At 55.0% G+C, this 65,376-nt stretch overlaps 1 protein-coding gene across 1 annotated transcript; it reads left to right on the top strand.

Moving 5' to 3' along the window:
- The first annotated feature begins 9,084 nt into the window (after positions 1–9,084).
- Positions 9,085–43,863, top strand: RUNX3 (RUNX family transcription factor 3). Its single transcript, XM_061480201.1, has 5 exons — positions 9,085–9,522; positions 10,431–10,587; positions 14,173–14,277; positions 30,224–30,388; positions 41,951–43,863. The coding sequence occupies exons 1-5, from the start codon at positions 9,262–9,264 to the stop codon at positions 42,475–42,477; spliced, it is 1,215 nt and encodes a 404-aa protein (XP_061336185.1). The 5' UTR covers positions 9,085–9,261; the 3' UTR covers positions 42,478–43,863.
- The last annotated feature ends 21,513 nt before the right edge of the window (positions 43,864–65,376 follow it).

Below are 65,376 nucleotides of genomic sequence, written 5' to 3'. Positions count from 1 at the left end.
TTCATAGAATCCCAGATTGGTTTGGGTTGGAAGGGACCAACCTGCCACAGGCAGGGAGACATTCCACTGGACCAGGTAAAATTTCCACTTGGGAAGGTGCAGTCCTGCCCTTGGGAAGGGGTCTTCTGCCACTCTGGATGATCCCATGACCTGGGCAAGGAGCATCCCATGAGGGATTCGCATCCCCAAGGTACCACCATTGTCACAGCCACGGTTTGGAGAGGGATGTGCAAGTGGAATCACCACCAGCACCAGCCAAGCATCACCCCAGCCAGGGCCCAAGGCACCGATGGCCCTCGATGAGGCTTTGCAGTGCCTTTGGCATCGTGGCAGGGTTTGGCCTTGCAGCCACAAGCTGTCGGCATGCAGGAGCCACATGCCCACAGGGAGCCTGGCAAGGAGGCAGCACCTTCCAAGGGTCTTTTTTCCTGGTAATGGTGGGATTTGGGGCTCCAGGGCTGCTATTTGATTTTATTTGACTCGCTCAGTTGCTGTGTGTGGATGGCAGCTATATTGGGATGTGATTTCACAAGGCAGCATGGTTTCTGTTAAAATAGCTTCTAAAAAAAATCAAAACAAAATGGTAGGAATGATGTTAGCGGCACAACCCTGGACCAGAGTCGGCCCTGGCTCCTCACACCCACTGCGCCTGCTGGGTCCCAGCCAGGGCTCAGCCTGGCGCAGGGACAGGCACAGCCAGACAACGGGTGTCGCAAGCTCCTCGTGCCAACGGAGAGCGTGTGACTATGGGACGGGGCGAGCTGCTTGTGAGGGGATGCTCGTTGTGTTAACGAACCTTGGATGGGGCTTGGCAAGAGGTTTCCCGCACGGCTCTGGGTGCAGCTCCAGCATCCCCGCATGGTCCATATGTTCCTTCCATAGGTGTTGGGTAAACAGCACTTCTCCTGCAGCACGAGCTCGGTGGGAAACCTCAGCAAGCGGCTGGAGCTGGGGCTTTCTGATCTCTGGAGCGAGCACGTGGGTTATTCCCGGGAGCAGCGCGTTCCCAACCCAGCAGCACACACCCCCCCATCCAGGCACTGCCGCTAGCAGGGCTGCTGCAGGAATATCCCCAGCTGTAGCTCAAGTTTTCTCCCAACGAGAAGCCAAAGCACCGGGGAGGAAGCTGCACTCAGCTATGACCACCAAAAACTCCCGTGAAAATCGCTTATTTCCGTTCCTGTTCATATTGCTTCCTAAATATTCAAAGGAATATTGCTCCCTGCATCCCACACTCAGCCCTGTGGATGTGTGTGAGTGGTGGGAAGATGCTAGGCTGGGAGCGGGGCCACACATTGATGAGGTGCACAGGGAAGCCGGAGGGGCTGTTCCCTCACAGCCTGGCACACATCAAACGCCAGACATGTGCTGTTCCCCTTTAAGCTGGGAGCATCCGCATGGAGATAATTTAAGGACAGAGCATGGTGCTGTGATTTTAGTGACTTGAAGGCAGGAATAAACTACTTAGCAGGGTTTGGGAAAGGCCGTGCAGTTTTACCTCATTAGGAGGAAGAAAGTGCGGGCCAGAGAACGTAAAGACCGAATCAGATGTGCTGCTCCAACACTGAGCCCTTGTTCTGCAGCTCCTTCGCCCCGCGCTGTGTTTTACTGGCCACTTTTGTGCCTAATTACCTTGAACCCTGTAATTAAACACCTTCTTTTATTAGCCCTGGGTCAGTTTGGAAAATCTCACTGAATGGTGACCCTACCCTCTTTCCATGGGGGGGGGATGCTGAGGGTGGGAGAGGAGGGACCCAAAGCACTTACTGGGATCCCTGGGCCACACGTCTGGGTTCCTTGGGGAGGGCTGGGGCTGTGCATTGAACCCAGGGTGTCACTGGCCCTGCCAGTCCCAGAGCCCACACTTGTGCCAGCAAGGGCCTGGTGCTCCGCTGGGAGAGCAAGCACAAGAACATCTCCAAACCCAGCAGTTTTGGAGGCTCAGGTGGGCAGGGGATGGCTCCAGCCCCAGGACGCTGCTGAGGCTGCGTTTTGCAGATAAGATCCCCTCTCTCCCTGCAGCCGCTGCTCATGTGAGACCAGAAGCTGCTCCCGCATTGTCTGGGCAAGTTCTCCATTTCTCTGGTCTCCAGCCCCAACCCGCTGCTGAACCCCCCCGACTTCCCGGGCTCGTGGTGTCCGCGGCTGACCCGGCAGTCGGGGCCCTCCGGAGCTGCTGTGAGAAACTGCTGCTGAGGGAAAATGAGCTCATGCTGAGGAGCACGGGGCTGGGGATGCGGTGGAGGAGCAGGCAGAGTTCCCTTCCAGGCTGCTGGATGAGGAGCGAACAGTGATGTAACAGTGGTCCCTAAATAACGTCGTGTTTGATCCGTCTGGGTTCAAAGCCAAAAACCACAAAAGTACCTTCTGAATCGTGTTTGGCCTGTGACCAGTTCCTCCAAGTCAGGTGTTTGTTCCAGGGATGTGTCTGTAGGGATGTGTCTGAATACGGGTGAATCCACAAGGCTGGACCCTTTTGGGGGGTTGTTCTCTGGAGCTCTCTCGCTCTCTGGAGCTCCTCTACAGACTTATTGGGGGGGTCTTAAATAAAATCACATTGATAAGAGACATTATGGAAGAGAAAATATGAGAGAAAATGTTTGCACTGGATAAAATAATCCAGAGAAGGAAGCAGGAACAGCTCAACCTGGAGCTGCAGCGAAGGAGCATCACTGGGAGTTAGTCATAACAGTGAGAATAGTGAATGATAGTAAAAAGCAAATGAGTCTGGAAGAAACAGTGTGGGCTTGCAGGGTGGTTTGGGGCTGGAATCACTTCACTGTGGGTGAGTTGGAGGTTGTGTCACTGCTGGAGGAGCTCTGTGGCTGCTCTTGAGGCTTGCTGCAAACCTGGTGGAGATGGGGACTGATGACACAGGGATGACCTTGCACTGGAGGAGCTGGTCCTTGCCCAGGACCACATTTTCTGTGGGAAAGGGCCAATGCATTGCACTGGCAGAAAGGTTTGGGTGTGATCCCAGCACAGGCACTGTAAAAAGGCCGCTCCAGCCTGGACCTCATCCGCACCTTCTGCCTGGAGCTACAAGGCAAGACGCAAGTGATGCATGAGGCCACTGCAGAAAGCACAGCTGTAAGCTGCCCGCTAAAAGGGCGTATGGGCGTCTTGAGTTACCCCAGGGTGACCAGGCTGGAGTCCCTTTGCAGTGCTGATGTCCTAAAGGGAAGTTCCACAGATGCAGTGCGTTTGCATTTGCCTGTAAAGCTGCTGTTGCTGAGACGTGACCCTGAGATGCTCTATCAGACTTGAACCAAAAAGGAAACCGGAGTTCCCTGTCTGACGCCAGTGCCCTTCGGGACAGGGAGGGGGGGAGCACCTACTTCTGTCTCCACAACAAGGGATGCTTGAGACACTGCAGCCCTGGCGCAGCCAAACCTGTGCCTGAGGTTTGCTAAGCGCCGGGTGCCGGTCCCAGGGAGGTGGGAGAGCCTGTGGGAACGGGAGCAGCTCCCAAGGTTCACTTTCTGCCCCTCCACAACTGACTTCCCCAGAAGGATCACAGTGCCCAGCATGGTGTCACTGCACCCCGCCAGGGCTCGAGCATGCACCCCTGGTCACTGTGCCAGTGCCAGACTCTTCCATAGTGGTCCCTGAGGCCCCAAAACATCAGTGCAGCAAGGGAGCACTGAGCACCCGTTTGGTACCCAGCATCACCCCAGCGTTTTGGCCCGTGCTGTGGGGAACTGTGCTGAAGAATGATCTTTGGGAAACACCACTGCATGTTCAACCACTGTACAGGGACAAGAGGTCGGTTTTCCCACCCTGCCAGGGATGGGCAAGAGCAACGGGGCAGTTTTGCTACCTCACGGCTGTTTTCCCAGGCAAGAAATGTCTTTCTGAGCCTCTTCCTGTTGCAAGAGCCTTGCTCAGCACGTGCAGGAGGAATTCCCTGCGCCCGGCCCTCGGCGCTCTGCCCAGGAGCCCTTCCGTGACAGCAGCTCCTCCGAGCACCAATCCTTGCAATCAGAGATCACACCGTGCTCCTCTGCGCCCACCCCGTTGCACTTGTCTCGTCGTCATGTGCCTTTCGGTTCCTCTTTTCGCCATCCAGACATTTCCCCTTTTTCTTTCCTTTGGAATTTTTTTTCTTTCTCCCCCCGTTGTGTGCAGGGTTTGAAGGACTCAGCACCGCTCCGGCGGCACGGACACAGGACAGGCACTGCCTGGCCCCCGTGCTCCATCCCTTCCCTCGTCCCTTCGGCTGTGCTGGGATGCAGGGCTCCAGGAAGGTCTGTCCAAGGGTCCCAGGAGCCCAATGAAACGTTCACCACAACGTCAACCGTCTGCCTTCCAACATGAGGAACAGACGCGTTGTAGGTGTCTCCATGCAAGAAGAGTCCTCATTCCCCACAGGGTCTGGCAGGAGGCACCAAGTCCCCTAAAACTCATCTAAAACCCTCAAAGAGAGAGAAACTCCGATGAACTTGAATAGCTCTGAACAAAGCCCAGTGTTTCCAGTCGTGTTATCCACCTTTGAGCATTTCTGGAGGAGATGGGATGTCCTTAGGTGCTCCATAACCTTTGCATGAATAGTTCTTTTTCTCTGCATAAGCACATTCTTAAAGGAGCACTGGGCTTTCATTCTCCACTCACTTCAACCATCGTACTTCTCTGTTCACTTGTTTAAATCAAGCATAAAGCTCTAACTGTTCTTTGAATATTTATGACTAGTTTTTATCTCATGCCATGCATACAAAACATACTTGATTTCTTTCCTAAAAGTTTTTTCAAGTGCAAAGTTTTAAAAACATGTGGCTTTTATTGCAGGCAGGAATGAATAACAGCATTCCACCAGTAACCACATTAAATGGAACAGTAATATTCATATGCGTAAGGGCAAAAGCTGCCTTGTTTCCTATTTGCAGTTGAACTCTGAAATTAATTAAGAACTAAAAGGATCTGACAGTCATTAGGATCTTTTAAAAAGGAGTGGAAGTGGCAGATGGGACCCACGCTCCAAAAAGCTCACCCGCGCTATCAATAGCACAGAGGATGTGAGCCCTGAACATGCTCCTCCTTGTCAGGCCGTGGTGGGGAGAGGAGAGTCGCGGTCCTGAACAATGAAGAATGGCACTTTCGTGACTTCAGAGGCCCAGGATCCACGTCAATCGCACTCGTGCTCCCAAGTCACTTCACAGCTTTTGAAAACCTCATCCCATCCCATCCCATCCTGCCAGTGCTAGAGGATTTGTCTGCAGCCACCAGCAGCTGGTGCTTGGGGGTGGCAGGTCCTGGCTCCCCTTGCACTGTTCAGAGGGATTGATAAATCCCCAATGGCAGCAGCATCACTCCCAGCTCACCCTGGTCAATGCACATGGGGCTCCACTGCTTTGCTCCCCAGATGCATCCCTAGGGATGTGTGTGGTGTTTCCCTGGGGATGCTGGTTGAAATGAGGGCTGGTGATAAAATGCACTGAGATAAACTGGGAGCAACTGGGGGGACACACGAGCCCCGAAGCTGTAAGGAGGGTCAATGACCACTTCTCAGCTGTGATCTTTTCCAGTCATTCAAGCAATGGTAAATGAAACCTGGTACCAGGTGGAAATCTCATTGATTTTCTCTAGTGACAGTATCTCATGTCAGGATCTGGAATCTTACTAAAGTCCTCCTCCTCCTCTTGCTGCCCCAAGCAAGGATCTTGCTTGCCAGGGCTGCGTATGCAGACAGTGAGGTGGAACTGGGCAGCTGTGGCTCCCATGGGGTTAATGGATGTCCCAGCTCAGGACCTGATGTAGAGCCCACGGAAGCAGGGACTGAGAAGGGTTCCCCTGCTGTGGGTATCACCCAGCAGCCCAAGCACAGCCCATCAGCAGGCTGATCTTGGGGCTGGTTCCTTGCCCAAGCTGAGGCTTCCCTCTGATTTATGTCTGGGACAGCCACCACCTTCCCCCCAAGCTTCCCCTTATTTCTTCCCTTGAGCCCCGTGGCTTCCTCCCGCAGGATCCTCTGCCTGCAGAGCCCGTAATTGCCCCATGGGAGCCCATTTTAGCGGTGACACTCGGGGGTTAAAAACTGCTACCATCGTGCACCCCATTGGACCCAGCATCTGTTGTTTGATTTATGAATGAATAGCACGCTCCCTCCCTGCATGCTGCTCTCAGATCCCCTTCCCTTAACTACAAAATAGATCCAGACACCCGCATGGCCCTACTGAGCGCCGTGCTCCTGAGAGCTCTGAGGCAGAGTTTGCGATGAATTTTTAATAGAAAGCTTCCTATAAGCCCCTGCGCTCGCTTCCTCACTGTTGAAACAAGTGGCTCTGCTGCTGAAGAGCAGCTCAAATGAATTAAAAACTACAGAGGAGCCTGTAAGGGAAGTAATCCCAGAGAGCAATGATTTAAAGAGCCGCTGACCTCCCTGCAATGTGAACAGTAGCTTTTAAGTATTTGCAAAGAGGCCCATGCAAATCCTGGGTCTCATACTCCATTAACCTCCTCTGGAGTGCAGGGAGGGTGGCGGAGGAATATTCCCCATACACTGATGTCTCCTGGTTCGCAGTGTGAGGTTTGTCCCCTCTCTGGGACTCTGAATCCCACTGGGCTGACGAGGATAATTCAAATGAAAGATAATGCCCATTGAGGTTACCTGTGCCATGGAGCCTGTAGCTCCAGGGCAGCTTTGCTCTCCTGAACACCGCTTTGCACCTCCAGGGGTCACCGGCCAGCCTGGGGCTGGGCAGATCCTGGTTTGTCACTGCTCTGGGGTTTGGGTCCAGTTTTGTATTACTGCAAGTCAGCAACTGGCTTTGCACCTACACGATGGAGAAGTGCAGGGCTGCGCGATGGGTTATGGGGTGAGGCCACATCCCATCGCCCTGAAGTCAAGAACAAGTCAGGGCTGGAGGTCAGGGGGTGCTGGAGCAACTTTTGGGGAGGAAGCAGGACATAGTTCCCTTAGGAATACGCTGGTGAGCGGCTCCGTGTACTATGGGAGGCATTTCTATGTTGCTTTGAGGACACTGAGGAGATGCCCTTTCCAACAGGCTGCTCCCAGTATAAAAAGGGAACAGAGAAGGCTGTGGATGGCTGGGCTGCGAGCAGACACCGGGTGCATGAAGCAGCCAGAGCAGGAAGGGCAGGGGATGCAGAGCTGAGAAGGAACAGTGAGGAGAGGGCTCCATCCTTTGGGGTCCGAGTCTGGTGCCACCCCTGGGGCTCGCAGGACAGGGCAGGCAGCCAGAGCCGGGCTCTGCACCCCAGTGCGGGGCTGCAGCTCCGGGGGGAGGCAACCGGGTAACGAGCAGGGCTGTGCCGGGAGGTGTCGGGGGCACAGGAGGGGAGCCCTGGGGGTCGGTTCAGCATCCGGAGGAGCACGGCAGGGCCGAGGGTACGAAGGGGGGCAGCAGGCGGGGGGGGGTGTGGGGGGGTGGCATCGGCCCGGTCCGGGGGGCGCCCGTCACCGGCCGGGGCCGCCCCATCCCGCCCGCCCCGTCGCGGAGCGGCCACGGCGGAGCCTCGGCGCCAACTAGCGGCCTTCTTGCTGCGCTGCCCCCCCCACCACGCATGCGCGGGGTGCCCCCCTTCACTGCCCGCACCCCTCCGATCCTCTCCTCCGGGTTACCGGGGGGCACCGCGACGGGCCTCGGCACGCCCCGGCTCTGCGGACCCTCCCCGCCCCTGCTCCGGGTCCTGCCTGGGTCCCCCCGCTGCGAACGGCGGCTGGAAAACAGAACTAACCCCGGCGGGCGCTTGCACCTAAAAAGGGCAGGATTTCAGCGCCGGTAACGGCGGGACACGGCGGCCGCCCCCGGGGCCGGTGGGGGAGAAGCTGCCCCCGGCACCGGCTCGACGGGCCGGCGCTGCCCGGGCGTTAACGAGGGCTGCAGCGGGAGAATGTCCGCTCCTTCCCGTTAAAAAGAAAACATACATAGGTTTGGACACACACAACAAACGCGGGGTTCGGGTCTTGCGAGCGGGGCTCTCCGGACGCGGCGGGGGAAAACGCGTCTTTGGTTTGTGGAGGGACTTTAGGAAAAGCGGAATTTGTGATTTTATTTCACTGTTTGCTGTTTGGGTTTATTTTTGTTTGTTTTAAGGAAAACCGCGTCTCACCCCGCGCAGCGCGGAGCCGGGAAAGCTGCAGCCCGACGGGCAGCCCCGGGGCCTAAACACCGGACGGAGCCGAGCCCCGGCGGAACGCAGTGGGCAGCGCGGCAAGGGAACCCCCGCTAAGCCCCCGGTTCTGCCTCGTCGCGGCCGGGAAAGCCGTGGGCAGCCGCGGAGCGGAGCGAACCGCGGCCGCCGCCGCCGTTGTGTTCCCACAGAACCGGTGGCTTCGCCACGGATTTTTTTCTGCAACGATTGCGGCCGGAGCCGCCGGCCCTGCCCGCAGCCACAGCCCCGGGGGAGCTGCTGGGGGCGCCGGGACCGCCGGAGATGGAGCCGGTTTTCATTCTGGGGAGGGCAGAAGGTGGAGGCTGGGGAGCAGCGGTGTCCAGCGCAGGCCGTGGGGCGAGCAGTCCCCGTCGGTGATGCGTGTGCGGTGATGCGTGTGCCGTCCCACGTGGTCCTCCGCGGCCGCCGTTTCCCCGGTCCCAGCACGGTCGAGCCCCCTCCGGCTGCGGGGGACGTGCTGCGCTCCCAGCCCCGTGCACGGCGGCGGCTCCGGCCCCATCGCGCCCCAAACCTTTTGCCGGCGACGGCACGAAGCCACCGAGCCCCGACGTGTGCCCGCCCTGCCGGGCCCGGCGGGGTACGGGGGGGGGGGGGGGGGCACATGGCTCCCACCGGGCACGCCCCCATTCGGCATTAACCCCGCCCCTTGTGCCTATGACCACGCCCCGTTGGAGCCACGCCGTGGGAGGGGAGAAGGGCGCCCGCGGCCCCCCCATTGGCCGCACTCCCCGTCCTTCAGGGCGCTGCCCGCCCCGCCCGGGCCGGCAGTAAATACGGTACCGGGCGGGCGGCGGACACTCGGGAGCTGGTTTCGGGGCTGCCGGCTGAGGCACCCACTGCCACCGAGGCGCCCGGCCGCGACGTGGCTCTGCCGGGGCTCTGCGCCGCCTTTGCCAGGGCGGGAGCGCAGCGGGACTGCCGGGGACGAGCCCCGGAGCCGGGTGGGAGCGGACACCGCGCACCGCTTTCCCCGCGCCGCCCCGCGAAGGACGGCGATCCGCCGGGACGGAGCGAGGCAGCGAGGGGCCCGGCCGCCGCTGCCCCCGCCTCTGCTCCCCGCCGCCGCGCCCCGCCGGGCCTCACCTCGCACCCCTCGGCAGCGGCGGCTCCCTGACGCCCGCCGTTGTGATGCGTATTCCCGTAGACCCGAGCACCAGCAGGCGCTTCACACCCCCGTCCACGGCCTTCCCCTGCGGTAAGATGGGCGAGAACAGCGGGGCGCTGGGGGCCCCCGCGCCAGGGGCCCGGGCTCGGCCCGAGGTCCGCTCCGTCGTGGATGTACTGGCCGACCACGCCGGAGAGCTGGTGCGCACCGACAGCCCCAACTTCTTGTGCTCGGTGCTGCCGTCCCACTGGAGATGCAACAAGACGCTGCCGGTCGCCTTCAAGGTAAGCCGGGACGGGGCGGGGGGGGGATGAGGCCGCGCTGTACTCCCGGCAGGACCGGCCCGGCTCCGGGCTCGCCCCTCGCGCTTTAACTCGCTCCTGACATCACCTCGGAGCGAGCCCGGTTTATTATTTTTAATCACGTCTCCGCATTGCCCCGCGGTCACAGCATCTTAGATATTCCGTACAGTTAGGAGCTCTCAGGCAACTTTGAAGTTTAATGAGAGTGGAGGTTAATTACCTTCCTGGGAGAGGGAGGCAGGAAGATCTAATCGGCACAAAGAAAGCGAAGAGCCGAAGCCCCGGCACCCGGCTGCGCTGCCCGGGCTCCCCGCGCCGCCCGGCTCCGCTCCTGCGGGACCCAACGGGGCAGCCCCGGGCTGAGGCTTGGCGGGGGGAAAGCCCCAGCTTTGCGGGAGCCTGGGGGGACGGCAACTGAGCCCCACGAACCCCGGAGGTTGTTACAAACCGCCCCCCCCCCGTTTCTGCCGTGCCGGCACCGGGAGCTCGGGGCCCTCGTCCCCGGTACCCGGAGGGGGTTCAGAGGATCCGTTCCCCATCGCCGGGCTCAGGCTCCCCTCCGCGGCTTCGCCGGGCAACTCCGTGGCCGCCCCGAGTTCAGCAGCGTCTTTACACCCCTCCGAATCAAACAAAATAAAACACGAATGTCCCCGAGGGAGACCGAGGGCGGCCTCATCCCCCCCTCCTCCCCCCGCGTAATCCCCGCGCTCCTTTTAACCACCTTTTTAGCTCATTTTCCCCTTCCCCGCTGGTTTTGCAGCCCTCCTCGGGGGCTCGGATTGCTTTTGGTTTTGCTTCGGGTTTTTTGGCGGGTTTAGGGGGAAAAGCGTAGGGCAGGTTAGCTCCGACCGCCGTTGGTATTAGCCTAAAATCCTTCCGTTCCGCCTTAGGTCGTAGCTCTCGGAGATGTGCCCGATGGGACGGTGGTCACGGTGATGGCCGGGAACGACGAGAATTACTCGGCGGAGCTCCGCAACGCTTCCGCCGTGATGAAAAACCAAGTGGCGAGATTTAACGACCTCAGATTTGTTGGGAGAAGCGGCCGGGGTAGGTACCGCCCGGGGAATGGTTGTCTCTTATTTGTCTTTTTAGAGGAAAAAAAAGGAAAAGGAGGAGGGGAAAAAAAAGGGGGGGGGGGGGTAAGAGCTTTAGTTTATTTTAATTGTATTTTAATGACGTGTCTCCCGCGGGCCGGTGGTTTCGTTGCCGCGGGCCGGGCTTGTCGCGCAGGAAGGAGCGGCCCCGCTCCGCCTGGAGGTTCTTCCGCTGCGGTGCAGGGCAATAAACCCACCTCGGTGTAAAGCCTCCGATGTGGGGTAAGGAGGCTGCGGTCCCCTCTCAGACCCTCCCCGATTCATCTCATCCGGCCGCTCCAGTGGCCGCGGTGAGCGCCCGGTGAGGGGAGGTGCGTCGGTGCCCTCCAGTGTGAACGGTGCGGGGCGGAGAGGGCTCGTCTCGGTGCCCCGGTGACTCCCGTCGTTTTCTCTGCGTTTGCCGCGTGGAAAAGCGGGTCGGGAACGTCCCTCTCCGGCCGCGGAGTTTGGCTTTTCCCGTTCATCCCTCCCGCCCCTCTCAGCCGCATCGCACCTGAATTGCAAAGAGAGTAAACAGAATTTCAGCATCTCGCCACCGAGACGCGCTGCGGCTCGAGGCTCGTAATTGTTTCATTTAAACGAAAATAAGAATTCTATATTTTAATGGCCATATGGTAGCGTTTTCTCCAAGTCTTTGAATGTATACGCACAATTTCAAATATATTTTGACTTCTCTGCATTAATTAAAAGCAGCGATGTTGGGAATTATTTGCATGTAATAACTGTTTACTTGTTCCTCTTTATGAAACTTGAATAGTTTACATTCTTTCATACATTTCCTTTTTCCTGTTGGCTCCTTCTCCATGCTGCAGTTTCTTTAAAACTCTCCACTTAACTGGTTGCAGGTTGATGGATGGAAAATGTTTTTCTTTTATGAATTAAGCTTTCATTTCTGTAATCAATTATTCTCTCGGGCTCTTTTCTTTCTGGGTTGGGTTTTTTAATCGTCCTTGCACAAATTTCCAAGCTGAATGCAACCCAATCTCAGTTTGACTCTTGAATTCATTATTAACGCTCTCAATTAGCAGCAGTTTACAGTCCCGGGAAGCACTTGGGTGAACAGTCTCGTTCCTGGGGCAGAGTCCTGGCAAATGCTCGTTACAGCAGTAAAAAAAACCCTCTTCTGCCTCTGTGGAGCTTCAGAGCGTAACTCGACTGCTGATTATATGATTTTTAATGTGGGATGAGGCTTTGCAACATTTACGGAGCAATAACCCCATCGGGCTTCCTGGGGCTGGTGTAAAGGTGTCTGTAGGGTTTTCTCGCGGCGTGTGCTTAGTTCGCGGTGTACGGCAGCTCCTCGCGGTCACAGGGCTCTCTCAGACCTATTTAGCGTGAAAAATCGTTTCTATTGCATTTTAATTCAGGCTGTCCCGTTTGCTGTCATTTGTTCGGCTCCATCTCCTGGAGCCCGGCGCTGGTTTCGTTTATTCTGGCAGAAATCTGGACTCGCTGCAATAGGTTTTTGCTAGGGAAGAGCCCTGTGTGTGTGTAAACGTTTGTGCAAATCTAATGTGTGAAGTGTATGCCTGTGAATAGCCTGAGCGTGTGCCTGAACCCTGTAACATCAGAATAAGCTCTCGTTTGGAAAACATGGTTTTAAATGCTTCAGAATTGGGCATTTTTAATATTAATGTGTCCGGGCTTGTTCCCCATCGCTGTGAGCTGGAAAGAGCGGGGTCTTTCTCCTCACACACACACAAGCCGCAAAAAAGAATCACCATCTCCATAGACAAGACAGAGGCAGGGTGAAGGACCAGATTCCACTTATGCTTTGCTCTAAAAAAAAAAACCAAAACCAAACCCCAACCCTTTTCTCCTCAGCTTGCACTGTATGAAAAGAAAGCCAAGGCCGGTGAGGTGCTGCACCCCGGTACCTGCTCTCCCGGTTTGAATATCCCACAGGAGCATCCCACAGAGCCGTAGGTGCTCCCAAACCCACCCAGGAGCTGGGGTCCAGCCCCACGCAGCTGGGGATGAGTAACGTCAGGCCGGCTTCCTGAGAGGGCGGGAAATGAGTAAAAAAGATGCTAGGTACTAATTCTCATTTTCGATTCACGGGAGGGGTTTTGCGAGATCCTGAGAGGCAGAAGTGGCCTGGCCAAAACCCGCCGGAGGTTTTGTATCGGCTGCGAGCAAGGGGGGAGGCTGAAATGCGGGGGAGTGATTTCACATGGAGAGTAAAACATTAAAATCATAATTAAAGCAGGAATCCGCTGCGGGAGGGCAGGGAGCTACCGGGCTCAGCTCCTCGGGCGTGAGGCAGGGTTTGTGTCTCAAGCCGTCCTCACCCGCTCGCTGCCTGCCCCTCGCATGCAAACCAAGGGGCTCCCTCCTTCGCCTCCCCTCCCACGACGCTTCCTAAATAATTGCTCCCAACAGCCCTCATCCCTGCGCTCGGGTTCGGAGAAGGTTTTGCCAGCAAATCCTCCGTGTTGGTTGGTTTCATGTGGCCGAGCCGGCGCCCGGGAGCCTCCGTGCTCCGCAGGCTGCGGCTGCAGCGCGGCTCCTAATGCAGGTTGTCAGCGCAGGGGTTCGGGTTGTGTTTGGGGAGGGTAAAACCAAATCCTTCTGGCACAGAGCATGGGCTGCAGGTTTGTGCGCTGTTTAGTGCTGTGCTAAAAGTGAGGCGAGGCACGGGTTGATGCCTGATGGGCTTTAAAGCCACCATTTTCTCCCCCCACCGACAGTCCCGTAGAGAAACTCTCCCACCTGGGATAATTGCGGGATGTTCTCTGGAGCAGATAATTTCATTTTCCGTTTATTCTTTTTCCCTTCTAGCTGTATAAATACGGTTTATGTTTTGCTATGGATATTCCCAGGTTCAGCCCTATAGATAGATGGTGGTCGGGATGTGAAAAATGCTTCATCCTCATAGGGAAAAAGGGAAAGGAGATGGCTTCTTGCTGCGGTTCTTTGCGAAGTGCAGGCTGGAAGAGCTTCGAGCTGCGGCATGGGCACTTCCAGCCTGATTCCTGCTGGGGTTTATACCTCTGAAATACTAGATACCTTTGAAATCCCACCGTGATTGCTCTTGAGGGGTTGGTTAGAGCGGTTTGCTCTCTTGCATGTGCAGTCTACCCCTTCATACAAGGGAGCATCCCATGGGACCCAAATCTGTCCCTCGTGGAGGGGGTCCTGTGTCCAGCACTGTGTTTCAGGGCTGGATTCCCATGGGAAAAGGAGAAGCATCTGAGCAGGAAGGCACCAGGAAGCTGCTGTGGGTGGAGGGGTCAATATGGGGACAGGGATGGGGAGGAGGGGGACAAGTGACTTTTCCATCCAGGAAGGTCCTGGCTCCCGCTCTGAACCAGGTCCAAGCCTCTCTGTGCTGCAGCCAGCAGAACCCCAGTGGGAGCCGGCCGAGCTTTGTGTCTCGGCAATCCTGTCTCATAAAATTAAATGATGTGTGTGTGTTGGAGTTCGGTGGATGTGGATATTTGTGTCTGAGCTTGCTCCAGAAGGAGCCTTTCACTCCCACAAGAGCTGAACCCTCATTTCTCCCTGTTTTGTTTTTCTTTCCCCTCACCTTCCTTAGGAAAAAGCTTTACCCTGACGATCACCGTGTTCACCAACCCCACGCAAGTTGCTACCTATCACCGAGCCATTAAAGTGACTGTGGATGGACCCCGGGAGCCACGAAGTAAGTGATGTGTTTTATCTGGCAGCCACTGAGATGCGTGGAGGGGATGCAGGGGTTGGGCTCTGTGCGGTTGAAGGATGCAGGATGCTGTTGTGGCCAGGCCAGCCGGGGCAGGCACCCCTCGCAGAGCTAATGTGAGCCGTGGGACCGTGCACTGCGTGACATCATGTGGATGCTTTTGTGTTCTTTGCACAAGGGAGCATGTTGCGTGTCTCTGCCTGCTCTTGCCACCTCCATATCCCATTGGGGAGGGATGGTTGCATAGCTCCAGCCCTGGTAGTGGCTGGGATGCAGGGAAAATGCTGTGGGTATGAGGAGGACTGGACCGTGGTGTTGTGCAGGGCACGGCTGGGGGGTTGCAGCCATCAGAGGCTGAATTGCCGATTATTGAACTGGAATGCGGGCAGGTTTCTTTGCTGGGTTCTCTTTGCCTGTGTGTCTGCAGGGCCCAGCAGGGCTCGGTGAGCACCTTCCCCTTTGCTCGGTGCTGCTTTCACTTTCGGGTTGTCGGAGGCTCTGGCTGATGGCAGCTTCCGAAAGCCCAAGAGATGACTGAACCAGCTGCGGCGCTCCCAGGGTGCAGGCGGGGGCCTGTTGGCTGGGGAGGGCTCTTTGCACACACAGCTGTGAATCACCCTCGTGGGGCTGGGGGCTGGCACTGGGCTGATTTGAGCTCACTTTGGCATCTGTGACCCGTGCGGGGAAATGCTCCGGTGCCGTTGGCTCAGGAGTTTCCTTTTGCCACAGGTAATATTTGCTCTGTGGGACCCTCCCCTGCAGCGAGTTCTCATCCCCAGGGCCTCTGTCTCTGGGTTTTTGCTCTGGCTTCACCTTCCTGACCGCTCAGCACCACCCTTGGGACCATAAAGCAGAGTTTGTTCCCTTTGTGTGTAAGGCTGCCGGTGCCCAAACTGAAGGGAAACGGTTTGATCCTTCTAAATATGCTTTAGAAAATACTTTCTGCTGATGCTGTCTCGGGGCCATCGGTGCCCCTTGATGTCAGGCCAGGTGAAGGCTGCTCCCTTGGCGAGGAGGTTTTATTTGCTTTGGGGTTTGCTGGGTTTTGTTCCCCCTTTTATTTCGGAGCACAAGAGGCTTCATGGGCATTCCTGGGATTTGCCAAGCTGGCATCCAGGCAGTGCCATGCTGTTGGGTTTTTAAGGCAGGTCCCTGTGTGGGGCTGTGGCAGTGAGCAAACATGGATTGTGGTGGGTGCTGCAGCCACTGGGACTGGGCTGGGAGGGGAAAGCAGGGAGACATTTCACAACTCTTCCAGGTCAGGAATAGAAACCAGGTCTCCTGACTCCTGGCTCAGCCCTTTATCTGCTGCATCAGATCGCCTTTCTAATAATAATAATAATCAGGAATACATAAATAATAATACAAGGCGAGATAGTTGCTACTCTTGGCGTTTGGTTTGCTCTGCACCGATAGCCAGCACTCGCCAAACCCTGCTGAATCACACCCGCTCCTCCTGAATTTCAACATCCCATCCCATCGCTCCCATCTTTAATTTACATCCCCTGATACAGGCAAGGGCTGGGGGGCTGTGCTGTTGGGCTGCGGCTGAGCCCTCCTTTGGTTACCCCAGGCAGAACCAGGGATGGAGCAGCTCGTCCTGACTCCGTGTGCCCAGGGATGTGCTCGCCGGCAGGGCTGCAAGGTCAGCGCTTCCCTGGGGTTTGCTGGGTTTGGTGTTTTTCAGGTCAGATGTAAGGAAGCTCTTCCCTGTGAGGGTGATGAGGCGCTGGCACAGGGTGCCCAGAGAAGTGGTGAATGCTCCATCCCTGGCAGTGTTCAAGGCCAGGTTGGACAGGGCCTTGGGCAACCTGGTCTGGTGTGTGGTGTCCCCTGCCCATGGCAGGGGGTTGGAACTGGGTGATCTTAAGGTCCTTTCCAACCCAAACCAGTTTGTGGTTCTATGACTTGTAGACCTCAGAATGCCCGTGCCGGAGGTGAAGGCTCCCTGAGGAGTCCTTCATGGTGGTTGCTGGCTGCCTTGTGTACACCCCAAAGGTCAATCTCTTCCCCACCACTCCTGCACCTGTAAAGTACTGATCGAAGGAGTTCACCCCCAAGCTGTGCTATGGGGAAGTTTTTCAGATGATCATAGGTTTGGTTGTGGTACAGGGCATATTTTGACTCCCAGTTTGACCCGGGGGCTGAAATTCATGATTGAGAATTCAACGTCTTGAACGGGAAGAAAAAAACTACACACACACACCCCCCCCCCCTCTTTCACCAGCTTGGTTTGTGTTTTTGAATGAATGCGCCCTTCCCTCCCTGCAGAAACCCTCGGTGTGGAAATACCGGCTACAAAATGATCCAGGTTCACTCCTGGAACCCCAGCGTGGTTTTCCTGGTTAACCTGCCACTGGGTGGCTCTCAGGCACAGCACCCCTGGGTGCTCCGGCCCCCAGCAGCATCAACACCCAAGCGCAGTGGCCAGCGCTGGTGCCCCTGCTTGGCCTTAGGAACAGTGGGTCTACATGTTCAGTATTCTCACCCACATATGTGTAAGTACATATGTGTGTGTGTATGTGCACACAGAAATAGCTGAGGGGTTTTCCCTTCCTTGACTGCAGTGTGGCAAATGGGTGGGACATGGTGTGTGTTGGCTCCCGTTGTGCAGGGTCAGCACTGGCTGGGGCTGGAGGCTGGATGTGGGGCTGGTGTGAGCGGGCAGAAAAGCACCCTTAATGCGGAAAGAATTGGTCATTTGTCTTGGTGTCCTGGGAAAGCCCTGGGCATCATCTTCTCAGATGCAGCAAAATCCCTCCAGCCAACGTTCTAGTGAAGTTTTTGGGTCAGAAATGCAGCTGGGCTCCCTGCCCCACCTCTGAGCATCCCATTCATCTTCCACCCCTGTCCCATGGCTTCATCTAAGGCCCATAAGCAAATCTTTTAAACAAAGCTCTGCCCAGAAAAAAAACTGAGGAGTTTCCAATGGGGTTGAGATGGGTGAGAAATCACAGGGAAGTGGATGAGAGCTGGAGCCCGTGCGGGGCCTGGGAAGGAGCCTGGATGGGGCCACCAGGAGAGCTGGTCCCAGGGTACTGAAGATCTGAGAGGTTTGAGGCCCCACAGCCAAGTGAGGAGCAGCACCAGTGCATGTGGGGCTGGTGACAGCGGTGGCCTTGGCTGAGCTGCTGTGGTCCCCAGGCATCCCTGCCAGCATCACACCGGCCCCTCCGAGCAGCCGCTCGCACAAAGATGATGTTTTCTTGTGCTCAGTCTCCTTCTGGGTTAGATCTGGAGAGGAAAAGGACATTCTGTCAAGTTGGCACCTTAGCTCTAAACAAATAGCGCAGCGGGTGCCAAGTGTTGACATTCTTTGTACAAACAGGAAGTAATAAAATATTTGAGCTTCCTGTGAAATTTCCTTCTATTTTTTTTCCATCCCCTCCTTTTCTGCAGCTCTTGGTTCAGCAAGAGCCCTGCTCGGCCAAGCTGCAGCCCTGGTGCAAAGGCCTCTTGCACCCACAGCTGCTTGCAAAATAACCCACAAGAGGCAGAACATAGGGAAATGAATAGCTGGAAGCTGTACAGGGGTGTTTAGTCTGTTCCTGGGCAAACGGGAGCATCTCCAGGGCCTCCCCCATCACACCCACCTAATGGATCCATTCCCTGCCATTGCGCTCATCTCCTCCCTGCCATCACTCTCCTCCTCCCAGCTCCCCTGTGCAGCACCAGCACCTTTCAGCCCATCTCCTGGGAGCTCTTACGCCAAGTAACTTTGGTTTGGTTTGGATTTTGCCTTGGATGCCTTTTTCTCCATCTTTGACTCTTTTCTTGCTGCCGTTCAGTGCTCCTTAACCTCTCTTTGCGTCTTTTTAAATCTCTTTTGCCCTTAACCCTTTGTTTCTGATTTCCGCCCCATCCCTGCTGTCCTGGCCACTGTGTTGGGGAGGAATGGGAGACCAAGAGGACTTGATCACCCTCCATAACCCTCATGGGGCAGCACACCTTCACCCAGCCGTGCTCACCTGGGCTATAAACTATTCCCTTGGCTGGGAGCACGCACAGAGCCCTGTGTGCCAGTGCTGGCGAGGTGGGGAGGGGTGAAGGCAGTCATGCTGGGATGTGCAGAGCCCAACAACTTGCATGGTGAGGGCTTGGACTGCTTTGAGTATAAAGTTGCTTTCTGAACGATGAAATAGAGGGAGGGATGTAATGTGGATGTTCACCTCTGAAGGCAGCAGGTCCCTGTGTCCCCCTTGTTATCAGCAGTGAGAGTGCTCGTGGAGGGGCTGGCGGCGACTGTTGGTGTCTCCAGCCCTGCTCATTCTGGGGGTGTGTGTCAGAGATCCGATGCCTTTGGTCATGTCCCTGCTTGGTGTGACAACGGCAAGTGCCAGGAGGATGTCCCCATCCTGCAGCATCCACTGGCCGGGCCGGCAGGAGCAGGATGATGATGGGGCTCCCCCTGAGCAGCACGTAGCTGTTGTGAAAGCGGTGAAAAAGCTTCCCATCCCTCCCGGCTCTGAGCTGTTTCTAAGAACCAAGAACCACCACTTCTTTCTTTTGTGCTTTCCATCCCCTGAGCAGGGTGAGGGTTTTCCTCCCCATGTGCGGCATCAGTCTGAGCCACAGCTCTTGGCTGGGAAGCGGAGAGCTTCGGATGTACAGAGGGTGGAAACCCCCTTGTCTGTACCCATGCGAGGTGTCAATGGAATCTGTGTCACTGAGGTGCTGGTGGTCAGTGACTGCAAGGCTGTGGCTTGGGTGCTGGCTGCTCTCGAGCTCCCCGTGCATGGCGACTGCTTGGCTTCAAGCACAGGGTAAAAAAGCAAACCTGGGAGAAAGATTAACTGTAAAGAGGAAACCCCCTGAATCCTGTGAAACCCCTGTAAATCCCCTGTAAATCCACCCCCAAGGGGCATGGCTGCTGTGCACTGCAGGGTCCTGGGGTGGCTGCAGGAGGAGGGTGCCTGTGGGTGCCCCGGCCCCACTGCAAGGGCAGCTCCTGTGGGGAGGGAGCAGGTTGTCTGCACCCACTGGGGATGACACACACCTCGTGTGGCTCCTCCATCCACGTCAATAACCGAGCGCCTGAGCCCGGCACACCCCATGTCTCACCCCACGCCTGGCGCCTTGCTGGCCCCAGCTCCCCGCATCCCGGTGCAGCCCCAAACACCCCCGAAAAGCCTTTCCTTCTCTATTAATTTATGTAAGATGCTTCTGAATCCATTTGTCTTGAGTTTGGAGGAGTCTCTGCTGTGGGGTTTTCCGTTCTATTCCTGGTGGATGCTTTGCTTTGAGGCTAGAGAAGAAAGGATGCGCAGGGCTGTGCTCCAAGTCAAGTGATCCCCACACTACTTCCGTGGCTGCAGATAAGTCTGAGATTTAATATGCTGCGGAGTGGTTATTTCCTTGCTAGCTTTGGGGTTGCAGTGTCTTCAAAAGCATTGATGATTTCTGGTGGGATTTCTGACCCCTTGGTAATCGCCTGTAGCAAAGAGCATCTCGTTGGGGCTTCCTTTGTTTGCACTGGGTTTTGTAGTGGGGGAAAGAGAAGGATGAAGCAGAAACATCCCTATTACCTTTGGGAAAAGCATCTGACCCATGAATTCACCCATCACTGGGCTTCAGGGAAGGGCAATGGCCAGAGCTTTTGGGAAAGGCAGAGCCACTGTTGGGAAGCAGGCACAATGCAGGAACCCCTCTGCAGAGCTGGTGTTTGCCCCCCAGCTCCATGGCAGTTTTGGCTGCCTCATCTTGTAGTGCTTTGTCCCATGGGCCTGGGCTGTAAATTTACCTGTGGTGTAAATCCACATGGAGCATCCTCCACGTGGGAGAACGGGAAAAGCTTTTCTCATGGTTTCATTACAATTTGAAGCAACTTTGAGAGAAGACAGGACCTGGAATTGCTCTGCAGGGCTGGAATTGTGCTGCGGGAGGCAATGCGTTGTGCCAGCTCCTTGAATCTGGGTAATGAAACCTGTAGCTCTCCCATTCCTGGGATATGGGGGAATCAGGACCTGCCAAGTGTCAGACACGGGTGTGACAGCCTGAAATAGCTGAGGATGAAGAAGAGAGAATGAGGCAGTCAGTGGGGTTACAGGGTGGGAGCCAAAAAGGAACAAGGGCAAAATGACCCCCTCTTGCCATATTCCCATGGGCACTGTGGGCTGCAGCATGCCCAGGGCACGTGTTTGCTGCACCTCTCACCCTCAGAGATTCAATACGGCCTCGGCAAGTGCTTGGAGAAGAGAGAATAAACTATTAGAGGGTCTTGTGCTTCTCAGGCGCTCGAGTGGAGACCCAGGACGGGGCTGCTCGTGCCAGTATTGTGCGAGTGCAGATCTTTATCTTGGCTGAGAGGCTCCCTCATGGGGCGAGCAAAACTCCGACTGGGGAGGTTTCTGTGATTAAAAGCAGGCTCAGTGCTGAAGTGCTCCCATGGGGTGACAGTTTTGGGTATTATTAGGGGCTTTTGTTTTATTCCCCTGCTTGTCCTTAGCTAGATATAAATACACAGGCATCTCCCAGCTTGTCCAGGAATTAGGGAAAAAGAAAAGGGAAATTGCAATGAAAAAGGAAAAATAAGAGGGAGGAAAAGAGAGAGAACTTAATCAATCAAACCAACGAGGTCATTTAAATAAATAGATGACCTCATCACTTACGGCACAGTTATTTGTCAATATAAAACAGCTACAAAAAGTGGTGCTTAAAATACGCTGATTTCCCACTTCTTGAGAGCTGTCCCCCTCCCTGGGAAGGAAGAGGAGGAAATCCTGAGTGACACTTTCTCGTTTCCCTATTAACTCCCTGCTCTTGATGTGCTGCAGCTCTTGGAGATGGATGTTTAAAGAAACCCTGGGGGCTCCATATGACTGCTTTGGGTCGTGCTTTGGGACAGAGCTGTGCAGAGCTCCTGGGTCTCTGATCCAGCCCTGCAGAGCCCTAATTGAGCAGCAAAAGGGCTTTGGATGGAGTGTGGGCTTTTGGGGGGCCTGGAACACGGCAGGCAGGGGCAATCCTCAGTGGGAATGTAGTATTTTAATAGCTCAGTTTTATTGGTGTTTTCTCTGCCGTCCCTCCAGCTGCCATGGGGTGGTTGGTGCCTGGGATGGGGCACAGAGACCGTTCAGCTCCATCCCACCCTTCCCTGTCCCGTTTGCTCTTTGGATGGAGACAAATGAAATGCAAATGCTGGGTGATGGCACCGGGCAGGAGGCAGAGGCTGGTCCCGCATCCCAAAGTGGGCGCTGAGGAGCGATGAGCTGGTGCGGGGTTCTGGGTTCCTGCAGGAGCCTTTGCAAACCAGTACTTGCTGCCACGGGCGGGTTCTCTGTTTGTATTCCCATCGCTAATGTGTTTTGATCCCAGTTTGCACCCTTTGGGATTTGCCCAGGCCGACCAGGGCATTGTTTTCCTGCAGAGGCAGCTCGGACACTGTCGATACTTGCATCACAGGCAATTATGTTCAACTGCCTCCTCTTGTTTCTTATAGGCACTGCCATTCAGTTAACCCCTTCGGGGTTCCATCCTGCAACGATGGGGCAAGGGGGAGCCAGGGCTCTGAAGATAATGGGTAAAAAGCCCTCAGGGAGAAAAGCAGCCGGGTGCTGGGTTTGTGTGGGTCGGGCTGTGCAGGACCCCCAGCCCCACGTGGGACCCGCTCACCCCTTTCCAGGGCACTGGAGCATCCCTGGGGACACCAGAGCATTCCCTGGGGAGAGCAGAGCAGGGACAGAGGCTGCCGACCATGCTCAAAGCGATGGGTTTGCACCGCCTGGGCCTTTGGTGCTACAGCTCGAGGCTGTAATCACGGCCTCAGGTATTAACACAGCAACTAAAATTATACGGGCTCCAGTAAATTCACCCCTCTAATTATTTTATTTGCCACATACAGTAAATTCCACCTCTCCTTTTATAATCACCTGGCGTATAATAACTCCAAATCATTTAACTTAAAAGTGACCAGTATTTTCTAGGCGAAGCCGTATTGGGAGTCAGAAGAGGGAAATGATTTTTGCTTGCATTGTACAAAGAAATCTTTGTTGAAATTGGTTGCAACACCTCCTGCTTTTGAAAGCTTTGGGAGAACCCGAGGGCACGATTCTCAGCTGGGCTGGAAGAGGCATTCCTGCTCCAGCTTTGGGGGATAAATGGGAATCGGAGAAGAAGGAGTTGATAAGAGTATTTGTAAGAGATGAAACTGGAGCAAAAGGATCCTCTGGTGGGTGGGAATGTTTGGAGAATTAAGTTGCATTGATGCCTCTTCCAGAAGGCCGTTGGGGTTTCGATGCTGGTGCAGGGGCAGTTGTCGGGTGCTGTCCCAATAAATAGCAAAAGAAATTCCCATTGGGAGCATCAGTGGCCTGAAGGGAGCTGTGAGGAGGGACCAGTGGGATGGGTGGGATGGGACTGATGGGATGGGTGAGCATGAAAAGGAGCATTTGTGAGCACTGGGGCAAGGATGTTGGTGACCTTCCCTCCCTTGCAAAGGAGCAGTGTTTTGTTCTGTGCCTCGGTTTACCCACTTGTAAAGCAGATCTAATGGCCTGGTGGGCAGCAGGTGATGTGGGAGCATTGCACATATGTGGAGGTTGTTGTTGGGGAGGATTTCTCATGCTGTAGCTGGGACTGCATCGTGCAGCGTTATCAATGCACTGCAACCCCATTTCGCTTGGGCAGGATTTGTGAGCTCAGGACAGTGCAAAGGGTCACAGGCTGGAGAAGAGGGGGAGAGGAAAGAAGTCAGTGCTAAAAGGCAAGTTTTGTTTCAGGGAAGGCAGCAGTTAAAGCACCAGAACTATCAAACAAAACCACAAGATCACATCAGATGTCAGGGCAGGACACATCTCGTTTCTCCCTCTCAAAAGGGCTTATCAGTGCAACCAATCACTTTAATGATGTGGCTGAGGGAGGAAGAGGATTTGACTCAGAGTGAGATGAAATTTAGTTCCTAAGACCCTTCTCTTCCGCTGCCGGAGACCAGTCACCTGCTCTGCAAGAGATAAATCATATCCTGCAGCGGAAGGTGCTTAGACGTGATTTTGCATTATTTTACCTTACTCTTTCCAGCGAATCCACACACTGTAGTGGGAGGGGGAGGAAGAACCCAACAAGCAGAGAGCACCCCCACTGCCTGTCTCAGCCTCTGAGCCCTTGCACCGTGCCAATGGGAAGGTGCTGAGCAGCTGAGCCCCACGCTCCTGTACCTCTCTGCATGGAGGTTCCCAGCTGAGCACATCCCTGTGGTCGGCCCGTGCGCAGCTCTGCTGCTTTGGCTTTGGAGGAGCAGCGTTGCAGAGAGGACTGAGGGTGCTGTGCAGGTAGCGTGGCGCTGGGGCTCTCGCCTGTAGCGCTGTGCTGTGTGTGCTGGCAAAGCTCGTCAGCAGCAGTAATTATCTGACATCCCAGCCCCCCTCTGGAGATGGAGCTTGAAGCTCAGTCCTGGGATAGGGAGGTATTCGTATTCAAATGGCAGGGCTCAGCTCCAGCTCTGTCCTAGGGCAAAGGGGAAACCCAGTGCTCAGCATCCTCAAACCTTGGGAAGTTGGGTCTGTTTTGATGGAGACCAGGACTGGCCAACCCCTGCTGTACCCGGTCATCAGATGCATCTCGTGTCCCTTAGCACATCTCTTGCACAGGTCTGAACCCAGTAGATGGTCCTTCCCATCCTGGGCAGAGTATAACCAGTGTCACCCAAAGGAATTTGATGTGCTTGCCCTAATGGAACAGGTTATGAACTGGGAAAAACCAGCTATACTGGTACCACACGGGTCCCATTTCAAGTTGTTAGATAGCAGGCATTAACTCACTGCAAATTGGCATCACTCCACTGATCTATGGAGTGACAGCTAATGTATGCAGCTGAAAATCTGATCTCAGACATGGCTGAGGCAATACCAGCTGGATGTACTTGAGATCTGTCTGCTTCCTCCCCAGCACCCAGCTTTGAAATCTCTGAACCAGGGGGTTTGCCCAATTCCATGAGAACTGGATCGCAGCCCATAAAAGAATTTTGCTTTCCTGGAATCAGGAGCCAGTGCAGAGGAGTCAGCGAGGCTGGTGCTGGTGGGGTCTGCACCCTGCTCCGAGAGCTGCCGTGCTTCCTGCACGCTGCACCGGTCTGTTGGCCTGTGACACGGGTGGAATTCTCAGCTCTGCAAACCAAAGCTCTGATGAGGCACCTACTTCACTCTGCAGCCCCAGAGCCAGGTTTTCAGAGGTCTTTTTGGATGGAAAGATGCAGGAAAGCACTCACGGGGATTTTCAGCAAGGCACGAGTGAGATAAATGCTTAAAACCTGATGAATTTTACCCAGTCTGCTGCTGAGCATGCCCTCAGCTTTCCCTATGCTGAGAACTGCTTTAAAGTATCTTTGTAAATCCAGAAAGACTCAGTGTCCCTGCTGAAACCCTGGGAACGGGGAGCTCGTGTCCTTCAGGGATTTGTGCCGAAGGTGCGTGGAAATTTGGGCGTGATGTTCCTCTGGATTTGAGCAGGGACCACGGCTCCTGAATCCCAGGGGCTTTTGGAAATGCTACCCTAGCTTTCTGTTTAAATCTCTGCTTTAATACCCTGCTTTGTTTTCCTTCCAGAGGGCTTAGTTTTGGGGTCTTCCAGTGTAATAAGAGGCCTCAAAAGGATTTATCAGAAGGTGCCCCCATGGCAGGGTGGGCAGGGAGAGGCAGAGGCAAAGGTACTAACCCAGAAGTGAGAGGAGATGAGGGGCTTGCGAAGCCGCTAATCAATGCCAGGCTGCCTAGAACGAACATCTCCCGCTGCTGGAGCTTCAGACAGCAAAAAAACCTCCTGTAAATGCAACATATCTCTGTGCTTCCTGCCAGCTGGCCAGCAGCCAGCCTATTTCCTTCAAAAAGAGGGATATTTATTTTCATCCTTTTAGAGGCAGCCAATTCATCTCAGACCACCACCAGCCAAAAAAGCTTTATAAATTAGCAGCCCTTTTCTTTTAATTCTCTCCCCCACCCCCTGAAATATTCTTTTCCTCTCGTTGTTGGAGTCGGCGTACACCCTCCGCGGGGCCGTGCGAGCCGCGGCGCATTGCGACACACTCCCCTTTCTCTCCAAGCTGGAGCAAGACAGTAGCGGTAGTGTCTCACGAAAGCCAGAGGAAACCAAAGCAAAGCCTCGCCGTGACTGATTCTCTTTCCAAATGGCGTAAGCAGGCCAACTTCAAACATGTGAATAATGAGTTATCTGTGCCTCACTTTGTTCGGCAGCAGAAGAGAAGGTTCCTGCTAACATTTTCCTCCTGCTCCCTCCTGTGAACTTCTGGGCTTCAGCTTTCAGAAGCGGGCTGAAGTAGAGCTGGTGCTTGCCGGCTGCTGCCTCTCACCGGGGCTCGGTGGAGATCCCCATTGTCCTCCATGGAGGCGGTGTGTTTGAGTCCCTTTCTGCCACGGGCAGCCAGCTCCCGTCTCCACACTGTCCTCCGCTGGCTGTGGGGCTCCACCAGATTCTTCTTGGCCGGGGATTTCCCATGGCGAGTCTCGGGCTGGAGATGGGTTTCCAGGGAAGACCTGAGGGATGTTCGTATCTTGTGTTATAGGTGTACAGAGATGAAACCACCCCCCCATCTGCCGCAAGGGACAGGCCTGCTGTTCCCATAACACAGGCGTTTCACATGTGGCTTGTTTCTGGAGCATGTGCTGGGACTTGATAGTCAAGCCGAGACTGGGAAAAAATTCAGCCCTCTGTAGAGGATTGGTGTGTCTCTGAAGCACCTATTTTGAGGGCTACAAGTGGGATTTGAAAGGTGTTTTGTGTGCAGAATGGAGTTCTGTTCGCTGCCGATTGCTTTCTTGTGGTCCATTCTCATGGACATGTAGAGACTAAGGCACTGGATTATGTGCAGTGCGGCTGCACGACTGCTCCCGGCGAGCTCCTTGCCTGGGCTGTGGCATTTGGCTGTTGATGTTCGAGCAGAGCCTTTGGTGCAGGGTGGTGAGGGCTCGTTGGTGAGATGCTTGGAGCCTTGCTTCAAAGGTGGACGCGTGGGGTCTCTGTGGCCACTGACGGCTCTGCTCGAGCTGCTGCCGTCTCCCGGCTCTGGCCGCCTCTTCAGTGGAGCTAAGGAAATGATCTGCAAATGTGTGTGTTAATGGAGATCCCCCCGGAGCTGAAAGGCCGCGTTTCCTTCGTTTCCTTCGCTCCAGCTTGCCGCCAGCGCTCACAGCAAGATGCCTGGGCAGGGCCAAGCCACTTCCCACCATCTGCGCTCCCTCCCTTTGGTAGCACAGGGCTGCAGTGGGGATGGGGACCAACGTGGCACCCAAATCCGAGGTGGGAGAGCAGTGCTGCTCCCTGTCTCTCCTGACTGTAACCCCTTTCTACCTGTGATCAATTTAATATGCTGCATCTCAGTAACCTGGGGAAATAAGCTGCTTTTGGTGAACACCATGGACACCCACCCACTGCCTGAAAACCCCATCCAGGTCCCGGCTTCGGAAGCCACATCAGGTTGCACACTCCTAGAAGGAAGAGCAGGATGTGTTTAGTCTTTGAAATGTTTTAATGCAGAAAGCATGTCTTTAAATCATAGCTTTGAGGGCCTGAGCTGCAGCACGGCACACACTGTTTCGCTGTCTGCATTCCAAGGAAACACCCAAAACTTCCAGTATGCTTCTTATTACCAGCCTAAAGTGTCAAATTCACATCGGCTCTTCCAGCTGGGAAGTGTTCAATGGGATTGTTTGTTTGATATGCTGATACAGATCTTGTTGCTACACTGGGATCGTAGGTGATCTGTCAATGTTTACATCATGTCATGTTCAATATCGGAGTGAACTGACTCGGAAACCCAATCCAGTGGTGAAACCCCTGTGCTGCTGACAAGAAGTGCTGAAGGTCAGTAGCTGCCATCGTTTTATAGTACTAAGGACTTGTTTCCATAAACATTGGCCTGCAAGCCAGTGACAGCACGGCTGGAAAGGCAGCGCAGCATCTCCAAGCCAGCAGCAGGTTTCATGCCCCAGAATTCACAGGTTGGGGTGATTAAGACTTCTCAGACAGATTCCTTGGGATAAGGTCTGGAGCTGTTTGAAGTCGATTAAAAAATCCACCCACTGGCTTCGTAAGGCTTTGAGTCAGTCCTTGGGTTAAGCTAGAAACCACCTTCCTCTTCTCTAAGGTATGAGCTATTGTTCACTTGACGACATTGGTTTCCTCTCCATGGCAGCTGTGGGCAGATGGGGAAGGGCTTTTAATGAAGCCAACCGCTGCAGAAATTAAAAAAGCTCAGGTTGTTCTGATGAAAGAAACCCATTAACAGTGATTCTCTCTTGCGTGACAAGGTCTGACGTCCCCAGCATTAAGTGACAAGCGGCAGGAAGTCCTGGGCAGACAGCCTGTACTGAAGAGGGTTGGCAGCCCAAGGTGGTGGTTTTTAACTCATTCGCCGTCTTGTTTCATGCAGTTTATTGCTGCCAGGTCCCACCCATGGAGATGGGGTGAGATACAACCTGGAGAGGGTCTAGGAGAGCTGAAATGGTCCTGATCCCACCGCAGCTCTCATCTGGGTTTTCACTCTTAAATGAGCCCCCCGTGTTTGTTGGGACTTACACTTGCATCAAGCTTTCTACTTTCTTTGTCTTGGGATGGTTTTGCAGAGGTTTTGTTGGTAACTGCTGGGTCTCCCCACAAACCAGCCCTTTCCAGAGGGTGCAGGCACAGAACTGCTGCTTACTTCAGGCTTAAACCCCCCTGGGCTGTGCCCACCTTCAGCAGCTTGGGGACCAGGGCAACCAAGTGCAGCTTGATGCAGCCACATGCAGCCTTCAGTCGAGTCGTGTGGCAGAACCATCTTAGAAACATTCCCAGCAGAGAGATCACTTGAGATCACTATTTAGGTTTTTCCCAGTTGCATGCAGGATGCTACTGCAGGATGGGGTTTCAGCTGAGACAGGGAATTTATTTCCCATTAAATTTATGTGGAAGTTGGTCTTTTAAGTCTTTTTGGCTTCTCTGCTATGCCCTGCTTGAGAAAACTGCCTGAAGGTACAACATAAACTGATTTTTCTTCTTCTGTGCTCAAACGTACACTGAAATAACCAAACTTGGACCAAAACAAGACACCTCAGTGCACACGCTTCCCCCTGGGGACAGGTGCTGAGTGACAGATACTGTTCCCATCTCCAAAGGCGCTCAGATAAGGCTGAGGTGCCTGGGGTCCAGGGATGCACAGAGATTAGAAGGGATTGTTTCTGATGTAGATTTGAGGTTTCCTTGGTTTACTTCACACAGCAGGGGAAATACAGTTTCAAAACAGTGCTGGGGTTTGCTCTCTGCTGGGAGTTCGCCCTTGCCGAGCTCTGCTCTCCGGTGTCAATATACGTTTCTGTTTGGAGTTTCACACACCCGGGAGCAGGGGGATTGCAGGGTTTGGGGGGTGGTGGGGTTTTCACCTCCATGTGGAGCTCCCAGAGGAGAGGCGAAGCCCCTCAGAAGCAGAAGCTGAGTGCGATTTGCTGTTGTGGTACCCGCGGAGCGGCACCATGGCAGGGAGCTGAGCTGGGAGCGCGAGATCCATCCGGAGCCGGTGCTCTGCTCCCACCCAGCGTCTCTGCAGACGGTCCGGCAGGACGAGCCAAGCAAAGGAGATCAAGAGATATAGCACAGAGCAGCTTGAAAGAGGGGGAAATCTGGGGACTTTCTGTGCCTTTGCTATAAACTGACACCAAGCTCCCGCTCCGCAGCTGCGAGGGGCAGGGAATGGGGGTGCCAGCAAGAGGAAGCTGCACTTTTTCTCTTTCAAATGCATCACTTTTCTTCTCAACAGCCACCGAGAGCTGAGCTTGACTCGGCTGGGCTGTGGGGCTGGATCTGATAAGGCCCAGCAGCTCTCAGAAGAGCTGCAGAGGGATTTCTTCCCAGCTCCTTGCCTATCTCCCCGGCGTGCCCGCACACCTCCAGTGCCCCGAGCCCTGCGCTCGATCACGCTGGGATAAGGCATTCGCCACCTTGGGAAGGTCCTTTCATGGCAGGTGCAAGGAGCTGGGGGTGTTGCTCGTCTGGTAAAGAGCAAGGAGAATGCAAGGTCTGAACCTGGCACCAGTGTAAAACCAAAGCAGCTCCGGCTTCTCTGGAGTCCCTCCAGCTTTGTGCGGGTGTAACTGAGACTGGAATCGGGCCCAGAGAGAGTGAAGCTGTTTGGCGATGATTAATATAGTAAAATGCAAGAGTTATGTATCAAGTGTATTTCATGCGCCTCTCGCCTCGGGACACTTAGCATAAATTTAATCATTATTGCCCTGTGCCAGCAGCTGCTACCTAAGGAGCTGGGAGTGCTTTACAAACGCTCATTAGCTGCTGCCCTGCCTGGGGAGGTGGGTGAATACTCTCCCCATTCGATGGGTAGGAAAAGAGGAACAGAGAGAAAGCAAAGTGAGGTGGCCACAGCCTGGTACTGGGCAGCTGCTTCATCCCTTCTGCGGCTCCTCCAGCCCTGCCTGGCTCTGACCCTGCATGGGCAGGGCTGGCGATGCGGCTGGAGCGAGATGAGAGTTTGTTCTTTGTGCACTGAGCAAATGCTGTAGAAAATACTTAAAACTCAGGGTTTCCTTTGCTGTTCCCCAGTCACCAGCCTGCCAGGAGATGGGGTTCCTCCTGCCTTGCTCCTTCCTTGCTCAGAGTGAGCAAGGGCTGGTGCGGGCACAGCACAGGGCATCCTGACCCTGGCGTGCACATCCTGCTCTTTGGTCAGATGCTGGCTCAATGGACCATCTGGGGCCTCTTTGGGTCAGTCCATGTCCCCTCTTCAGCAGGCTCTGTCTGTCCAAGCCACAGGGTCTTTCCTCACGTGTGCGCTGTGCACAGCCCCACGGAGCCGACCTGCACCGGGGCTGCCAAGCACTGCCCATGTGAATTAGAGCAAACCACGAGGGTGGAGGCTGTGCCGAGTGTGTAACCAGGGTGCTCCAGCCAAAGGGTAACTGATCAGATATCAGACTCTCTTATCATGTTCCAGGGCACAGACAAAAGCTAGAAGACCAAGCCAAACCCTTCACCGACCGCTACGGGGAGCTGGAACGGCTGCGCCAGTCCATGAGAGTCACCCCAACAACACCTAACCCCCGCGGATCCCTCAGCACCCCGAGCCACTTTGGGTCCCAGGCTCAAACTCCAATACAAGGTAACTGGCTGGGTGCCCCAGCCTGGCGTCGCACCCCAACCCCTTGTGCTTCCAACACTGCCAGCCAGGGAGCGGAGCCGTCCCAGCCGAGCACGCTTCCCTCCGGATGGTGTTTTAGGGTTGGAGTCCAGCTCTCCCCTGGGTAAGGAGCCCTGCCTGCCCGACAAGGGGTTTGCTTGGGTTTCTCGGCCGTAGAAGCCTTTTTGCACCCATTAAATGAGCAGATGGCTGCTGAACAGTAAACCCAGGTGTTTTGCTTTAGATACAGGGTCTTAGGGAAAACTGAGCAGTTTCAGGAGGAACACGAGGGAGATCATAGCAATGCACGCTGAATCCAGTAGCTTCTTTGACATGAAGGCGCCCGCGTAGACGGTTAAGCATCAACTAGAAAGGGTGTATTATACTTTACATGCTAATCCAAATGGTTTCTTATCTTGTTGCATTGTGTTTACGCCAAGTCTGGTGATCCATCACCCAGCTCCAGCATAATTCCCCACACGTATGCACACCTGCATGGGTGCACGCGTGCGCACACACACATACAACCTTTGCTCCTCCTGTATTTGCCATCAGCATAGCTGAGCCCTCGGGCGTTCCCCAGGCATCTGCATCAAAGCTTGGTGCCAGAGGTAGGAATTGCCACCAGTTACCCAAGAGAGGTCAGCCTGCTCCATCCCATGCACCCGAATCTCAGCCCCACACAGCATTGCACTGGAAATACCTGTCTGCCTCCCTGCTCCCAGCTTTCCGCTCAGCTCAGCACAGCCGCATGCTACCAGGGTGCATGAAGAGGCTGTTCTCCTGTCTGCACGTGGGAAGTCTTCCTTTTTTCATACATTTTAATCATCTTGGTGGTGTTCTCCTTTGAACATCAGCAGAAATATGAACAGGGGTTTTAGGGAAGTGTTTACGCTGCTTGTCCTTTGAGTTTGGGTGAGAAGTAGCCCTTGGAAGGTTTCATTTGAAAGCTTCCAAAAGCCTTTGTGTTGTGCTTTCAGGAGTGCTGCAGATGATTGAAACCCTCAGTATCGGGGTAAAGAGGGTGTCTCAGGTGCAAAAACATGTTGGAAAACGTTACCCGAATGGTAGAGCTGCCCCGCTCCTCCCAACTCCAAATTACAGTGAAATTTAATTTATTTCTCATTGAAATGCAAATCTCCATGCTTGGAATTTTCACTGATATTAGCACAGTTTGTGAGAAGAACCCGGGCACTGTGTGTAGGATTATCATTGGATTCTTGTTTTAAAAGGCAAGAGGGAGGGAGAGAAAGAGCTTCATAGGCTCATCTCGTTGGCTGTAATAAAGAGTTCTTGGGGGCAGGGAAAAGAAAAATGTGTGTATTTTAAATTAGCACAGTCCCCTGTAGTGCCAGAAACCCAAAGAGCATCGTTTGGAGCAAAGAATCAGGTGATGACACAAATGCAGCAGGACAAAAACTGAAACTGGCCACAGGCTGCCATCCCTGCCAAACTCCCAAATGTCAAGTGACAGCAGGAGTGGAGACACACAGAATTAGCCATCTAAAGTCATTCCTGCGGAGGGAAGCCAGAGTACCAGGAATGCTGCAGAAGGCAGTTCGTGCACGCTCTGCTCTTGGCTCCCTTGCTCCTGAGTTGGAGGAACTGTCTTAAAATTACTGTGGGTTCTTCCCAGCGTCACTGGGAGCAGGATCAGCTCGGTCATTTTAGTCTCAGCCCTGTCCTTTTGACACAGCGCTGACTACAACCAATATAATCACAATAATACTACAAACCCCCAAACTCTCTCTCGCACACACACGGCTTATTCACTGAGATCGTAATTTTTACCCAAGTAAGTGGAGCCTGGCCCGTGCCAAGAATAACACCGGAGTTAACAGGCCTGTAATTCTCACGACTTGGCACGTTCTTAGGTAACACACACGAGAAGCCGATTAGCAAAAAGCATAACGAGATACGGGCTAGGAGGAGCCAGCGGGGCAGGCTGAGGTTCATCCAGCACCGCTATCCTTTACACGGTGCTTCCCAGCCTCAGTGTTCCCCGTGCCGGGGGCCAGTGGACATGGAGGTTTTCCGTCCTCAGCGCCTGCCCGTGGCCTCCCGGTTCTGCTGACCAGGCACTTTACACAAACGCTTCCTAATCCGCTCCTGGCAAAGCCAAGATGCTCAGGAACAGCTTCAGCCACCGAGGGGGGGATTCAGGCACCTCAAATCCCTGAACGCAGCACATGGAGGTTGAGCTTCAAAGTTGATGGGGAGGCAGGAGACAGTGTTGGTCTTTGAAGTCCTCCGGAGCTGCATTTGCCCCGGCGCAGTCCAACCTTTGCTCCTGAGGCTGTGGCCACGGTGGAGATCACAGCAAGGACGTTGGTGTCGATGGGAGAAGGATCTGGCCCTCGGCCATTTGCAGAAGACTTTCAGTAAAGCAGCCCCGGAGGTTATAAATAGCCCCCGTGTAAAACGATCCTCTTGAGGTTAAATGGTCTCAAACCAGAAACCTCCCGGTAAGAGCAAACCGATCGTTTCTGAAGGGCATGCCAGGAAACACGGGAGGAGTGTGCTCAGCACCGAGCCCAGCGGGTCACATCCTGCTCTCGCCCTGGGTTCTGCTGCCCAGTGTCAATGTATTCAGTGGCTTCAGTCTTGCCCCTACCCCATGCAGACGGGCAGGGAATCGATCCCTTCCCCTGCCTGTCCCACAGGCAGCCCTCCTCACACCAGGATTCATTCCTGCTTTGGGGGAAACCAGGGCGCTTGTGAGTTCACCCTAGTGTAGGACAGGCAGCAGGACAGGCAGAGCCTCATCTCCCTTCAGCAGCGCGGCTTCCCTGGCCTCAGCAGAGCGGAGCCATTCGCCTCCGTTGAGGATTTGGCCTCATACTTCTCCAGTGAGGTCTGGAAAATGTGAGGTTTTGAAATGCCGGCTCTCCCGTCTCCGCAGCGAGACACCAAGCTGTCATTAGGATGTCTTGAAACGGTGCCTTATTACGGGGCATGCGAAGCCAGAGCCTTGCGTGCTTGCTTCATTCCGGGTTTTGTCTCCTAGCTTAAAAACAAATCAAGCAGCTCTCCGAAGTGAAGCAAGATGTTCAAGGGACTTGCTTTGTGCCTCTGCTGCTGCCATGAGGCAGTGGGGTGGTGACAGACGGGTTCCCCAAGGGGAACAGCCCCTGCAGCCCCCGGCTCTCTCCACGATGCTTTGCCCTTGTCCCAGCAGTGGGTCATGCTGGTCTGCTTTATCCCCATTGCGACAGAGGGGACTGCCCTGGCAGCAGCTCCTGTGCTCCAGCTTTGTGGTGGAAACATCTTCAACTGCTCAAAAGCAGTTGTGTGCATTGTCCAGCAATGTGTAGGGGCCTTGTGTGCACAAGGGCAACTGCAAAGTGATCTCAAACCTGATCTGCTCAGTAACAGAGCGAGCTGCTTTGATTAATGCACTTAGCATCCCCTTACATACCCTTCATACTGCTCCAGCAGAACCAAATTCCCTTGACTTCACAGGGAGAACAAACAGTAAATGCTGGATCCTTTTGCAAGCTCCATCCTGCCTCCCCCAGCCCTGTGTTTGCTGAGCGGTTTGGGAGATGCTGTCTTTGCTGGTGAAGAGCTTTCAGATCTGCTGAGCTGGAACCCAGTCCACCATAACCAGCTTGATTTCCAGTCCGCTACTTCAAACCAGTGCAATGTTTTTACCACAGGCCAGCCATCGGCAGAATGCCTCACCATGTGCATTTAAAGTAAAAGCTCTCTCTCTTTTTCTTTCTAAATGCACATTTTTAAAGTATTACATTACTTTTAAGAAGCCTCTTGGCATAGGCAGCCAGTGCCCTATTGTTTCCGAAATGCAACGTGGCTCCTCTGAGGTTAAGTCCTGAATTATGGGCCCGGCAAATACCCTGAATTGCTGCTTCCTAATCCCTGTCCAGATCGACTTATGGTTTCTTTAAAATATCCGTTTCTTAATGGATAAAAACATTCTACCATGGGCAGAGACTAAATTGTTTCCAAAGGAAGCTAGGCAAGCATTAGTGGGAAGAAAACATACTGTGGGATTCAGCTTCAGCCTCAGAGGAAGGAGCGCGCTTAAGATGGGTTTCCTGCCTGCTTTCAGGCTTCTGTGCCTATCTTTAAACTGCCTCTCTGCTCCTCTCAATTACTTTTGCCCGCTGCGCAGTGAACGTCCCTTAGATGAGTGTGGTGTGTAACCGTCAAAGAGGAACCACGGGCCAGGGCTGGACTGGAGCATCCCCCTGGGGAGAGCCCAAGTACCCGCAGCCGCTGCCCTGCTGCTGATGTGCAGCCACCTCCGTGTCCCAGCCGCAGCTCAAGGGCTGCAGCTCCTGTGAAACAGCAGGAGAGTGGAGCAGCACAAGAGGCCCAGCCCCGCTCCAGGGATCCTGTCCTGCCTTTGACACGGGGTTTTGGATGTGCTGGGATCCTCACTGCTAGCCTGGGGTCTGCTGCAGGAGGGCACTGCCTGCGTTTGAACCCCATCTTCTATTGCCCCATCAGCCTCTGCGATCAGCCACCGCTCCGCAGTGGGTTTCCCATGGCAGACTTGGCCTGGTCCAAACCTGCTCAGCAGGCAAGGTGGTCTAGCTGCAGGCTGGGTTGTAAATTCAGCAACTTCCTTTTATGTAGTCAGGGCTTGTTAATTTTGTTAATACCCTTTGAATGCAGGTAAAGAGCAAAGCGCAGGCAGGCCAGAGGCAGTGCCTGCCATCCAGGGCGCGTTTCCCGTCCAGCCCACCCACCCGCTCCAGTTAGCACCGTTAGCTTATTCATGAGCTGTGCGGGATGGATTGGCCGGGATTGGCTGATGCGGCCTCGGGATGCCGAGGGGAAGAGAGGAGCTACTGCGGGAGAGGAAACGGGGCGAGCCCGGCTTGTTTAGTCTAGCGAAGGCAGGCTGGGAGCGAGCTGATTGCTCTGTGTAAATACATCCAGGGGGTAAACAGCAGGGAGAGGAGCTAATGTAAGCTATGGAGGACAGTGCTGGCACAGGAGATGGGGCTGAACTGGCCCTGAAAAAACCCAGACTGGACGTTAGAGGCAGGGTCCTCCTAAGAGGGCAGGATGGGTCCAGAATGAGCATCCCAATGGAGGAGTTTGCAGAGGAGGCTGAGATGCAGCGCATGGTTCGCGGAGCTGGGAATACCTGGGAATCTCCATCTCACTGCCTGCGCGCAGCAGGAGGCTGCTGCCCAGAATATTTAGGGCTGATGGGAAGTGCTGGGAGAGGACTCAGAGCGGGGACTCGCGCTGCTCACCAGGGTACGTGTGTGTGTGCGTGGCAAGCACACGGTGTCTGGAGACAGCTCGTGAACTGAGGCGCGAACGTGCTTGGCAGCCTGGAGGAGGTGCCTGGCGATGCTGCGATAAGCGACCCGAGCGTTGTTGTGTTTTGGTTTGGGGTTTGGCTTTTTTCTCTCTCAAACTCTGCAGAGGAAGTACTTGCACCCAGTTCGTGAGCTGGTTATATCAGATACAGAACAATCGCTCCATGGGCGTGTAACAACGGATGCTGTTCACACCCTTGGGTTCTTTTTCTTTTCAACACCACCCCTCCATCCCCCAAAATAATTTTTTGCTCTATTTTTCGTGGTGTGGGAGGAAGGGGCCGCTCTCTTTTTTAGTTGGCCCTTACTTGGGAAGGAATGAACTTGTTAACACATGTGACGGAGGCGTGAGAGCCTGCCTGCCTGTGTGGGTGCAGAGGAGAGCAGCGCAGCTCTAGAGATGAGCTGAGTCTTCAGAGACCAAATGCATCTCTTGCATCTTCCCATACAGAGCAGATTCTCTCCATCCTTGGCCACCTGCCTCTCGTGCTCCCAGATGGAGCTGTTACGATCAGGGGAAGGAAGCAGAGAGGAAGAGAGGTCAGGAAAATGCTGAGAGACAAATTGGAGGTCCAAGCATCACAGAAACTAGTACAGAAAAAATAGCCAAAGGTATACACAGAGAGAGAGTTTCTGTCCGCGCTCCGTCTCGCACGTGCATGCGTACTATATACATAAGCATAAAGTATCATTAGTGTTTACACTGTCGTCAATCATCATGGCATTAGGCAGGAAAAGAGGGTTTTTTTTCCCCCCTGGGCTAGATTTTTCATGACAATTTTGCAAGGCACACATATGCATATAAATAAAATGGTGATATATGGCCAGGCTGTAGATATTTATATATTCTATATGCCTGGAGAGTGCCACGCTATCAAGTTCCCTCTAAACTTCCTTTATTCTGTCTGTGTGTACCACACACTGTGTATTTGTGTGTTGTGTACTACACACACATGCTTAGGCTTATTGTTGACCTCAATAGGCCACTTCCTGGTCCCCACATCTCTAAAATGGGGACTAGAGCGGTGTCAGGAGATGAGGGCTGAAATAGAGGGGCAGCCCTGAGGTTCATCTCCCGCTGCTGCAGAGGGAGCTCTGTGCACCCACCTCCTTCCCACCCACCCAAGAAAAGCCCTGTATTGCCTCCACGGTGCAAAGCAAGCTGCCGCGTCACTTGGGTGCAGTTGTTTTATCTGGAAGGAGCTGAGCAGCTTTGAAAGCCTGTTTCTGTCCAGCTCCATGTGGGGGGGGAGCTTGGGGGTCCTCAAAAGGTGCAAATTGCAGCTGCACAATTAAACGCTGGGGTGTGTCCTGGCCTCCGTGGTCCCCCAGCAGCACAGCCCTAACCAGGAGACAGTGGCATTACTAATCAGGGCTTTGACCTTTACATGGCTTTTATTTAATACACATTCCACACTTCCCCAAACTCCCATCCAAAACATTGACATTTCCGCTGATAGATTGGGTCAGATTTTGGAGTAGTTGGGGGACTCAATTCACTCTTACAATGGTTAAATTCTTACAGCTAAATGGGCTTATTCAGTTAGTGCAGCAGCTGGTGTGATTTCGAGAAGAAAATAAACATTTCCTTCAAATATTTTGATTGGCAACTGGACAACTGAAATACTCAAGCTCAGATTGCCAGGGCCCAAAAAAGCAAATGGGGCTGGACGGCGAGCAAGGGAGGCAAGCGTAGTAAATCCTCCATAGCAGCAGCACGCACATGGGTGAGAGATGCGCCGGATGCTGCCTGCGCTGGGGATGGGGCGATGGGTGAGAGACAATGGGGTGATGGAGCGATGAGGTGATGGGGTGATGCAGTGATGGAGCTACGGGTGATGGGTGTTTTACAGCCTGCGATTGGTGGGGGCTTGAAGGGCACATGGGGTTCGTGGTTCAGCTTCACCCACACCCATTTCCCCATCATTTGCTTGGTGCATCACTTGCTCATCGTTTGACGTTGTTTGACGTCCGGCTGAACGTGATGGAGGATTGCTTTGCTGCTGAGTTGGGTGTTACGGAGAGCATTAAACGCAATGGTTTATTTGGACCTTGCTGGGGCTGTTTCAGTAGAGATCTCCTCAGCTGTGAGGCAGGAGGGATGATGATGCAGGCATGGGGCTGTGTGGCTTTGTCCTGTGTGTATTCGCGAGGTGGAGGGGTAGCCAGAGGTGAAGGAGCTGGGATGAAGGAGCAGCCCAGGATGAAGGAAATGGGATGAAGGAGCAGCTGGGATGAAGGAGCTGGGATGAAGGAGCAGCCCAGGATGAAGGAGCAGCCAGGATGAAGGAGCAGCCTGGGATGAAGGAGCAGCTCGGGATGAAGGAGCTGGGATGAAGGAGCAGCTGGGATGAAGGAGCTGGGATGAAGGAGCTGGGATGAAGGAGCAGCTGGGATGAAGGAGCAGCCGGGATGAAGGAGCTGGGATGAAGGAGCTGGGATGAAGGAGCAGCCGGGATGAAGGAGCAGCCGGGATGAAGGAGCTGGGGTGAAGGAGCTGAGGTGAAGGATCTGGGATGAAGGAGCTGAGGTGAAGGAGCTGGGATGAAGGAGCTGGGATGAAGGAGCTGGGATGAAGGAGTTGGGATGAAGGAGCGGGGATGAAGGAGCTGGGATGAAGGAGCTGGGATGAAGGAGCAGCCGGGATGAAGGAGCAGCCGGGATGAAGGAGCTGGGATGAAGCAGCTGAGGTGAAGGAGCTGGGATGAAGGAGCGGGGATGAAGGAGCTGGGATGAAGGAGCTGGGATGAAGGAGCTGGGATGAAGGAGCGGGGATGAAGGAGCTGGGATGAAGGAGCGGGGATGAAGGAGCTGGGATGAAGGAGCTGGGATGAAGGAGTTGGGATGAAGGAGCTGGGATGAAGGAGCTGGGATGAAGGAGCTGGGATGAAGGAGCAGCCGGGATGAAGGAGCTGGGATGAAGGAGCTGGGATGAAGGAGCTGGGATGAAGGAGCAGCCGGGATGAAGGAGCTGGGATGAAGGAGCTGGGATGAAGGAGTTGGGATGAAGGAGCTGGGATGAAGGAGCAGCCGGGATGAAGGAGCTGGGATGAAGGAGCTGGGATGAAGGAGCTGGGATGAAGGCTCAGCCCCGCACGTTCCGGCCGCTCCCGCACCGAGCCGCGGCTCCCCCTAGCGGCCGCCTCCTGCCCAGCGACCGCGGCGCCCCCTGCTGGCGGAGGGAAGGCGCGGCTGGGGCTTCCCCTCGGCGTGGGGGGGCAGCACGGGGGCAGGGTCCGCGCTCCGCCTGTGCCGTGTCGCGACAGGGAGCGGGCACGGCCCGGCTCTGCCTGCCGGTGGCTGCTAGGGCGTCACATGGAGCAGTGCAGGGCTGCCACAGCCCGGGAAGGCTGCACCCACACCGCACCCCCCATGGCACAGTGGTAGATGCAGCAGTGGGGTTGGTTTGGGGGCTGTTCTGGGGTTCTCGGTCTCAGACCGGCGTTGTTCTGGGCCAACTTTGACCCTGAGGCCCAGTGAGGATGAAGACAGCAGCCAGTGCATCCCCGGCCCCACAGCAGCACGGTGGATGCACTTGTGTCTGAATCGGTATCAAGGACCAGCTGCTGAGTTTTACAAGTTCAGGCCAATGTAACTTAGACTGTAAAAAAAACCACCCCAAAACCCTTTGAGTGCTTTCGTTACAGAGGGAAAGGGAAACGTGCCCTGAGCACTTGGGGTTTAGTTCGATTTGCATTTCATGGAATATTATTTACAGGCATGTGAAAGTTACCACAGGAGCACGGCGCGATCGCTCTTGGGAAGGCAGCGAGCAGCAGCCTGGGGTTTCGGGAGGGGAATTTTGAGACTGCTTTGCCTCGGTGTACGGCAAAACAGCGCAGCCAGCGGTGCTGCGACGGGCTCCGGCTGAAGGGACGGGGGCTGAAGGGACGGGGGCTGAAGTGACTGGGGCTGAAGTGACCGGGGCTGAAGTGACCGGGCCTGAAGTGACCGGGGCTGAAGGGACGGGGGCTGAAGTGACGGGGGCTGAAGTGACCGGGGCTGAAGGGACGGGGGCTGAAGTGACCGGGGCTGAAGGCACGGGGGCTGAAGTGACCGGGGCTGAAGGGACGGGGGCTGAAGGGACGGGGGCTGAAGTGACCGGGGCTGAAAGGACGGGGGCTGAAGTGACCGGGGCTGAAGGGACGGGGGCTGAAGGGACGGGGGCTGAAGTGACCGGGGCTGAAGGGACCGGGGCTGAAGTGACCGGGGCTGAAAGGACGGGCTCTGGCCAAGCTGCTTCTTGCAGAGCCGGTCCCCACACCTCGGCTCCCCGCGCCCGGCAGCAGCTCTGATGCTGCTCCTGCAGTAGCGCGGCTCCGGGACGGGGCAGAGCTCGCTGCCGGCGGGCGGAGGGGCGAGACGAGGCGGGGCTGGTCACTTGTGAGCGCTTTTCGCTGCGTTGTGCTTTTGCAGCCAGCCCGAGCACGCTGAAGGCTCCGCACGGCGGCCAGGCTGGGTGTGAGCAGAGCGGCTTTGAGCTGCTCCTCTCTTATCTCGCACCAAAGCCGCAGCCACGTTCACAGACCGGGCGCTCCTCCACCTTTCTCCTCCTGGAGCCTGCGTGGGAAGATCCCGCAGAATGGCCGGAGGCGAGGGAGGAACCTCCCATCCCCTTCTCCTTCCAGCGCGGTGGCTGAAGGACTCGCCTGGGATGAGAAAGAGGGTTCAGCCCCAATCCCCTCCCGATCTGCACCTCCACAGCGTGCCCTCGCCACGAGTTAGCTGCAAGGGATTAGCTCAGGTGACTTCTCCTGGGGAAACACCGCAGGGCCTGGAACACCGGCCCTGAGAAGTTAAAAATGCTTCATTGTAATAAATATATATAAAGCACATGTCCCTGTGCAGGCAGAGCAAACAGACAGCCACATGAATGCGTGTGGCTGTAGATACATGCATATCCAACACCAACACGCATGTTTGCCGTGCTCATCTCACATGTTTTCCTGCTCCGAGTCGACTTAAAATCCAGCTGATGTGACAAAAAAAAGGCCGCTGAAGCCAGATGACGTTGCATTGCCGAAGCAGAAAGCCATGATGCCCCTGCTCTTAGCAAGGGAGAACAAGGGGTCTTGGGAGCAAACAGAACCATTGAAGAGCCTCCTCGAGGTGGCCAAGGCTTTGGGCTCAGTGCAGCAGCCAAGTGCTTTGGGCTAGAGCTGCTCTTTCTAGGGGTTTTCCTCTCGTGAGGGTGCTGGAAGGCTGAGGAGGGCACAGTCGCAGCGTTTCCAGCTGTGCTGTCCTGCATAACCCATGCCAGAACTTGGCGTGCTCTGCTGATGTCCTGGGGACAGAAGGTTTGCTCTGTTTGCTCTCCCTGTAGAGCAAAACTCATTTCTCTTTGTCTCAGATGCACCAAGGCCAGAGGTGTGCTGGGCTCTGGGAGGAGATGGCAGCAGCCTTGGGTCAGCTGGGAGTGCCACAGGAAAGCATTGAGGCCCCCAAAGGACCTGCTGGTGGGGATTCCCATCTCTAACATGGGCTTCCTGCAGGAGGACGGGACCCGGCAGCACTGAGTACAGGTCCTTCTCCAGTTACAAGCTGGCTGTGACCCCCTTGGGTTTAGACCCCCCAAGAAAAGGCATGGGGGGCTCCGAGGGAGCTGGGTACCATCCCCACCACTCTGACCCAAGTCTCCCTTCCCCAGCAGAAGAAAGCCTGAATTTCTCATTCCCTTCATTCTCTTGGAAGGAGAAAAATACACAGAGAAATCAAGCAGGGGATACTGTGGCTCCTGGCTTGGGAGTTTTTAGCTGTGTGTTTATCAGCTTCATCCCCTGATGGTATCAGCACGAACAGGCCACCCACAGGAGGCTTAGCAGGCTGGTCTGGACTCCAGCTTTTCCTCCCGGTCTCCGGGTGTGTGTATACACACCACCGACCATCCCAGGGTCCGGCCGTCTGGGGCCCGCATCCATTTATTTACTACACAGCTGATGTAATGGCTAAACAGTTTTTTTCTGTGTTTATGGGGTGTGTTTTTTAATCTGCCAGAGATGAATCGAAGTCAGCTCGGTCGTGTCCCTTCTTGGATAGGAAACGACAAATTTTAGGACAGGAAATGGGAGCAACTTAAACAAATGGCTTTAGGGGTTTTTGTATTTAAGTTCCCCGGCAGATCCAGGAGTTGCTTTTCCCTCTGACTTTAATGCCTTGGGCAGGGGATGGTGCAGGCTACAGGACAAACGCTACCAGCCTCCAGGACAGAGCTCTAACCACCCGCTTTCTTCCTGCCCCCCAACAGGCACGTCAGAGCTGAGCCCCTTCTCTGACCCTCGGCAGTTCGACCGCTCCTTCCCGACGCTGCCGGCTCTCACCGAGACCAGGTTCTCCGACCCGCGGATGCATTACCCCGGCGCCATGTCTGCCGCCTTCCCCTACACCGCGACTCCCTCTGCCACCGGCATCGGGGGCATCAGCATGACCAGCATGCCCACCACAACGCGCTTCCATCACACTTACCTGCCACCCCCCTACCCCGGCTCCACACAGAACCAAAGTGGACCCTTCCAGGCCAACCCCTCTCCCTACCATTTGTACTACGGCACGTCTTCGGGCTCCTACCAGTTCTCCATGGTGGCAGGCGGTGGCGAGCGGTCGCCCACCCGGATGCTCTCCTCTTGTACAAGTGCCTCAGCAGGGAACAACTTAATGAATCCCAACCTGGGCAACCAGAATGATGGGGTGGATGCAGATGGGAGCCACAGTAACTCGCCGACGACCATGACAACTACTGGGAGGATGGACGAGTCGGTCTGGAGACCCTACTAGGAGGAACTCAGCTGGGCACCGATACCTTTAACTTAATCAGCCACCGTTATGTTACTCCCTTTGATAGTGAATAGAGCAAAATGATGCCTAGGGAGAAGGTAAACCAAAGTGTCCCAAACCAAAAGCAAACCAGGATCTCTGCATGCAAGCATAGGCAAACATCAAGCGAAGATGGACCCAAGACCGACATTACATTTCAAGATGAACATCCACTTGAGGCTTGAATTCGTTGCTTGATGTGGTTCTTTTCATATGTTTTCAGTATGTGGATTGTACATAGGGGAGAGAAAAAGAGAAAAGGACATGTGGAATCAGATGTTTGTTTCTTGCAGAACACTCCTCAGTCATCTCACTCGCACCTCTTCCCCGCACAAAGAATTCAAGAGTTAGGAAAAGCTCATCCTTCTTCTGCAGAGTGTTTCAGAGAAGAGAGCAGGGAATCATCCAAAGCCATCCCTCTGCCACCGCAGGGAGACTGAACTGATAAAGCAAAAGGAAAAAACCAAAAGGATAACCCCTATTGCATCCTCCCCTTCCCTGCTGCCAGCGCAGGGCCCCAGCCACCAAAGAGCTGCGGGCGCCGCGAGAGGGTCGGGTTTGCAGCACTGCCGCGGGTCAGCCACGCGAAGGAGAGCTGTGATGTGATTGTTGTGACTTGCTGTTGACGACAGAGGTTCTATTGTTCTCTTCCTGTCATTGTCGTCACTTTTAACCAGTAACGTGGCTGAGCCGGGCCGGGCTGCGCCCTCGCCTCGATGTTTACATGAGATGTACTTTTCACGAGACGTGTTTCAGTTTTTGTTTGCTCTCCCGTCCTGACCTCACCATTCGGCTCTTTGCTCCCCTCAGCACATCTCAGCGATGGCGGCTGCGGTGAAGGCGGCGTTCAGGACAATCCAAGATGTATGAGATGCACTTCCGTGCGCGTTAGCTGCAGAAAGGACTTCGGAGCTTTTGGCATGACCCTGCCACTGGTCTCTGGGTCTTCCTTTCGATCTCTTCGAGGGGCAGCACATGCAGCTGGTGGCGAAGCATCATATTTTCTGTGATGATTCTTGCCCGTGTTTTCAGCCAGAGCGGATGGACACGTGATGACTTTGTTTTTGTTAAGAAGCAGCTTACACTTGTCAGTTCATACTGAAAGCTCTAACTGAGATTTGGAGAAAGGAGCAGTTTCTACTCAGTCCCTTGGTGGTGGGAATATTGTGAAGCAATATTATCTATCTAGCCTTTTCCAGGTCCTCGCCCTCCAGTCCCCTGAGTGAGCCTGAGCACGGGTGTTTTGCTGTGGCTGAATAAGCTGAAGAAGGGGTGCTAAGGGTACCACCAGCCTGTTGGTGGCTGCTTGCATCATGTGGCATTAGGAGGAATCGGGTCCCCAGGCACCTCACAGGTGCTGGCAGGCATCTGGAAAGGTGGCTGAGGTTCCCAGGGAGCACGTATCTATGGTACCCTCTGCTCTCCAGCATCAGAAGGGGACACAGATGGCCCCAGTGCCACCAGTAACCAAGATCTGGGGGAGAGGGGTGGGGGGGTGTTCGAGCATATGAAAGTTGAAGCTCATAGCTGCCCTCCCGGCCCCTCTGTCTCAGTGACACCATTACAGCCCATCACCAAATCTCAGTTGGCAGCTTGTCAGCACTCGGTTGAAGTACAGAACGTTGTAATTGCACTACCCCGTCATGACTGGAGCAAGACATGCTGGCTTAGTTGGAAAGATGCAATGACCACTCATGAGTTAAATAAGCAACAAGAAGAACAACTCTTTTAAATAAGAAGAAAACTAAAGAGCCCTACCCCAGCCAAACTGCAACCTTCGCTTGCCGGCGGTGGAAACTGGACCATGGCAGCCTGTGTTCTGATGCATTTACGTTTAGCATCCGATCACACCACTGATTGAAAGCACAAAGAAACCAAGGCATTCGTAGTACTAGGTTAATTTAAGACTGTTCGTAGTGAGTTTAAAGAATAAAATGATAAAAAGAATGGCAATGATGTTGTTATGACATATTGTCATGTGAAGGTGCCGACGTGTGCACCTCTATTGTATGCAAGTGGCCGCAAGACAGGCCAAAGGTTTTTGCTTTGCACTATAATTTGCTTTTTTTAAAAATGCACAATCGCTTGTACAGTAAAACCCCTTTGTCTGGCTCACAGAATATTTAACTATAAAATCTAATTTTTGGTCTTATTTGTTATAATAATATAATTCTTTAATGTGTTGAAGGATCCAATTCTTAATAATGCTTCTAATACTTGTATGTGCAGGGTAAAATAACAACAGACAGCTAAGGAGATGAGAAGAAAGGTCTTTGTAGATAAAGAAGGCTAAATTTGCTGGGTTTTTTAATGGTGTCTTATGATGGACATTAAAATTGCTAGTGATACCAAATAATGTGGTTATTTGTGTAATATACCAGCCCTACTTGAAGGTAATGCCCTATATTTAATATGTAGCCCATCTTTTTAATCTGTAGCACTTGTGACTGGGGATGGGGGAGGCAAGGAAGGAGGGAGAGAAAGAAGAGGGTCTGCTCCTGTTGAAGTCGCTGGCATCGGCTCTCTCTGGAGGAGCCTCTGCTGTGCTGCCTTCAGTGAGAACAGAGCCGGCTCCTTCGGGAGCACTGGTGCAAAGCCATAGCAAAGCGGTCAGGTCTGCTTTTCTGCTATCGGTGTCGACGCTCTTACCCGGTGTACGTGGTTATAGTCAGGCCTCCGTGTATCATTTTAATGACTTTCCATGTGGAATAATAAATGTATGGTTTCAAGTCTCTCCGGTGCCTTCTGCCTGCTCACTTCTTACGGTGCAGAGGGAGGCTCCTCGCGCTGCTCGTGCTCCAGGGTCTGACATCAGCACCCACTGCCAGGCTCCGTGTTGGGGGTGTCCCGGCTGCTGCAGGGGTTCACAGGGAGGTGATGGGGGGACCCGGACACCGAGCTCTGAGCAAACCCCTTTAGGCTTCTCCAAGGAGGGGTCTGGGCCACTGGCCTGCCCTGGCCTAGACCTGGTGACCCCTGCATCCCCAGCCCAGCATCCCGCACCCTGGCCACTGCCTGTCATCACTGAGCCGCTTCCCAAGACACAAAAAACCCAGCAGAAATCTTAAACAGGACCCAAATTCCCAGGTGGTCCAAGCCCAAGCCCCTTAGCACTCAGTACTCACCTACAGAACCCATCTGAGACCCGTATAGCAAGAAACTGAAAGGAATCCCAGCCTACAACATGTAATGCCAGCCTCTGCTTTGCAGCAGCTCCATGAGTGTAGGCCACAGCACTGTCCACACAGGAAGAGGGGAAAAGAAAGAAAAAAACAAGGAAAAGCCCAAAGAAAACCACAGTAAACGCTAATATGGGTGAGAACCCAGCTCCACAGCCTGGCCAGCACAGAGAGGTTTCAAGGCAAACCCTAGACATACCCACCTCTTCTTCACAGCTACTGGGCAAGCAAACACCCCGAGGTGAAGCTGTTCTGTTCAGGAGCTTCCCATTCCAAATCCATCGGTTCTTTACTCGCAGCCTCGTTTAAAGCTGCAGTGAAAAGAGAGAAGGAAAAGAGGAAAAATAAAAAGGGCTTCCGTGGAAAAGGGGCTTTTGAGAGGTGCAGCCCCTCTGCAACCTGGTTTTGGTGCTAGTGCCGATGGGAGAGTGAGGCTGGGGCTGGACCAGGCACTGTCACTCAGGGTGATGCTGGACCAAGCTGGTATGGGGGGACTTGACAGCAGCTAAACCAGAGCTCAAGGAACCAATGGTGTTAAATGTGCCCAATGCCTGAGGGCCAAAGGGTGTTACTTTTATATGGGCATTATTTTTATATGGGCCACCTACCAAGCACAGCATCCAGGCTGCTGCAGATGCCAGGGCTGCATCTCGCTTATACGCAGGTTTCACACCAATTTAACGAATTTAAATGGGGAAGCTGGATCCCAGCATGGCAGCGTGGGATGTGGAGTGCAGCCGCCTCTCCAAAAGGCCCCTTGAGCACCCAGAGGGCTCCTCCTGGTCCAGGGAGACACCGGAGAACAAAGCCAATAGTAATAGTGTGGGAGCAGACATGTTTGGGGTTTCGTTTGCAAATGAGAACTGAAAGGGCAAAAAAAAAAAAGAAAATCCCTGGAGCTTGGATGACTTTTTTGAGCATTCAGACATTAAATTGAGTGGAGTTCGGGCTGAAAAATCTCCTAGGAAAAATGAAGAATGTTTCCTTTGAGAACAAAAGTCTCAGCAAAAATCTTATTATATTCTCTTTCCAGACCAAACTCTAAACCCCAGCCTCTGGTTTAATGACTCTGTTGTTTCCAAACTGCCTGTCTTAATAAATAAACTCTCAACTTACAAAAAGTCTCTGTGCTGCGCGGGACGTGGGGAAGGAGCCTCCTGTGCTGCTGCAGGGATTCGCCTGGCCCACACCATCTCTTCCCTTGTCAAAGCCCTTAATGAACCTTGCCCAAATGAACGACCAGCATCCTTAGTGCACAGTCCGGTTCCTCTGAAAGAGTGGGGACAAAGAGCCCTGCGTGGTGCTGAGCACCCCCAGAGACTCCTGAACTGGCAAACAACAACCCCCATGGACACACATCACCACCAGCTCCCGCTTCGGCATCACCTCCACGGGCATCATGGGGGTTAATCCTGCTGCCGGGCCGTCCTGCTGGAGAGGATGAGTACTTTGTTGGGGTTGGGGTGGTGTTCTGTTTAAAAACAGCCTATTTAGAAGCTACACGGTGGAAAACATGGAAAATTCATTAGGGTGTCTGGGAAAGTGTTAGGTTACAACGTCATCCACATCTACTTGCTCAGTGGGACCTCGCGCCTTGGGGGAGGTAGATATTTATATACATGTATTTTATGTATAGGAGTTCTTGGGGCTTTATTTCTCCAGTGAGCTCCCAGACGGGCACCAAAATGAGCCTTTCCACTTCTCAGAAGCTCTTCCAGAGCAGAGCTGTCCCCCTTTGCCTGCAGTGGTCTCTGTCCCTGCACCCCCCCCGTGCTCCAGCCCTGCTGCCATCCCCGGGACTTGGGACAGGCAGGAGCTGCTCCTGTGAGGGGCAGAGGCACAACCATGCCAGGACCTGCTGGCCATGGGCCTGGCTGGTGCGGGGCTTGGCGCGGGTGGGAGCTTGGAGAGGAGCCGGGCGGGAGGAGAGCTGGGAGCGTGCCCGAGCTGTAAAACCTGACAGAAACAATCCTTCATCCCCGATTGCTCAGAGTCCTCGAGTTTGGTGCAGTACAAAAACAACCCCATAAAAACATCGTTCCGGGGTCACAGGAGCTGCTTTGTTCGGCTGCAGCCGGGATGTTTCGTTTTCTAGCTCCGCTTCAACTCTTTCTCTCCCGATGCCACCATTAAACCCTGAACCTCAGCTTGTTCAGCTGAAATCACCCCAGATCTTTGCATGTATTGCAGAGGGGATTCTCCAGTTACAAAAAGGGGCTGTGTTTTCCCATAAATAGGACTCCAACAACAAATCCTTGCAGCTCAGCTCGTGTATTCCCCAGAGCCTCCTTGCCCTGGGGAATACTCCTTGCCCCCAGAGCCCAGCCCATGTGCAGGGAATAGGGCCGTGGCATGGCTCTGTAAGGACTCCCGCACAGCAAGGCAGGGCTTCGGACACTGGGTTGTGCGGAGAAAGCAGCAGCCAAGGCCAGGGTAGCTGGAACTTCAAGGGCTGATCCCATCCTGGGTGCACTGTGGCTCTGCTGGGTGGGGAATGGTCCAGTTGGAACAGTTTGATTTCACTTGTGGTGAGTTTGGGTCACTTTGCAGTGGCAACCTTGGAAATCTCTCCCTAAAGCCAGTTTGGGATCGAGGCTGCACTTGGGGATAAAGAATCAAAAAGCAGTTTGGAATAAGCACCCAAATACTTCTGCCCAGCTCAGGAGTGTTTCCCAGCACTACATTTAAACCCTGTTCCCTGAATCCCCATCAGCCTCCTCGGATTCCCCCAGTCCCGCAGGGATGTCATCAAGTGGAGCCGTGTCCCTGGGGCACACATCCCGATGGCACTGAGAGCAGCAGCCACATCCGAACACACACACCCCCCCCGCCAAGCGCTGCCTGTGCCATCCTGCACGAGGGCTGTATTTAATACACTGGGCTGTATTTAACCCACGCAAAGTCCCCTGTGAAGTGTGAATTCCCTGACAGCAGCACACTGAAGCGCAGGGAAGGTGTTTTCTTGCGCAGGGGCTGGGCTGGGCCAGGAGATCAGAGGAGTTTACATCAGAAAAGGCTCATGCCCCGGGAGTCTTTATTCTTGGCTTAACCCACAGAGGCTACAAGTGATGCTGGTGACACGGCGCTGGGATCCCGGCTCGCTGCGCTGACAGCACGCGAGCAAAGCAGCTCCACTTCAAAGCGCCGGGGCAGGGAAGGACGGAGGGCGAGGGCTCATTAACCTCGGGAGCGCGTTAGATGGGGCGATAACGGGCTTTAATTAGGCCGGGGCAGGGGAGACGAGGCCGCGTCCCGGCGGGAGCGTGTGCGCGGTGCCGGAGCGGCACAACCCCAGGTGAGCGCCCGCGGGCTGCACCTGCCTGCGTGGGCTCAGCACACGCGTGACGGGGCATGTCCGTGCTCGGGGACGCGCCCGGCGGCACCACCAGCACCATGGGATGAGCTGCTCCCACAGGGATGCTCTGCTCTGGCCTTGGGAGAGGGTCAGGAGCATCCCCCCCCCCCCCCCAGGGCGCTGCTCCAGCCGCCGGGGGGTTCTGTCCTGCTGGGTGCTTCCGTGGTGTTGCTCCTCCACATTAGGAATAAATGCTTTACTCGAGGGTGCTGAGGCGCTGGCACAGGGTGCCCAGAGAAGCTGTGGCTGCCCCATCCCTGGCAGTGTTCAAGGCCAGGTTGGACACAGGGGCTTGGAGCAAGCTGCTCCAGTGGAAGGGGTCCCTGCCTGTGGCAGGGGATTGGAGCTTTAAGGTCCCTTCCAACCCAAACCAGGCTGGGATTCTGTGAGTCTCTGAAACCCCATCATCTCTTGGGTGAGCAACCAGCCCAACCCTGTGGTGGCACCGGGGACAGCAAAGCGGAGTGGTGAAAGCGCCGGGTGCTGGCTGAAACTCCTGGCTGTGGCACAGTGCAGCACAGCAGGAGAGACCAGGAAACACCTTTTTGGCCTGGATTACCCAAATCCAAGCTCTGTCTGCATTCTGATGCTGAGCGAGTGAGCAGCCAAGGGTCAGGGCGGGCTCTCCATCACGGCACAGAGCTCCAGTGATCCGGTGAACCCTTCTGCAGCCCCTGCCTGGGCTCTGGCTGTGCTCCAGGAGGGATATTTCACACTGGTGCTACCAGGCAGCATATTTCCTTTCCATTCTAGCAACTTGCAAAGCCCCCTGAGTCCCTGCAAACATATACAGCTAATTCTTTAAGATGGGGAGGAAAATAACTGCGGCAGAGCTGGGTTTGGCTGCAGAGGGGGACCTGGAGGTACCGTTCCAGGTGCTGTCCCCAGGGTGGCTGCAGCCCGTCCCCCCCTTGGCAGGTTTCACTGTTTGCCTTTGCAGCCGGAGGGTTTATTGCAGCCGGGAACACCCACCTTTTTCTTCACTGTCTGCCATGAAATCGATACAGCAATTTCATTTCTCAGTCATAAATGAAATGAGCTGTAAAGTAAAGTTGGGTGTTTAAGCCAGAGTGAAAGAATGAATTGTTCTAATGGGGGATGTTAACGAGGGGATTAAATGGTGCTGCGGAACACAAGGGTCCCTGGGCTACCCCCAGGGCTCCCCGAAGCCCGGCGCTGGTCGGAGCTGTGTGGTCCAACCCAGGTGGGCGCCCTGCAGCACCGGGGCTTTGGGTGCTGGGGGCCAAGGGCAGACCCAAGGGAAGTATGGATGGGACCATTGCTGCATCTCTGCTGGTCCCTCTTCAGCAGCATCGTCATCACGACAGCAGCTGCTTCCATGCGAAGGGAGAATGAAAGCACATGGAGAAGAAAACCCCAAAGAAACCAAAAGGATGTTTCATAACAACAGCGTTTCAGCTGCCCCAAAGCACATGGTTTTCTACCCATGATTTTTTGGGGGTGGGACATGAAACCAACGGCAGGGAAGTTTCTGCTCCAGAGGCTGGGCAGTTTCCCCACATGGGATGTTTCCCCAGGCTGGGGAAAGGCTGGCACTGGCCTCTGTCACCCAGGATTCACCCAGCTACACACCATTGACTATTAAGCCCAACATTTGGTCTTTGCTTTCCGGCTCACAGCCCAGCCTCAGGAGCCCTCCTCTCCCAGGACCCCATCTGTTCTCCTGCCCTGGCTCCATCATCTATTTTCCAGTGAAAAATAACCCAGCGTCGACCCAGGGCAAGAGCGAGCACGTTGACAAGTCCAAAAATACGAGGCCATATTATCTTTAAACCATTAAGCCAGCCCACAGTGAAAGCCCTATTGGGCCAGGAGGAACTCCAGCCAAGTTCCCGCGTCCGCACCCCGCTCCAGTTGTATTCCCCTGGAAATCCTCGCAAAGAAAAACACAGGGCATGAAACATGCTTGGTTTTCATTAAAAGCCCTCGAATGTGAGGGGTTCTGTGGCTTTCAATGGGGCTTTGATTCCTATAGATGATGGAATGTTTTCAGAACGTTTCAAAAATGTTCTCCACCTTCCTATCTTCTATCGGCAGCAACCGCGGCACTGCAGGGGCAGACCCTCGCCTTCCCTTACCTTGGGGCTTCACTTTCAAAATACAACTGTGTTTTCTTGTGGCTTTGGAAGCAGAGGAGATAACCCACACGGGGGGGGGGAAGGAAACGGGCTGGAAACACGGCAGGAATTTTCTTGAAGGGAGATTTTTATTCCTTTTGCTTCATTGAGAGAAAGCAGATCACTCAGCACCCCCGAACCAACCTGAGCACGGGTGTCAGGGAGCACAGAGGCATTTCCAAGACATCGCTGGCTTCATGGAGATCGTTGTCTTTGCCTAAAGAGATCATTTCTTGCTGTTACATCAGTGCTTCCACATGCACCAGCTGGTGGCTTTGCTGAATGCCCCTTTACATGGCACGAGCCTTTTTGATTTCTTTAGTGATTGTAAAGTAGGTTTCTGGCCTTTACATTTTGAAGGTGAGGTTTAGAGGGCTGGACTCAGCCATGACATGGGGAGCAGACCACTTCCAACTGCTCCTACCTCAGCCTGGCACCAGTGATGCCTGAAGAGCCTTGGGATGCTGCTCCTCTGCCCCGCATGTCCCCTCCAAAACCAGGGCTGGTCCCACGAGGCACAGCCCCATTGTACCAGTGTCCTGGGGCCTGGATGCCCACACTGGTCCCTGCAAAGATCTTTTTTGCAGCCCCATGGGTCCTGGGGGCTCACAGCCAAGCCAGGCCCTGTCTCAACCCAGCATCACTGGGAGCCAGAGAGCCCCAATGGAGCTGGCACTTGGGGTGGCGTCATGGAATCCCAGCCTGGTTTGGGTTGGAAGGGGCCTGAAAGCTCCTCCAGCTCCAACCCCTGCCACGGGCAGGGACCCCTTCCACTGGAGCAGCTTGTTCCAAGCCCCTGTGTCCAACCTGGCCTTGAGCACTGCCAGGGATGGGGCAGCCACAGCTTCTCTGGGCACCCTGTGCCAGCGCCTCAGCACCCTCACAGGGAAGAGCTTCTGCCTTAGATCCAACCTGAACTTCCCCTGTTTCAGCTTGAACCATTCACCCCTGTCCTATCGCTACAGTCCCCGGTGAAGAGTCCCTCTCTCACAAAGAGAAAGCTTTGCGCTTTCTCCTGAAGGATAAAACCAAACCAGCTTTGATGCATTTGGCATCTTGGAGCCGTGTGAGGAGGTGCGAGCCCAGCCCTGGGCGGCTTGTGCCGAAACACCCGCCACGGGCTGGTTGGACCGGTTGTGCTGGCTGTGCAGCGCCGGAGCACCCAGACACGCCGCGTTCACCCCTATCTCTGCTTCTTCCCCCCCTCCTTATGTCAGCTCACCTGCTGGGGTGTATTAAAGCCTCATCTCAATTACAAGAGTCATTAGTCAACACCCAGGAAAGGGCCACCCAGTCTGCGGTGGCTGGGTGCCACCGCGGGTGCCCGGCCCCTGCCCAGGGATCACCGGCAGCGCTCCCAGCCCGTGTTTATCAGCGATTCCTTCCACGGGGATTAGAGGAAGCTGAGGGATTTGAATAATCCCGAGGGAGCCGCGCGCACGCCGCCACGGAGGCGATGGATGCCAAATCCCAGGGTGCCGCAGCTCCAGACCCGATGCCTTTGGAAAAGCAGCTTCTGGCTGGCTGTGAAGCTGCTCCTGCAGTGGTGTCCCCGCACATCGGTGTCCCCGCACATCGGTGTCCCCGCACATCGGTGTCCCGGCACGGCAGTGGGGTCTGCCTGGGGTTGGAGACATGTGGGCTCCACTGGGCTTTGCCTGCTGCTGCTCTGCAGGCAGGGACAAGCCTCTCTGCCTCCAGCCCTGTATCAAAGGGGTAGGAAGCACCATGGAGTTAAAGCTTCTCTTCCACGCCCCCCACCCCGGGTGTCCCCAGCCCCTGCCCCAGCTCTGGCGGCCGTTTCCCATCCCAGCACCCGGGAGGCAGGCGCAGGCTCTGCCTGCCAGAGCTCACGTAGGCAGGAGGTGCCACCTCGACGGGATATGGGATGCAGAGGTTCCCCTCACACAACAGGCAGCAACCGGGAGCCAAAGGCATCATCGACAGGAGATGTGGCTGGTCCTCATAAGATGTGAATGCTGAAGCCCCCTCCCTGGCCCTGAGAGCCCACGAGCCATGAGCAGACAAATAAAAGCCACCCAGCTCTACCTACCACAAGAAATACAAACATAATTAATTTTTATATATATATAAAATGAACTTTTAATGTGTTACCCTTAGCTAGGAGCACGGTTACCACCTCTGCGGCTGTCGCCCCAACGCCGCACATAAAGAGGTCATAAAACACCTTCTTGGAACCTTGATGGGTTTGAGGATCCCGTTAAGCAGCAGCAGGGGTGGGCAGGGTTAATGACCAAGGACCTCGCACGTGTTGGCCACACTCCATGGCAGCATCCCACAGCCGGCAGGGGCAGATGCTGGTTTTCCTGGAGCTGGGAGCCACATCTGGGGCTGCTCCGAACCCCATCAGGTCCCTTGTTTGGCTCCAATCGAGCTGAAATTACCCAAGGCAAACGTCAAAGGCCCTTCTGTAACCCAGTGCAGGGTTGAGCTGCGCCTCCATGAGCTCCAGCACTTGCCTGCAGGGAAAAATTGCTTATTAGATTAAACTCAAACCCCTCTTCATGAATTCTCTCGCTCTTCCTGAGCCCAATCACTTTAAAAGGCAGAAGTGGAATAAAACCACAGGATGGCATTAAAGCGCCTCACCCTTCACAGGAGATATTTCAGCCTTCTGAAACCTCACAAATAAACTTTGCTGTAAAAGTTTGACTTGTGGCGCAGTTTTGGCAGGTTCAGACCCCCTAAAGAGCCCATTTCCTGCGCTCCGGATTGCTATCTGCAGGCTTGGGAAAATATACAGGTGGATGGAATAAATGCTAGCTCTTTGCTCCCTAACCTGGCCCTCTGAGTCAGGAAGCTGCTGTGCTAATGCAGAGCTCAGGGCTGCTCCAGGAGGGACCGATGTTCCCGGCTGGAGAACATGGAGCACATGGAGATGCTCAGGATTGGCTTAGGGAAAAATAAGAGTTGGGCCTAAAGGAAAGGGCTGGAAACCAGGCTCAACCCCAGCTTCCCACTGCCTGTGCTGCAGAAAACCTGAGGACAAGCAGGATGGAGGGGACGGAGTCTCCCTTTCACCAGGACACTCGGTTTGCCTGTCCATGAAATGGTCCCTTGGCAGCAGCCGGAGTCAGTTAATGCCCGTTTGCAGGAGCCCTGTAGGGCTCTGGCTTCAAAATTGCAAAGGAATTTTTATTCTTGGTTTAAAAAAGAAAAGGGTCATAAATAATAATTATAATTTATGGGATGCTTATAATTACAATTTATGGAAGCCCAAGGATGGGAGGCATCTGCCAGCACCGGTGGTGGCAGCGCTCCATCCTGCCCTATCCCCACTGAGCCCACAGTGCGGGAGGGACCACAGGACCAGTGAGCCCATGGAGCTGCACCAAGCCAGGTCCAGCTTTCGGACCAGGATTAATTCCCCCAGTAACCGTCCAACCCCACTCTCTATGGGGCAGAGCTTTGCTCTTAGCGAGATGCTCAAAGTGCTTGTCCTTTGGCTGGGAAAAGTGGTCTGGCTGGGAACCTCCTCCCCTTCTGCCAGCATCAGCAGCCTTGGGGGCTTGGATACATCCTATCTTATCCTACCCTATTGTACCCTACCCCATTCTCTCCTTTCCCTCTCTCTCTCTTTCTCTCCATGTATTATAAACAATCCTCCTATTTCCTCTCCATCCACCTCTCAGTTGCTGCCCAGGCCATTCCAAACCCCCTGGGGCTGTTTGCCGTCACCCCTTCCCACCCCCCCAAGCCCACCCAAGGGTGCCTGGGGATGGAGCAGGATGGGGAGGGGAGATGGAGGGATAATGCTCTGGATGTATTTGCCAGCACTGGTCCCTGCAGTTCAGCTCTGGAGATGGAAAAAGTACAGCTGGAAGGAAGCACAGCCCTGGGGGAGGCTCAGGGGGATCTGCCTTGCCCAGAGTCGGACACTGAAACCCAGTTTGATTTCCAGCTGCAAACGCCAGGACCCCACTTGTCTGGGAAGCAAAATAGACAGGCCTGAAATATTGATAATAAATTATATATAAACCCCCCAAACATTAAAAATGCAGCCAGGCCCCTTGCTCAGAGTGAAGGTGGGGGCATGTACGAGGGGTCTTTGGTTTTACTCTGCATCACGACCCTGTAGCTGATGTGCATGGCTGCCTGCAATTCAGGGCAGTGCAGGCAGTGCAGGCAGGGCAGTGCAGTGCGTGCAGGGCAGGGCAGCGCAGGGAGGGCAGGGCAGTGGCTGCTCTCTCTCCTTCCTATCTGCTTAGGCTGCAGGTTTTTAGGACGAGATTTTTGCTTAGGACCATCTTTATGCCTCTGCCAATGTAAAGATCCTTTTTAACCTCGTGTTGGCACAAGGAGCTTTGCAAGAGTCAGAACTCGCTCCAGTTCCCACCCCGCTGCCACCAGCCCCAGATCAGTGCCTTTTCACTCAGTTCAGCTCCCCCAGAGCTGTGTTTGCTTCCCACGGGTTATCAGGATGTGCTCGGGCACCCCGTGAGTGATGGACCCCAACACCAGCTCAGCTCCTGCCCCAAAGGCCACCATCTGCTGCCCATGAGACACCGGCTCTCTTGGCTCTGCTGCTCCCGCCCGCGTCAGCCGGGCTCCGGAGCCCTACAATAACCCTGGTGCTGCCAAAACCACGGGGAAATAAAACATCTGTGAGAAAATAAAAGGCGAAATTGGGAGGAGGGGGGGGGAACCAACACAACGCAGTGGCAGCGCTGTTCCTTTGGTGGGAGCCATACCCAGCCTCGGGGCATGAGGAGGAAATTCCAGCCTCGCCGCCTGCCGCCACAGGAAGATGCTGAAGGTGCCCGGAGAGCCCCTGGTGAGGAACGTGCTGTGCAGAGGCCGGGCTGCCCGGACAGCGGCCCCGGATCTGCCTTTTGGTCTTTGGATTTTCCACTGCAAGCCCAGACATCGGCCTTGGCCTTCCTGGAACACCCAGGCAGGAACTGACAGGAGCTGACATCGCATCTCTCAGCCAGCACGTTGGATGGATGGTGGATGGATGGAGGGGTGGCTGGATGTTGAGGATGTCCAAACAACCTTTCCAGAGGAGCAGGAGTATCCCGACTTCCCATGCGAGCACGAGCAAAGCCACAGGGATGCAGGGTTGGGAGCAGGGAGCCTCTTTGCTGGTCCCCTCCACTCCAGAGAAGTCGTTTCCCACCGCGTGGAGCCCAGGCAGCTGCAAGGGATGGGATTGCTCATTCCCACAGGGTTTGCAGCTGGTTCCCTCCCCAGCTCCAGCCTCCCCTCCCAGCAGGATGGAGCTTTGCCTGGCAGAGGCCAGTGGGGACCTCGCTGAGTCAGGCAGGAGGGATGTGGGATGCAGCCTGTTCCCAGGGCTCCGGCACGGAAAGAGCTGGAGCATCACTGCAAACAAGGGCAGACGCTGTCTGTGAGCCCTTGGCCGTCTCCAGCTTGGCAGGACCATGAGCTCCAGACTCACCCATGTCACACCAGCCATGCTTTGCCCATGTCCTGGAACACAGACCCATCCCACCATCCCGGACCTGGCTCCTCCTGACAGCCCACTGGGCTTGACCAGGACAAGAGGAGAGCGCAGCCCATCTCGCCCCACATCACTGGAGGGGAGAGAGGAGGAAAAAAAGGAACCTGAACCCAAGCCCACATGCTGCTGGTTTCTGGGATTGGTTTGCATTGACCACAGGACAATTGCACACATGTCCAGGCAGCACTCCCCTGTCGAGGGCAGGAGGGACACACCATACCCGGCACCACACACCCATTGCCTTCCTCTCCCCAGCAACACAGCGAGGGTGTTACCGAGAGGTTTGGCATCCCCCCTGCATGCACCAGAATGCAATAAGAGTATTTCAACTTGGAGAACCCCAACCCACTCCCAGCACGGCTGAGACACAGCAAAACCAGTGTGGTTTGAGAGCCGTGGTGCAGCATCACATCTGCTCAGCACACCAGCCTATGGTCCCCAGTCGTCCCCTTCACTGCCATCAGCTGTGCAGCCCAGCTCAGCACCACAACCTGGTTTTCCTTGGCCATACACACCAGACCAGGAGCTGATGTGAACCAAGTGGCTGCACCATCCCCAGCTCGCAGGGACATTGAGGGGGGACCGGGCAGCGCCAGCGCATTGTGCAATATCCCTGGCACCAGCCTGGCTTTGAAATGCAAAGGCAGAAAGATCTGTTAGGTGCAGGCAGTGCTGTTGTGGTCTTGGGCGAACAAAGTACACAATATGAACTGGCTGCAATTGCTAATCAACAAGCAGATTCAGACCAAGAGGCAGCTCGCATGTAAATCAGATTTACCGCTAATTAAATGCACAAAGGAGATTTTTCCAGGCATCCAAGGTTGCTCCCGAACACCCACACGCACACACCCAGCACCTCTGCGCAGCGACGGCTCTTTTCTGCGCACAAAGCAGCTCATTTCCATGCGTGTGGATTGGGCAACGCGGCGTTCCCGTGTTCCCTTCCCTGCTCCCACCAAGGGCATGCCTGGCCTGCACAGTGGCAGCACCCAACCCGCCGCCCGCTTGGTGTCCCAAGCTTCCCCCCCTCCCACCAGTGGCTATCTCGCGGTGTTTGGTTGTGACACACTTGGCAATGGGACAATTCCAGCCCATTTCCACGTTTGTTGAGCCAGTGAGGTCCTGAAGGTGTCGAGCTCCTGCAGGTTTGGGGGAAACGGTTGGTTTGAGGGACCAGACCCAAGAGGTCCCATTGCCCAGAGGCAGCCCTGAGGTCCAGCCACTTGCTGGTTGGCCATGTACCACGGGCATAGGAGAAAGTCATGTGTTGGTGTGAGGACATCACTGGTGATGCTCCGTGTGCCGTACCAAGGGTTGCTCTGGGTCAGTGTTTGCACACACCAAAGCAGGTGCTGGAGGGGCACGGGGAGATTGGAGCTTGCTTCTTCCCACCCTGTACAGTGATGGAAAGGGGCAGGAGGCACAACCCTGTGCTCAACAGCCGGGTGCCGGAGCCTAGGAGCATGCAGGGATGGCTGAGCAGCAGACCCGGCCGTGTCTCTGTGTTTCACAACTGCAGTGGCTTGTGCTCCCCCCCGCCACCACCCACAGCTCGGGTGTGTTTGAAAGATCTAGATGTCGACTTTGTATCTCCTGCTCATCTCCAGTTCAAGCATTCCTTCTTGTTTACTGGTGCGCTCCCAGTCACAGGATCCCAGTCAAGGGAAGGAGCTTTCATTTCCTAGGGACATCTTGCATTCATTAAGATTTGTTGTTATTGACTTACAAGGCTGCTAATTCTCAAGGTCCAATTTAGCCCTCAAAACCACTAACATGTGTGCTGGGGAGTTGCTACATCACTGCCATCAGCCAAGAGTGCTGGCCAACGCAGCACGGCTGGGCATGGAGGAAGCCCCAGGTTGAAGCCTTCTTCTCCATTACCCTGGTGCTGCAGAGGTTTGGGTCCTCTCTGTCCCAGAGCACAGCAGGGATGGCTCCGCTCACAGACAAGCTCAAGTATTTGCCCTCTGCACATGGGAACAAGAGTCGATGAAGAACAGCCGCGATGCTGGGGGAGACACCATAGGGTGACAGCGACACCGGGTCCCCCCACTGCAGCGGAGCCACGGGCACAGCCGCGGGGCTGCAGCCCCTGACCTGGAAGCAGAGCACAGATGCCTGGGGTGGGAGGATGACCCCATCTCCCCGGGGCTCATCCACCCATTGCCGAGCCCCACGAGACAGCGCCGCAGACGCCGGCTCATCCAAGTGGTTTGAGAAGTTGCCTCAGCCACGGAGGAGCTGCAGCAGCTGACCACAGACGGGCTCCGTGTCTGGGCCCAGCACGGAGTCAAACAGGTTTTGCCCAACTGCCCATCGCGGGGTATCTCTCCCTGCCTGCGGTGCATGGGGAGCCCGCGGGGAGGGCAGGTTCCTGCGCCGCCTCCCCGCAGCCCCACGCACTATATTTAGTGATCCCAGCTCCCCTGGAGCCCCTCGGGGCGCTGACTCACACCAGGGGTGGATTGAAGTGGGGCGGCTGAAGCAATTCCAGCCGCACCCCGGCGGGAGCTGCAGCCCCCACTGTGGCTCAGCCGGGAATTACGCGGCTCCGGAGCCGCGGAGGCTGCGGCCGCCCCATGGCGCCGGTGGGAGCCGCAGCAGGGCTGGGAGGATGCAGCGGATGCACCTGCACAAGGACCACTTGAGAATGTCCCCCATGGCACACAAAAGGTGGTCACGGTCTTGAGAGGCTGAGGCTCCTCACAAAGCTCAAGGGGAAAGAAACCGAACCAAACCTACATCACCAAGCTGGTACAAACCACATCCCCACTCATCACCTTCCCTCCCTAGCCCCAGCTGTGGCAGGTTTGGATGACACCACAGGACAGGACTCCCCTTTCCTGGCTGCCCAAAGGCTGGCGATGGACCAGGAGCTTGGAGGGTCCCAGCATGGGGGTGTTGAGTCCTTCAGAGAGGGATGGCAAACCCACGTCTGCAAAGGTCTCATTCGGGGTCACCTGGAGGAGGAAAAACAGGAGCAAAGCTCCAGAAATGCTCTCTGCAGAGGTGGTTTTGGGTGGCAGGTCCCTGGATGGTGCCTGATGTGGGGCCAATGGCAGCAGCTCCTGGGATCCTGCTGCGGGCTCCTTGGACGCCCCTTGCTTCCAAGCTGAGCCTGCCCCAGCACACATCAGTCAAGCAGAACCCACGCAGCGATCGCTGCCTTTCCTCCAGTGAGCAAAGTGCTGGCAGCCAGGACCACACGAGACCCCCATGTGCTTACACAAGGCATGGAAGCAGGAGCACTGCATGGCCATAGAAATCTCTTCACACACACATAGGAGCTGCTCAAGTCACTCAAGCACAGAGATAACAGCTCCAGCATGAGCCCAAATCGCCACCTCAACGAGAAGAGTGAAGGGATTTACATCCCGAGGTCAAGCTGTGATGCAAACTGACGCTCCATCGGGAAGTGAGCGGGATGCAGGCAAATGCCTTCTGGGAAACAGCACAGGATCGTTGGTACCCCGCGGGCTAACGCATCCCCAGGGCACAGTGAGAACAGGAGGTGCTCCAGGCCTGTGGGAAGTCAGGGTGCCTCCACGTGCTGCGGTGATACGAGTCCATCCCTGCTGCGAGCAGTGAGGCCCATGGAACCTGCTGGGTCCCTTCGGAAATCAGACTCCTCAAGTGCTTTGGGAAGGGCTGAGAGCTGCTCCAAGAGCCCATCACCAGCACCAAGTCCCAGGAAACCCAGCCCTGGGTTCCTTGGAAAAACTGATTCTCAGGTCATGGCTAAGAGGGACTTGAATTCATTACCAGGTATTTAAGGAATGCAGATGAAGGGGAGCCTGGGCAGGACAGATAGACCTAGCTACAGGCAGGCTTAAGGCAACCTGTAATTAAAGGGTTCAATTAATTCCTCCCAGGTTCATCTAATAACTTAACTGCCCATCAGGACTTTGTCCTTGGAAGCAGCTGACCCAGCCTTGGAATGACTGTGGAGAACACAGGGGACATCAGACGGACTCAGTGAATCACCTGCAGATTAACCAGCATGGGACATGACGCCGCAGGGCTGGTGCCTTTAAAGATTCAGTCATGTTGAACAACCAAAAAGGGCCCTTTTGGCACTAAAAATCTCCATCTCCACGCGCTGCTCACAGAGCCACGTGCGTCTTCAGAGGACCACGGGAGACAGCGTCCCAGCGCACAGCATCCCTTGGGAAGCCCGAACAGCACCAGGATGATTTAAGGCCTTAAAACAGCAGCTGAAAAATCCAAGTGGGTTGTTTCCTACTGGACATATTTGGGAATGTATTTATTTTATATCTCGTGAAAAACATTCCAGGAGGTAAGTGAGAAGCCAAGAAAGGAAAAAGAGGGGAGGGGGAAAGAAAGAAAACAAATTTGAACCGGGAACGTTTTACATGCAGTATTAAATCTCCAGCACACAATGAATCACGCAGCTCTGGGTCTAACAAGGAGGACTCCAGAAAGTCTGTAGCATGAAGGAGTCACTGGAGACTCTAAGAAATATGACAAGTTTGGTCCAAAGTGCACAAAAGGAGGTTTTTTGGTAAAGGAAAAGGAAAGAAAAGAAAAAACACTGACAGAAAACTCTCTGAAGTTCGTCCCACAGCAGCTTCAGTTGTATAATCCTGCTCAATCCCAGAAGCTGTTTTGCAGCGCTCGAGACTGGAAGTAGATGGCAAAATGGAACAAAAGCAACGTGTGAGTGAGTTTTTGAACAGAGCCAACGCGCGTGGTGCCAGTGGGACAGCGGGCGTCCCGCACACCACCGGCTTGGCACGCACACCATCAGGGTTTGCACACACACCATCCATGTTTGCACGCACACCATCAGGGTTTGCACACACACCATCCATGTTTGCACGCACACCACCGGCATCTGCACACACACCATCCATGTTTGCACACACACCATCAGGGTTTGCACACACACCATCCATGTTTGCACACACACCACCGGCGCTGGCATGCACACCACCAGCGTTTGCTCACACACCACCAGCATTTGCATGCACACCACCAGTGTTTGCACACACACCACTGGCTTTTGCACACACACCACCGGCGTTTGCACCCCACCAGCATTTGCACACACACCATCAGCAGTCGCACACCCATCACCGGTGTTTGCACGCGCATCACCAGCATTTGCACACAGACCACCAGCGTTTGCACACCCATCACCAGTGTCTGCATGCACATCACTGGCATTTGCACACACACCACCAGCGTTTGCACACCCATCACCAGTGTCTGCATGCACACCACCGGTGTTTGCACACACACCACCAGCGTTTGCACACCCATCACCAGTGTCTGCATGCACACCACCGGTGTTTGCACACACACCACCATCGTTTGCACACACATCACCAGTGTCTGCATGCACACCACCGGCGTTGCACACACACCATCAGGGTTTGCACACCCATCACCAGTGTCTGCATGCACACCACTGGTGTTTGCACACACACCACCAGCGTTTGCACACCCATCACCAGTGTCTGCATGCACACCACCAGCGTTGCACACACACCACCAGCGTTTGCACACCCACCACACCAGGGAGCAGCAGGGATGGAGCCCAGAGAGCCACCAGACTTGTTCCCTGGCCCCAGGCTGGGTTTACCCAGACAAGGATCTGTCTGGAGCTCTCTAACACATCCTTCACCCCGTGATGGTGGTTCTGGCCTGCCCAGGCACCAAGAGGTTCCCTGAATCTAACCTGAATGTGCACCTCCTGTCTGCTCGCCCTGGACAGCAGCTCCCCTCCATGGCTCACATCTGCATGGGGCCATTTGTGCCTCTTCCCAGCCCGTGTTTCTCCAGACAACGCACCCGTTCGCTCCGTGCATCCTGCTCTAGGCTCCATCTCTCCTCTCTTCTATGGAATTCCAGAAATAGCCGCTTACCGCTGAGGTTTGACCTCGCAGGCTCCAGCCCTGGCTCGGGGCAGCGCACGCAGGACAGCGCGAGGCAGAGGAAACCCTGAGGAAAGCCTCTGGCACAGCCTCTCCCACCGCTTCCCGTGCTGGGTTTGAGCTGGGCAAGGCAGGAGCCACGTTCCTCTCTTCAGATGGGAGATCCAGCGTGGCTGTACGATTGATTTGGGCCTGAAGAGAGGGGTCGTGCACTCAGCCACGAGATGTGAGGTGCCTGAGAGCTCCATCAGCGATGCTGGGCACAGGCAGAGCTGCCTCCAGCCCTTGCAAAGCCAACAGAACCTGGCACAGAGACAGGCCACCGCCACAGCAGCTGCCCGAGAGCCTCCACCGTGCTCCCCACTGCCCCCGAGATGCGGCTGTTCCTGCCACTCCAAGGCAGCTACTTCTGCCCCACGGCGCAGCAACGCCTTCCCATTCCCGAGGCAGGGAGCAGAGACCTGTCCATCTCCAGACCACTGCCACCCCACAGAGGACCTGTTGCCCTTCACCCTCCAGAGCAAACCCACAGGTCTGCAGCAACAAAGAGAACCCATCCCCTCAGGATGCCCAACACAAGTTGTGGCCAACTCCATGAGGAGCTTGCCCACACATGGACTGGCCGGGGCAAGCCACAACCTCCGGCCTCCCTTAGTCACCAGCAGCGATGGCAGCAGAGGAATGTCCCGCCTCGCCCCGTCGCACCAAGCTCCGATGGGAGCATCAGTCCTTACAGCACGCGGAAGGAGGAACGCACAAGTCAGTAAAGGAGTGGGGCAGGTGGAGGAGGCTCCAGGACGGGGGTGCCCCCTTTTCCTTGGTGGAACAAGAGGCTGCAGGAAGCTGAGGATGAACCTGTTGGCTCGGCTCGGCCCAGCATCTCTCTGGCGCTTCAGAGGCGGTGATGCACGTTGTGGTTTGCTCCATTACCGCCATGGCAGGGCCTTTTTGGGAACTCGCTGCTGCTCCAAGCACCTTTGATGCAGGATGGTAAAGTAACATGGGGGAGGGGAAGAAAGCCTACCCCATGGGCATGCAGGAGCAAAGCAAACTCATTCCTTGGCCTTTCATCTGCCTTAATAACATGTTTTCTGTGGCATCTATAGAAACCTGCTAATGGCAAAGAGAATGAGCTCGTCTGAAACGTGAATCCAGCCTCTCCACATACCACTGGCTGTGCTGGAGCCCGAGGAGCACAAAGCCAGGACTGTTACTCAGTGGGGACCAGCAGAGTCTTCGAGCATCTGCCGTGGTTACCAACAGCATCCACAGCGTTTGCGCCGTTCTGGCTTGAGGAGGTGGGAAATGGGAGGAATTCTTGCTCTGATAACAGGGAAACTCCTGGACTTTCACAGTGGGAGTTTCCTACACATCTGGGAGGGAAACCTGGTACCCTCTGATGGCTGGGGCCAGAGCAAAGGGCATCAGCATTGCCCCATGGGCTAGACCATGGCGAGGACCTGCAGCACTGTCTTAAACCGAGCTCTGCCCCCATGATGCAGCACTGGAGGGTACCCCCAGTGTCCAGCATGGAACACATTCAAGGAAAGGCCTCATAGACTCCTTGTCCTTGGTTTTTCTGAACTCACCATTCAGGTAGTTCTGTATTGGCACAGGCAGGACTAATTCAGCATCACAAAAAAAGGAAGAAAAGAGTGTTTCTATGTATTTCTGCATGGAGAAAAAGTCCCCACAGCTCCCACATGGCCCTTGTCAGGTGGAGGCAGCAGCAAGGGCTTGTGGTGCAGCAGGCTCAGGAGCGCTGGGTTTAATTCCTGCCCCATCTATTGCCAGGAATCCACCCCGGCTCCCGGAGCTTCCCTGCGCCGAGGCTGACCTCCGCAGGCCGCCTGGGAAACAGCATTCCCGAGCCGCTCCTCAGCGCCAGGGGCTGGTTGAAGCCCTTTGCCCGCTGAACCCAGTGCGGTATCTCCAGGGCACCGAGCACCTGCGGGGCTTGGGGCTGCCCGAGCGCTCCACTGAGAGCTCCTGGGCTTGTTTCTCTTCTCCATCTTCCCAGTACATGCAGGGGCTCTTCCTGTGCATCTCCCCTGCTGCTGCCTTCCCCTGTTCCGGAACTTAAGAGGTTATAAAAGACGTGGATGCTCAGAAATGCAAGGTTAACAGCCTTTCATGAAGCCATTGGTCTAACAGGGCTTTTCCACTGACATCAAGTACTTCAGGGCCAGGAGCTGACCCAGGAGTCCCCATTCCCAAGATCCACATCATCTGCTCAGAACAGGCAATGATGGGCCAAGGGCTGTTTGCACCTCTGCACTAACATCGTGCGCGAAGGGCTTATCCTGTCTCTGGTTACCCAGCAGGGCACCAAACACCAAGGATTTGGGGTTTCAGCTCAAAAAGGAAAACCAAAAATGACTTCACTGCTGTCGCTCACACTGAGGCTTCTTTCCCGAAGTCTGAGCGAGCACGGGGGGCACCAGTGCTGTGCACCAGCCGCTCCGAAGCTCCCCTTGCCTTGCTGAGGGCTCCACTGGATCTGAATCCCTGGTCGCAGCATTTGCCTCCTCCAAGCCTTGGGTCTGTGTGGGCATTAGCAGCCAATCCCAACAGATCCGTGCTGGGTCCCCAGCGCAGCAAGTGGCGGGGATGCAGCTCCCCCAGAGGGGCAGGTTTAAGTGGGTGATGCTGGGGAGGAATTCAGAGCAGGAGAATCAAAGGGAGGGTTATTCAGAGACTGATTTTGACACCCAGAACAGAGCCAATGGAACTGGCAGGACCAAGGGAGTTCACAGGAGGACGCTGGCCAGATGCGACATGAGCTGCTCGGTGTCTCTCCACCCCA

This window comes from Pezoporus flaviventris, unplaced genomic scaffold, assembly GCF_033815535.1.
Source record: "Pezoporus flaviventris isolate CSIRO_AGI_PZ_B2104156 unplaced genomic scaffold, CSIRO_AGI_Pfla_v1 ptg000176l, whole genome shotgun sequence".
Taxonomy (NCBI): Eukaryota; Metazoa; Chordata; class Aves; order Psittaciformes; family Psittacidae; genus Pezoporus; species Pezoporus flaviventris.
The sequence above is the reverse complement of the archived record's forward strand: the minus strand, read 5'-3'. Positions and strand labels throughout refer to the sequence as shown.

Bases quoted from the DNA above. Each gene is read 5' to 3' on its own strand.
- RUNX3 (XM_061480201.1), top strand. From the start codon at position 9,262: ATGCGTATTCCCGTAGACCCGAGCACCAGCAGGCGCTTCACACCCCCG. The intron at 10,588-14,172 runs GTAGGTACCGCC...CACCTTCCTTAG, and splicing joins TGTTGGGAGAAGCGGCCGGG to GAAAAAGCTTTACCCTGACG. The intron at 30,389-41,950 runs GTAACTGGCTGG...GCCCCCCAACAG, and splicing joins GGCTCAAACTCCAATACAAG to GCACGTCAGAGCTGAGCCCC.